This window comes from Balaenoptera borealis (genome assembly GCF_965194805.1).
Source record: "Balaenoptera borealis genome assembly, chromosome: 4".
Lineage (NCBI taxonomy): Eukaryota > Metazoa > Chordata > Mammalia > Artiodactyla > Balaenopteridae > Balaenoptera > Balaenoptera borealis.
The window spans coordinates 76,367,007-76,438,878 of NC_138861.1; the positions used below are offsets into that span (position 1 = coordinate 76,367,007).

Sequence of the window (71,872 nt, forward strand, 5' to 3'; positions counted from 1 at the left end):
ATTGCCTGCATTAAATTAAGAGGTAGAATTATACATTAAAAAAGGAAAAAAAACAGATCTCTCGGCAGTGCTTGGAGCACTGATTTGATGCTAGATTAAGCAGCTATTGTTTAATCAGTAGGATTATTGTTCCTGATGATCTGCCTCCTTCCTGGGGCTGAAACAGAGGCTGAGCCAATACCCAACCTGCAGCCAAACTCCTTTCAGCTTCAACTCCAAAGAGGTGTGCTTTAATCTGCAGCCTACCTGAACATGGGCAATAAGGAGTTACGTTGGAATAGGAGGCTATATTCCAATTAACAACATAATCAATCTGCATTATCCATGAATTGAAAATAAGATGAATTGTATCTTTTTTTTAATTCCTGAAGTCTTTTGATTTGGCATGCTTCAGAGCACAAAAACCCACATCCTCCCATCAGTGAGCAATGTGAGGCAGAGGAAACCCTGTAAAACTGCAGGTAATTAGCAAAGCAGGTGATTCACACGCAGACGTTCAAGAATTTACCGTGACAATCATATCTGAAGACATGGGCTCAATATCAGTTTACTTCTGCACACCTTTTGGCCTAGCAATTTATTTCTAGGAATCTGTCCTAACAAAACACTTCTGTATGTGCACAAGGATGTATGTGCAAGGACGTTCAGGAAGTCATTTTACTTTTTTTAAAATTTATTTTATTTTATTTATTTATTCATTATTAACATCTTTATTGGAGTATAATTGCTTTACAATGGTGTGTTAGTTTCTGCTTTATCACAAAGTGAATCAGTTATACATATACATATGTCCCCATATCTCTTCCCTCTTGCGTCTCCCTCCCTCCCACCCTCCCTATCCCACCCCTCTAGGTGATCACAAAGCACAGAGCTGATCTCCCTGTGCTATGCGGCTGCTTCCCACTAGCTATCTATTTTACATTTGGTAGTGTATATAAGTCCATGCCACTCTCTCACTTTGTCCCAGCTTACCCTTCCCCCTCCCCATATCCTCAAGTCCATTCTCTAGTAGGTCTGTGTCTTTATTACCGTCTTGCCCCTAGGTTTTTCATGACCTTTTTTTTTTTTTTAGATTCCATATGTATGTGTTAGCATACTGTATTTGTTTTTCTCTTTCTGACTTACTTCACTCTGTATGACAGACTCTAGGTCCATCCACCTCACTACAAATACCTCACTTTCGTTTCTTTTTATGGCTGAGTAATATTCCATTGTATATATATGTGCCACATCTTCTTTATCCATTCATCCAATGATGGACACTTAGGTTGCTTCCATGTCCTGGCTATTGTAAATAGAGCTGCAATGAACATTTTGGTTCATGACTCTTTTTGAATTATGGTTTTCTCAGGGTATATGCCTAGTAGTGGGATTGCTGGGTCATAGGGTAGTTCTATTTTTAGTTCTTTAAGGAACCTCCATACTGTTCTCCATAGTGGCTGTATCAATTTACATTCCCACCAACAGTGCAAGAGGGTTCCCTTTTCTCCACACCCTCTCCAGCATGTATTGTTTGTAGATTTTTTGATGAAGGCCATTCTGACTAGTGTGAGGTGACACCTCATTGTAGTTTTGATTTGCATTTCTCTAATGATTAGTGATGTTGAGCATCCTTTCATGTGTCTGTTGGCAATCTGTATATCTTCTTTGGAGAAATGTCTATTTAGGTCTTCTGCCTATTTTTGGATTGGGTTATTTGTCTTTTTTTGATATTGAGCTGCATGAGCTGCTTGTAAATTTTGGAGGTTAATCCTTTGTCAGTTGCTTCATTTGTAAATAATTTCTCCCATTCTGAGGGTTGTCTTTTCGTCTTCTTTACGTTTTCCTTTGCTGTGCAAAAGCTTTTAAGTTTCATTAGGTCCCATTTGTTTATTTTTGTTCTTCTTTCCATTTCTCTAGGAGGTGGGTCAAAAAGGATCTTGCTGTGATTTATGTCATAGAGTTTTCTGCCTATGTTTTCCTCTAAAGAGTTTTATAGTCTCTGGCCTTACATTTAGGTCTTTAATCCATTTTGAGTTTATTTTGTGTATGGTGTTAGGGAGTGTTCTAATTTCGTTCTTTTACATGTAGTCCAGTTTTCCCAGCACCACTTTTTTTTTTTTGGAGCTGAGAAAGGTTTATTGCAGGGCCATGCAAGGAGATGGGTGGCCATGCCCCAGTAAAACCCTGAACTCTCTGAAGGCTTTCAACAAAGCCGTTTTGTTTTTTTTTTTTTCTTCACTTAATATCATATCTTTACTTTTTTATGTTACAAATACATTTTTTAAATTCAAACAGAAAGTCACAAAAATTATAATCATCCTCATCAGTTCACTCAGTCCCATGTAATTAATTTCTTTTTATCTTCATCTTTTATTAGCACTTTTATGAGTTCATCAGTTTTCCATTAGAGTTCTGAAAATGCTTATTCATTCACCCAGCACCACTTATTGAAGAGGCTGTCTTTTCTCCATTGTATATTCTTCCCTCCTTTATCAAAAATAAGTGACCATATGTGCATGGGTTAATCTCTGGGCTTTCTATCCTGTTCCATTGATCTATATTTCTGTTTTTGTGCCAGTACCATACTGTCTTGATTACTGTAGCTTTGTCTGAAGTCAGGGAGCCTGATTCCTCCAGCTCTGTTTTTGTTTCTCAAGATTGCTTTGGCTATTCAGGGTCTTTCATGTTTCCATATGAATTGTGAAATTTTTTGTTCTAGTTCTGTGAAAAGTGCCATTGGTAATTTGATAGGGATTGCACTGGATCTGTAGATTGCTTTGGGTAGTAGAGTCATTTCCACAATATTGATTCTTCCAATCCAAGAACATGGTATATCTCTCCATCTCTTTGTATCATCTTTAATTTCTTTCATCAATGTCTTGTAGTTTTCGGCATACAGGTCTTTTGTCTCCTTAGGTAGGTTTATTCCTAGGTATTTTATTCTTTTTGTTGCAATGGTAAATGGGAGTGTTTCCTTAATTTCTCCTTCAGATTTTTCATCGTTAGTGTATAGGAATGCAAGAGATTTCTGTGCATTAATTTTGTATCCTGCTACTTTACCAAATTCATTGATTAGCTCTAGTAGTTTTCTGGTAGCATCTTTAGGATTCTCTATGTATAGTATCATGTCATCTGCAAACAGTGACAGCTTTACTTCTTCTTTTCCGATTTGGATTCCTTTTATTTCTTTTTCTTCTCTGATTGCTGTGGCTAACACTTCCAAAACTATGTTGAATAGTGGTGAGAGTGGGCAACCTTGTCTTGTTCCTGATCTTAGTGGAAATGGTTTCAGTTTTTCACCATTGAGGATGGTGTTGGCTGTGGGTTTCTCATATATGGCCTTTATTATGTTGAGGAAAGTTCCCTCTATGCCTACTTTCTGGAGGGTTTTTAGCATAAATGGGTGTTGAATTTTGTCAAAAGCTTTCTCTGCGTCTATTGAGATGATCATATGGTTTTTCTCCTTCAGTTTGTTAATAGGGTGTGTCAAATTGATTGACTTGCATATATTGAAGAATCCTTGCATTCCTGGGATAAACCCCACTTGTTCATGGTGTATGATCCTTTTAATGTGCTATTAGATTCTGTTTGCTAGTATTTTGCTGAGGATTTTTGCATCTGTGTTCATCAGTGATATTGGCCTGTGGTTTTCTTTCTTTGTGACATCTTTGTCTGGTTTTGGTATCAGGGTGATGGTGGCCTCGTAGAATGAGTTTGGGAGTGTTCCTCCCTCTGCTATATTTTGGAAGAGTTTGAGAAGGATAGGTGTTAGCTCTTCTCTAAATGTTTGATAGAATTCACCTGTGAAGCCATCTGGTCCTGGGCTTTTGTTTGTTGGAAGATTTTTAATCACAGTTTCAATTTCAGTGCTTGTGATTGGTCTGTTCATATTTTCTATTTCTTCCTGGTTCAGTCACGGAAGGTTGTGCATTTCTAAGAATGCGTCCATTTCTTCCAGGTTGTCCATTTTATTGGCATAGAGTTGCTTGTAGTAATCTCTCATGATCCTTTGTATTTCTGCAGTGTCAGTTGTTACTTCTTTTTCATTTCTAATTCTATTGATTTGAGTCTTCTCCCTTTTTCTCTTGATGAGTCTGGCTAATGGTTTATCAATTTTTTTTATCTTCTCAAACAACAAGCTTTTAGTTTTATTGATCTTTGCTATCGTTTCCTTCATTTCTTTTTCATTTATTTCTGATCTGATCTTTATGATTTCTTTCCTTCTCCTAACTTTGGGGTTTTTTTGTTCTTCTTTCTCTAATTGCTTTAGGTGTAAGGTTAGGTTGTTTATTTGAGGTGTTTCTTGTTTCTTGAGGTAGGATTGTATTACTAAAAACTTCCCTCTTAGCACTGCTTTTGCTGCATCCCATAGGTTTGGGGTCGTCATGTTTTCATTGTCATTTGTTTCTAGGTATTTTTTGATTTCTTCTTTGATTTCTTCAGTGATCTCTTGGTTATTAAGTAGTGTATTGTTTAGCCTCCATGTGTTTGTATTTTTTACAGATTTTTTCCTGTAATTGGTATCTAGTCTCATAGCGTTATGGTCAGAAAAGATACTTGATATGATTTCAATTTTCTTAAATTTTCCAAGGCTTGATTTGTGACCCAAGATATGATCTATCCTGGAGAATGTTCCATGAGCACTTGAGAAGAATGTGTATCCTGTTGTTTTTGGATGGAATGTCCTATAAATATCAATTAAGTCCATCTTGTTTAATGTGTCATTTAAAGCTTGTGTTTCCTTATTTATTTTCATTTTGGATGATCTGTCCATTGGTGAAAGTGGGGTGTTAAAGTCCCCTACTATGATTGTGTTACTGTCGATTTCCCCTTTTATGGCTGTTAGTATTTGCCTTATGTATTGAGGTGCTCCTATGTTGGGTGCATAAATATTTACAATTGTTATATCTTCTTCTTGGATTGATCCCTTGATCATTATGTAGTGTCCTTCTTTGTCTCTTGTAATAGTCTTTGTTTTAAAGTCTATTTTATCTGATATGAGAATTGCTACTCCAGCTTTCTTTTGATTTCCATTTGCATGGAATATCTTTTTCCATCCCTTCACTTTCAGTCTGTATGTGTCTCTAGGTCTGAAGTGGGTCTCTTGTGGACAGCATATATATGGGTTTTGTTTTTGTATCCATTCAGCCAGTCTATGTCTCTTGGTTGGAGCATTTAATGCATTTACATTTAAGGTAATTATCAATATGTAAGTTCCTATTACCATTTTCTTAATTGTTTTGGGTTTGTTATTGTAGGTCTTTTCCTTCTCTTGTCTTTCTTGCCTAGAGAAGTTCCTTTAGCATTTGTTGTAAAGCTGGTTTGGTGGTGCTGAATTCTCTTCGCTTTTGCTTGTCTGTAAAGGTTTTAATTTCTCTGTCAAATCTGAATGAGATCCTTGCTGGGTAGAGTAATCTTGGTTGTAGGTTTTTCTCCATCAGCACTTTATATATGTCCTGCCACTCCCTTCTGGCTTGCAGAGTTTCTGCTGAAAGATCAGCTGTTAACCTTATGGGGATTCCCTTGTGTGTTATTTGTTGTTTTTCCCTTGTATGTTATTTGCTGTTTTTCCCTTGTTGCTTGTAATATTTTCGTGGAGCTGGGAGGTGTCTTGTGGACCAATGTCCTGAACTTGGCTCTCCCACCTCAGAGGCACAGGTCTGATGCCTGGCTGGAGCACCAAGGGCCTGTCATCCACACGGCTCAGAATAAAAGGGAGAAAAAAAAGAAGGAAAGGAAGAAGAAGATAAAATAAAATAAAGTTATTAAAATAAAAAATAATTATTAAAAAAAATTTTTTAAGTAATTATATAAAAGAAAGAAAGAAGAGAGCAACCAAACCAAAAAACAAATACACCCATGATAACAAGTGCTAAAAACTAGACTAAAACAAACAAACAAACAAAAAAAACGGACAGACAGAACCTTAGGACAAATGGTAAAAGCAAAGCTATACAAAGTCACACACAGAAGCATACACATACACTCACAAAAAGAGAAAAAGGGAAAAATATATATATATCGTTGCTCCCAAAGTCCACCTCCTCAATTTGGGATGATTTGTTGTCTATTCAGGTATTCAACAGATGCAGGCACATCAAGTTGTTTGTGGAGCTTTAATCCGCTGCTTCTGAGGCTGCTGGGAGAGATTTCCCCTTCTCTTCTTTGTTCGCACAGTTCCCGGGTTTCAGCTTTGTATTTGGACCCGCCTCTGCGTGTACGTCGCCTGAGGGCGTCTGTTCTTCGCTCATACAGGACGGGGTTAAAGGAGCAGCTGCTTCGGGGGCTCTGGCTCACTCAGGCCAGGGGGAGGGAGGGGTACGGATGCGGGGTGAACCTGCGGTGGCAGAGGCCGGCATGACGTTGCACCAGCCCGAGGCGCGCCATGCGTTCTCCCAGGGAAGTTGTCCCTGGATCCCGGGACCCTGGCAGTGGCGGGCTGCACAGGCTCCCGGGAGGGGCGGTGTGGATAGTGACCTGTGCTCGCACACAGGCTTCTTGGTGGCGGCAGCAGCAGCCTCAGCGTCTCACGCCTGTCTCTGGGGTCCGCGCTGATAACCGCGGCTCGCGCCCGTCTCTGGAGCTCGTTTAGGCGGCGCTCTGAATCCCCTCTCCTCGCGCACCGCGAAACAAAGAGGCAAGAAAAAGTCTCTCGCCTGTTTGGCAGCTCCAGACCTTTTCCTAGACTCCCTCCCGGCTAGCCGTGGTGCGCTAACCCCTTCAGGCTGTGTTCACGCCGCCAACCCCAGTCCTCTCCCTGCGATGCCACCGAAGCCCGAGCCTCAGCTCCCCGCCCCCGCCCGCCCCGGCGGGGGAGCAGACAAGCCTCTCGGGCTGGTGAGCGCTGCTCAGCGCCGAGCCTCTGTGCGGGAATCTCTCTGCTTTGCCCTCCGCACCCCTGTGGCTGCGCTCTCCTCCGTGGCTCCGAAGCTCCCCCCCTCCGCCACCCGCAGTCTCCGCCCGTGAAGGGGCTTCCTAGTGTGTGGAAATCTTTCCTCCTTCACCGCTCCCTCCCCCTGGTGCAGGTCCCGTCCCTATTCTTTTGTCTCTGTTTTTCCTTTTGCCCTATCCAGGTACGTGGGGAGTTTCTTGCCTTTTGGGAAGTCTGAGGTCTTCTGCCAGCGTTCAGTAGGTGTTCTGTAAGAGTTGTTCCACATGTAGATGGATTTCTGATGTATTTGTGGGGAGGAAGATGATCTCCATGTCTTACTCCTCTGCCATCTTGAAGCTCCTCCCTCTATTTTATTTTATTTATTTTTGGCTGCGTTGGGCTTTTGTTGCTGTGCGCGGGCTTTCTCCAGTTGCAGTGAGCGGGGGCTACTCTTCATTGTGGTGCACGGGCCTCTCATTGTGGTGGCTTCTCTTGTTGTGGAGCACAGGCTCTAGGCACGCAGGCTTCAGGAGTTGTGGCATACAGGCTCAGTAGCTGTGCTCACGGGCTCTAGAGCGCAGGCTCAGTAGTTGTGGTGCATGGGCTTAGTTGCTCTGCGGCATGTGGGATCTTCCCGGACCAGGGCTCGAATCCGTGTCCCCTGCATTGGCAGGCGGATTCTTAACCACTGCGCCACCAGGGAAGTCCATGAAGTCATTTTAATAGCAAAGGATTGGAAACTATAAATCTATCTATGGGAATGAGATTGCATAAATTATGGTATATTTACACAATGGGATACTATGCAGCTGATAAAAAATGAGGAAGGTTTACCTATATATACTTGTGACAGAGATCTCTAAAATATAGCACTTAAAGAGAAAAAACACTGTGGACTCTGGTGATAATGATGTGTCAATGTAGGTTCCTCAGTCTTAACAAAGGTACCACTCTGTGGGGGATGGTGATAATGGGAGAGGTGGTGCATGTACGGGGGCGTATGAGGGAAATCTCTGTACCTTTGCTCGATTTTGCTATGAACTTAAAACTGCTCTAAAAAAATTTAAGTCTATTAAAAAGAAAGAACAAAGCACATTACAAAGCATTACATAAAGTACAATCCCATTTAGGTAAAATATAAAGCAAAGTAGAGATGTGTATATATGTATATAAGCAGATGAACAAAAAGGGGGCTGAAAGGATAAAAGAACACACAAAAAAGATGCAGTTCTTCCTCTGGGAAATGGGACAGGGACAGGGAAGAAGATATGGTGAAAAAAGACTTTAACCTTTTATTTTACGCACTTGAACAATGTTTGAACCGGGTCCAGAGTAAATGCAGTCTTGTATTCCTTGTGCAGAGGAAAATGCACAAAATGCTACTATAACAAACAATAGACAGGATTAAAGATGAGCTAGGTGCCAGTCACCTTTAAGTCAAATGCTGGTTCTGAGAACTAACGACCTCAAATAATGTTTGAAACTAGAATTTTCTATGGGTTTCATTAAAACCATAATACAGAGTCCTACTAGAATGTCACTAAAGTAAATTAAACAGGATTGGTTTAATTTATGGTTAAACTAAAGACAAAAATGCTAAAACCTTAGCATAATTTAAAATTATATATATATATATATCTCATTTATTGAAATATAAAGATCTTCATTTACACGTTTTAAAACAAAAACATGAATGGGGCAATTTGTAATACAATTGTATCGGTAGACTCTTCCTATCGAGTTAGTTCTCCAACATTCACCACACCACTGTTTTGGGAACATTTACGTATTTTTCTCTTTATTATTTCTAAAATATAAATTTTGGACATTCAAAAGTGCAACAGTTAATGTGCCTGTGGGGAATATCACAGTTAAAAAAATATAAACAAAGGCAGTGATACAGCTTGTCATAAATGTTTTGGCAGTATTCTCCAAGTCTATATAGAAATACATATATACATATTGATGTATAACATCATTTTATCTCACGTCCCTCTTCACAAAAATAGGACCATTTTGTACAGATTGGCAGACCACATTTTAAGGATATCATCAATCATTTAAAAAGTCACAAATTGTGTTTCTCAGGCCAACTTTGATTGTCTTCATAAAAATAGAAAGCAGGAAGAATTGACAAATTTTCATCTGGGGTCTTTGCAGGAGGCCAGAAAGGAAACAAATCTGTCATACACTGAAAACACTATTTAAGAGAGAAAAAAAAAAAAAAAAAAATGCAGCCACATACAAACTCAGGTGACAGCATTCGTCAGGACTAGATCCTGCTGGTCTGAGAATTTTCATCCAGCCTCATGATGTCATGCAAGACTCAAAGGACATCAAAATGCAAAGCACCAACAAAAGGAGGCTGTACGAGGGACAGGGAGCGATAAACAGAGTGCTTGAGCTGTGATTCTAGAAACACAAATGTATTTCAAGTCTAATTGGCTCTACAGAACCTAGTCAGGTTTTCTTTTTTAATTGGCCAATCTGGCTCAGTCTTCACACTTACCATGAAAAAGGTGGGGCTTGCATTGAGATTACACCAGTAGGTAGTCAAGTACCTTGTTATTGCTTCTACATCTTCCAAAGCATCACCTGCCACGAGTACGCACAGTGATTGCAGTAATCACAGCCCATGTTTCATTCATATGGTGTCAGCAATTAAGTGGTATCGCACAGAATGCCAATGAACCCACAGCAACCGGTTTCACAATCTGGATGGATGTGACAATCTGTCCTCCCATCTAACCCCAAAATATCAGTAAAACTTAAAAATTTTTTTCACCAAAATAGTGACCTGGTCATACAGAGACTTGGTACACTGAATTGCATCATTTTTGTACATGCCTTTTGGCGGGAAACCGTTGGGGAGGGAGTTCAGTTCCCCATGCAGTGAGAAGACCTACCAAACCAAGATTTGGCTTGCTCAGTCTCAGCTAAGACTGTAAAATTAAATTAAGGGTAGCAATTGCCAGCTATAAGGCATTAAATGTCACTGACCCAAAGCCAAAGATTTAAATAGCAGGCTTCCTACGTGGTTGATTTCTATTTCAAATTATTTTTTTCCCATGGCAACTTCCTGTCATCTACACCGGTGTTCCCCAAATCTGGCTGATCAGAACAGCCAGGATGTTTATAAAAATACAGGTCTCTGCTCCCCCAGACCTAATTAATTCAGAATCTCTCGGATGGGGACATAGAATCTCATGATTCTGGTTGCCAGTTACATATGGGGACCAAGGATCCAGGCTAAGGCACACACAGCCTTCACTAAACAATGCCTTTATTGTCTCAGAGTTCCAAACTATTTCTCCCGGGGGTAAGAAATGAAGGAATGGGGCTCCTGTTCAGGGCATCCTTCTGACTTTTTCAGGGTTCGCAGAATTAAAAATATATATGTGTTGAGATCCACCAGAATTATCACCAGGCATGAAAAAAATCTCTGCAAATCCAGTCTTTTTGCTGACGATTACTTTTTCCACTGGGTAATAATATGAGAAGTCATGTTAGGCAGAGACTCATGCCTTAATATTGAGAACATTTAGGATTTAGGGGTTTTGTTTATTTATTCCAAATCGCATTACTTCAAAGGGCAGTTAATTGCTTTTAGTACGATGGATTAGGGAACTATTCAGTACATAGTTAAAAACTCTGACTTGCTGGAAGACACTACTCTTACTTTGTTCTCTATGTCCAACTAAATTTAATCCACTAAAGCTATAACCATATTTTATACAGAAACATGTTATTTAATATAAATGTCAAAACTGTCAAACTTGTCACCTACTTAGTAAGGATTTTTTTTAAATTGTGCTTTTTCTGTAGGGAAAACGTGTTACATATTACACATTTAGCGTTACTGATAACAGTAGCATTATTATAAACGTAGATTACAATATGAAAATGAGTTGTTGGGCTTATAAATGACCCAAATCTAATAAACAAAGTTGGTTAATTATTATCTTTTATCTCCTCAACACTAAAAAAAAAAAAAAAAAGTAAAATGCTATAGTACCAGTACCTTTTAAGGTTCAAAAGTGGTTTTGCATGTACTTCATAAGAAAGTTCAACAGCAGCTGATACCAGGTTTCAAGCATGAAGTACATGGGTGGACTGAGTGGTCTCTCCAGAAGTCCAGGGAAGATAGTTAATACAAATCAAAACACATCCTTGGTTAGAGTTATTTACATAATTACAATGCTGGAGTTTTGTTGCAGTAAAAGTTGTGTACGTTGGAATCTCACCAATGCCCCTGAATCGCAAAGTTTGTTTTCTGTGGCCCGTTATTTCCTTGTCCATCTACCTCCAAACTTCACATGCCAATGAGATGCTACTGAAGCTTTGCCAGAGGCCACAACAAAAAAGTTCATTTCAGAATATCCCATTCATTCGTATTTAGAAGGCTCCCTGAGGCCCTTGGCTGGGAACTTCTCTCTACGCATCATCCAAGTTCTCCCCTCAAACTTTGCATTGCAGTAAAGTGGTTTTCTTAAAAGGATCCAAGTTGGTTCCAGGAGTGGAAGGTCCCCCCCGAATCTGCCAGTTACAGGAAGCTGTCTTCCACCAGGTCCGAGGAGTCTATGCCAATGTCGTCCATCATGTCGATGTCCTCGATGGTCTCATCCTCTCTCTTGATGAAGGTAGAACTGCTGGAACCCGTCTCAATGGCACTCTCTTCAGAGGTCTGCGAGCTGCAGAAGGGAAAGAAGAGGAAAGATCACAGTCAGACCAACTAGACCATGGGGGCATTTCCAAGGTGGCCCCCCAAAGGCAAAGGAGCTCTTCCTGCAACATCCTTTGGCATTCAAACCCAGGCTACCCAGCCGGGCAAGATTTTGCCACCAAGCCAGACGCAGCCCCCATCACACTGCAGTGGGCCACATGGAAAACCCAGATCCACAGGTCATCTCCACACTTCAGCTTCCCTTCTCTTCTGCCAGATCTTCCACCAAAGTTGCTAACAAGCTGTGACAATTTCTATTTTCCCTACTCAACCCCAGTGGAAGAGAAAAGAAGCAATGTGCGATCAAAAGGCCCGGGGAAGAAAAAGCAGAGGGATGAAACTGGGGCAAAGTGCAGCCGGGTCAGTCACTTGCTAGCCCTGAAAGCTCCTGAACGTCCAAACTGTGATCTCAGGATTTCACCCCATGCCCCAGGAATGCCCTCCTTCCCCTCCTCTTACATCCAATCCCCCCTTGAGTCCTAAAGGCCCAGGTGAAGGCTCTTTACTTAACTAGAGTAGCGTCTGAGAAGGGAGTTCTAGAGTCAGAAAGCCTTAGATCTGGAATGGTCCACCACTTACCAGCTGTGGGACTTCACACAAGTCCCTTGACCTCCTGAACTTGTTCCCTTGCCTATAAAATGAGATGACAACAGTGCCTGACAATATTCCTGTTTGTTAGGGAGATTAAATACAGCAGCAAGGCAATAACCATACAGCACCGAGCAGAGTGCCTAGCACATAATAAGTGCTCGATAAATGTTATGATTATTGTTGCTGTTCTCCAAGCTCTGAATTTGAATAGGGCCCGGATATTAGATGATATCAAGGAAGAGTTGTCAATTTTCTCATGTGTGGTCATGCTATTATGGTTATGTAGGAGAGTCTCCTTATTCTTAGGAGATGTGTGCTGGAATTTCAAATGATTTTGTTTCAAGTGACTTTAGCAAGAAAAAAAAGTATGTTGTGTGATACACACAACACCTACCATATATATGTATATTATATATATAATATATAGGTAAAGCAAATGTGATACAGTGTTAACAACAGCTAAATCTAAGTGGCAGATATATTCTTACAATTTTTCTGGACCATATATTTCTGGACCAAAAATTTTTCACAAAAATTTTTAGAAAATATTCTCTAGAGTCTCCAGACTGTCACTATTGCCTGTCTTCCCTTCTCTGAACTCTTACTGTCTTACTGTTATCCTGCCCTGTGTTGCTAAATTTTTATGTACCTCTTTTAGCTCCAAGCAGATTATCACCTGCTGATAGGCAGGACCATGGCTTCACCTCCTCGTGGCGAGGCTGCAGCACCGTGCTACACACACGGCATAGAAAGTATACCATCAGCTGGGCGGCCACATGACGGAGTCTCACACATGCATACCAAAAAAGAGGCTCTCAGCCCTTTCCTGCCTCTCTCCCCTCCTTTCCATATCAGTTTCCAAGCGGAGAACCACGCCTGGCCAATAGAAGCCCACGGGAAGCAGTCTGCTACCCTCCACCGTGGGGCCCCTGTGGCCCAGAGAGCTCTTAGAACCTATGGGGCTACCGGACTGAGTTCCCCTTCATAACCCTCCAGATTGGGCCCTTCCTTAAGACTGAGCTTTTGCTCAGTTCCTAGTCTGTACCCCACCTTCCCTCCCCACTTATACCCTGGTCCTACAGCCTCCCTGTGAACCCTAGTCCACTTGGCTGGTCTTAATAACCATGTAGTCCTGGCAGCCTCTCACCCCAGGAGGCCAAACCCAGTTCCTGGGACTTTGGCCAATGGCTGGACTGTGGGCACAGAAGAAGCTAGCTTCCACCAAGACTCAGCACCACATCATCCTTGCTGCTCATCAGGCTTCACGGACGGTGGTTCCTAATGCTGATGACTGGGCTTATTTCTGGTTCCCAAGCCACAGTGCTCATCCTGTAGCCCAGGACCCGACTCCTGATGGGCTCTGACCTAGCACCCCCAGGTCCTCTACAGCAAGGCCCTTTCTTCCTCAGGCCCACTCGCCTCCCAAGGCCAAGCATCCTGAGCCTGAGGAGGGTGTTCCACAAGACCACCATGCTCACTCCTGCCTGCCTACACCCAGAGCATCCCAGATCTGGGATCCCCCATCTTTTATGGGCTGAATTGTATCCCACCAAATTCATATGTTGAAGCCCCAACCCCCAATGTGACAAATGTGGAGACAGGGCCTTTAAGGAGGTAATTAAGGTTAAATGAAGTCATAAGGATGGGGCCCTAGCCCAGTAGGATTGGTGTCCTTATAAGAAGAGACACCAGAGATGCACACACATAAAAAGCCCATGTGAGGACACAGCAAGAAGGTGGCCATGTGCAAGCCAAGGAGAGAGGCCTCGGGAGAAACCAAACCTGCCAACACCTTGATCTTGAACTTCCAGCTTCCAGAACTGTGAGAAATTCCTGTTGTTCAAGCCCCTTAGTCTGTGGTACTGTGTTATGGCAGCACAAGCTAAGACACTCACCATCTCAGCCCACCTGTCAGGGCCACAGTCTCACTGACCTAGTGTAGTCATTTGGGACATACTTTGTGTGATTCAGAGAAGACCAAATGTTATCACCCTTACAGAAGTTCCAGTTTTCTAATACAACAACTACCTACCAACTAGAATTGCTCTCTCTGTGGAATACGTGTCAAATTCTGAAGTCCAGCCTTGTGTACCCCTAGAACAGTTCTTGGCACCTTTCTTATGTTATTTATCTGAAGTGATTTTCTAACTTTATTTAGAAGCAGAACCCTTTTTTACAGTTGAAATATTCAGGGCCCTCAAACACAAAGTAACCAAATGGATGACAGATCTGGGGTATAGCGCTCCAAGATCCACTGTTCAACCTTTTTTGCACCCCCAAGAAGTTCTACAAAAACTACCCAAAACTTGGAGAAACACTGTTTGCTAAAGGAACATAAACACATTTAAAAATTGTTCTGAGCAGAGGATAAACAGAAAGGTAAGTCAGACAGCCCACTTTTCCCCATCTCCAAATCTCATCACAAAAACAAACAAACGAAAACTATACTTTTAAAATTACCTGGTGCATACACATAAACAAGGGCTGTCTATATCTTATAACTAAATTGGTTGAGAGAGGTCACAGTTATAAGCCTCCAAAATAATAATGTCATGTGCTTCTGCCTAAATATTTATATGTATTCAACTGAATGAGAAAGAGACAGCAATATCCTGAATGAAGAGAAAGAGAGAGAAACTCATAAGCAACTTGGACCTTGAACCAGGGGCCACTATCACCACCTACCTTCTCCTGCCTCTGTCCAAGGGTTATGCAAAGAGAGCAAGGAAGTGGGGCATGGCCCCTCCACCTGGACCATACAAACCAATGGTTCTAGTGCTGGCTGTGCATTAGCATCACGTTGGTAATAAATTAATGGGTCTAGGTATGACCACCAGTGGCTGCTATTGTCACAAAAAGAGACAACGGTACAGCATGTACCTCCTGTACACAGCATCATCTTTGAAGCACACTTACCAAAAATCTACTGAGTCAGATCAAGCCTCTAGACTAACTACCAATTTCCAACAAATATAGGAGACAGAAGCATATGATAAAACTCACAACAGTAATGCAAGCAGCAAAATTCCGAATGTGGGAACTCTACAGGCAAATGCTCTGGTTTTTACACAAACAATATGCAAGGGGGCTAAAAGAGGCAGAACGAACTTATAGACCTCTATCAACCAAAGTCAATGTGTGACTCTTATTTGGATCTTGAACAGAACAAACTAAATGTAAAATAATATTTATGAGAGAATCAAGGAAATTTGAACACTGACTGGATATCTGATGCTTTTAACTATTTATTGTCAATTTGGGGGGTGAAATAATGGTACCATAGTTATTTTTAATAACTATAGTTATTTTTTAAAATAGAGCCCTTATCTTTTTGAGATGTATGCTGAAATATTATGGATGAAATGATATGATGTCTAGGATCTGCTTCAAAATAATCCAGAGGGAAGTGGTAGAGGAGGAGTAGATATGGCTATGCAAGCAGACAGGTCATGGGTTCATCAACACTGAAGTTGAGTGGTGGGTACCTGACAGTTCACTATACTGTTTGAATTATGCATGTTAGAAACCTTCCATAATACAAAGTTAGAAAGAAAGAAAGAACAAATCAGCTGGAGAGTGCTTGAGTCTCACTCCCAGAGATTATCATTTGTTGGTCTGGGTGAGGCTTGTATAGCAGTAGTGACCAAATCTCCCCAGGTGGTTCCAACTTGCAGCTAGGGTTAAGAACCGCTGATGGGGACTTCCCTGGTGGTGCAGTGGTTAAGAATCCACCTGCCAATGCTGGGAACATGGGTTTGAGCCCTGGGCGGGGAAGATCCCACATGCCGCGGAGCAACTAAGCCCATGCGCCACAACTACTGAAGCCCGCATGCCTAGAGCCCGTGCTCCACAACAAGAGAAGCCACCGCAATGAGAAGCCCATGCACCACAATGAAGAGTAGCCCCTGCTCTCCACAATTAGAGAAATCCCAGGCGCAGCAACAAAGACCCAATGTAGCATGAATGAATGAATGAATGAATGAATGAAACTGCTGATGTAGAGTCAAATAGCCCAGTACAGCCAGCCTCTCAACTTTCTCCTCGGTTTGAATTAAGAAACTAAATAAGAAAACAGCAAGAAGGATTTCTCTGGTAGTCCAGTGGTTAAGACTCCAAGCTTCCACTGCAGGGGATGTGGGTTAGATCCCTGGTCGGGGAACTAAGATCCCACAAGATCCCACCCACATGCTGCGGGGCCAAAAAAGAAAAGAAAACAGAAAAAAAACAGCAAGAGAGGCTTATATTATTTCAGTAACCATAGTTGCTGTATCAGTTTGATCAAATTACTTGAGGACTTAGGTCAAAGGTTCTCCATCAGGGACACATGTCCCTTCCTGCCCTAGACCTCCACCAGCTCCAGGGAGCAAATATAGGCAGTACACTCTTTGACATTGGTCTCACCAATATTTTTTTGGATCTGTCTCCTCAGCCAAGAGCAACAACAACAAAAATAAACAAATGGGACCTGATCAAACCTTTTGCACAGCAAAGGAAACCAATAACAAAATGAAAAGGGAACCTACTGAATGAGAGAAGATATTTGCAAACAATATGTCTGATAAGGGATTAATAACCAAAATACATAAAGAACTCATACAACTCAATATCAAAAAACCCCAAACAATCCAATTAAAAATTGGGCAGAGGACCTGAACAGGCATTTTTCCAAAGAAGGCATACAGATGGTCAACAGGCACATGAAAAGACGCTCAACATCACTAACCATCAGGGAAATGCAAATCAAAACCACAATGAGATATCATCTCATGCCTGTCAGAATGGCTATCATCAAAAAGACAAGAAATAACAAGTGGTGGTGAGGATGTGGAAAAAAGAAAACCCTAGTACATTGTTAGTGGGAATGTAAATTGGTGCAACCACTATGGAAAACAATATGGAGGTTCCTCAAAAACTTAATAATAGAACTACCATACAATGCAGCAATTCCACTTCTCGGTATTTATCCAAAGAAGATGAAAACACTAATTCGGAAAGATACATGCACCCCAGTGTTCTTAACAGCATTATTTACAATAGCCATGATATGGAAGCAACCTAAGTGCCCATCAACCGATGAATGGATAAGGAACCTAAGTGCCCATCAACCGACGAATGGACAATGAAATACTCAGCCATAAAAAAGAACGAAATCTTGCCATTTGCGACAACGTGAATGGACCTGGAGGGTGTTATACTTAGTGAAATGAGTCAGAGACAAATACTGTATGTTTTCACGTATATGTGGAACCTAAAAAAACAAAACAAATTAACAAACAAAACAGAAACAGACTCACAAGATACAGAGAACAAACTAGTGGTTACCAGAGGGGAGAGGGGCAAAGTAGGTGAATGGGATTAAAAGGTACAAACTACCAGTTATAAAATAAATAAATCACAGGGATGTAATATACAGCACATATAGGGAAATAATCTATAATTTATCATAACTTTATGTGGTGTATAATCTATAAAAATATCAAATCACTATGTTGTACACTTGACACTAATATAATATTGTAAGCCAACTATATTTGAGTAAACTAAAAAAAAAAAAAAAAAATTTAAAGAATCATCTGGGAAGCATATTCAAAACTAAACAGACCCCTGGGGGTTCTGCCACTGGCTCCCCCAGGACAGATTCAGCACCAGGCGGGCCTCACAATGGGGCAATGTCTCCTCCCCTTCAGCTGCGCTGGGGGAGGGGAGGGGAGAGAGCTCGGCGGGAAGCTGAGGTCTCGTGTCTACCTGTGTCTGTTCCTTTTGCCCAGGTCTTCCTCCTCAGGAACAGGGTCGATGTCAGGCAGAGGGATGATGTAGCCACTGTCCGCGCTCAGCCTCTGCTCATCAAGGCCACCCTCCCAGTCCTTCAGCTTGTCCTCCTCGTTCTTGTAGGTGACGCCAACGTAGGCGTTGTCGGAGTCGACGCGCATACGTGCCACGGCGGGATGGTCACTCTTCAGGAAGTCCAGGTGGATCTTTTCATAACTCTGCAAATGTTCATTTCACATAGTTACTCAAGGGTTACTGATAGAACTGCAAAAAAGGACACAGATGCTCAGAACTTACTATTTTTTAACTGTTGACAACTGAAGGAGAGTCAGGTGTTAACTGTTCCCCAGAGATGTGTAACATGAAGAGAGGGCCACCAGTGGCAGAGATCTCCTGCTGGTAGGTCTTGAGATACCAAGAACCCCTTCTCAGTCAGTAGCTACAACTGTGCCCCCATACACACACACTCCCTTCTCTGGGACTAGCATGGACCCTTCTGGTCCCCATCACATAGTCTCTTCAGGGCTTGGATGGGTCCCAATAAGAGGTGAATAGGGCTTCCACTGGGAGCACCATACCAGAAGTCTTCCTGATCCCCAAACACTGGAGAAATTTAATTCAAAACTTAGGGACCATTGATCTAAAAAAGACCCCATTTTCAACAATAGTTCCAGTCTGTTCCCATCAACACAATTTCACCAACCAGAGTGTCTCTGACTGCCCTACCGTTAATTTCCTTCCTTCCTTCTGCCTCACTTATGGCAGTTGTAATGGACAGTGAGATAATCGATAAACAAAAGTATTTAACTTCCAGTTCAGCTAACAACTGCTCTTCCTTGAGAAGAAGGAAGAGAAGCAGTAAGTATGGAAAACCTACATGGTGACTGAATCTAAGAAACTGAGTTTATTATACCAGTGTGTCTGGGTTTCCTTCTCAGCATCTCAGCAAAAATTTGTTTCATTCATTACCGTATCCTGCTTGGTTCCATGAAATTACATTTGTTCCTCTGAACAATGCTTCCTATTCCACAAAAAACCAGCTGGAGCCACAGATAACAGCTGAGGTTGTTCCTTCCAGTCAGCTGGTAAAAGCCAATTTCGCACGGATTTAAGTGCATTCAAATTAGCGATTTAATGGCTGTGGATGCTCTGAGACTTCTAAGTGCACAGTAGCTTCAGATACTCAAACATCTGGAGAATGAAGTGCTTACAGGTGTTGCACACTTAGGATGAAAGGGAGCCGTGCAGGAAGGGGAGGGTTTCTACTCATCATTGCTACCAAGGGCCCGGGGAGCACTCCCTGAAGCCCCGGCCACTGGATCACACAATCTTTTTCCTCCTTTGAAAATGCTCCTTTAAAACAGTGTTGAACAGTACTGCTCTCCTGTGTAATGACCAGCTGTTGTCTCCTCCCTTTGCCCATTCCTTTCCACTCACCCATCTTAAGAGGCTCAGACAAACCTTTTTATATTGTCCAGGTAGCAGATTCTCCACAATCTCACTCAGGTGGTAAAAGGAGGGTCTCTTCTCTGGCTCACTGTTCCAGCATTTCACCATGATCTCGTAGCTGGAGAAGCACAGGACTCACAGTGGGCACAGGGAGGAACGTCAGGGCACCCCCTACCCGCACAGACCCACTACTGGGCATGAACATAGGCCCACGGGATAGCGAGGGGGCTCACACTTCACTGGTGGCGTGGTCAGGCTTGGCCATCCGGTACCCACTCTTGATCTTATTGTAGAAAGTAGAATCCACCATCATGCCAGGGTAGGGTGTGCCACCTGAGGACCCAAGAAGAAAATGACCAGGACTGACGAGTGTGTGGTACACTGTTGAAACACTTGGCACCTTTAGAAAATGTTTGGGGATCCCCGCCTTGAAGTATCGGTTCTTCCAAAGAAATTAAGTGTTATCATCTGCTTGATTTCACAGCCTTGCCCAAATCTTAAATTTAACCAGGACTTCTAGGTTGATCAAGTCCAGACACCCTAGGCAAAAATTCTCCATGTCTAGAAAAAGCGCAAAAGTGTTTTTCAATGTTTCTGACTACTGGATCTATGAATACAAAGCAAAATAGAAAAGCCAGAGAAAATCTGAATCACTGAGGCCAAAAAAGTCATTTTCATCAGAAATGTTCAAATAATTAAGGCAGAAGTCTTGAAATGTCTAGCTAATTCTCTGTTTGTAACAGAATACGAGACTCAGTTAAGCCACCCACTTGGATGATCCACAGTGACATCTATGGAGGGATGAACTAGGATCGAAAAAGGAGAACAGGCAGGGAAAGCCCTTTACTGTCACATCAGGACAATAGTGGATTCATGAAACATTTCACATTTTTGTGGCCAAGGCCAGGTCAAGTTTAGTTTCCTTCCAAAACTACTCCAGGACTCCTCTGTTCTCTGGGTTTCCATTACAATTTTAAATCAGGACCACACAGCTTATCATTAAATGTGTAAGTTTTATCTCCCCAGGTGAACTGTCTGGAAGTCAGGGTCGTGAATCACCCCCTCGCAGGGCCCTCACCTGGTAGCTCGGGGCACCTGTGTTCTTCAGTAACCGGTGCCTGACTTACTGAATGACTAGAAGGTTTCTCTCCTCCAGAATGATGACCAGCAAGGGAGTCACCGTTCCCCTTCCCTCACTGCACTACTTTCACTGAGTGTCCATCACCACGAGGTGAGGGAGGGCAAATCCCCACTGGTGAACCCACTTAACCCAAAGTCCAAGGTGAAGAAGCAGCGGGTGAGTGGATGTCGTCAGGAGCATTTCCAGTAGGAGACAGTCCCTCTGATGTAGCTCAGAGGAGAAGCGGGGCAAAGGCCAGGGGTGAGGGCACAGTTCCCCAGGACCCCTTCTCGGTCTGCTCGGACACACACTAGCCATCGTAAGTGCACAACATGTGAATCGGCTGCAGTGCACTTGACCCACACTAGGTATCTTAACATTGTTCACATCCTGGAGCTTGGAAAACACAGCATCTCCCTTTCAGTGTTGTTCCAGAACAACCCAAACAAGCAGAGATGTCAGGCCCATACCGAGGGAAAAGATCTCCCAGAGCAGAATGCCGTAAGACCAGACGTCGCTCAGTGTGGTGTAGAGGTTGTCGAAGATGCTCTCGGGAGCCATCCACTTCACCGGGAGAAAGGTCTGCAGGGAAGCGGGGAGGACGTTAAACCCAGCATATGCAGCTATGATCTACAGCAGCAGGAATAGAAAGGGGTTCTCTCTGGGCTAATAGCTTGCACTGGCAACCGTGCCCCACAGGAGTGTCTCTTTAGTTCACTTCTGTACTCTCGGCACTCAGAAGAGTGCCTGGCACCTAGTGGGTGCTCAACACGTATTTAATGAAAGACGGGTGGTCACTGCTGCCTCTTACACCCTTCCAAGGAAGAACATGCCAAGATATTTAATCCTGAATTTTTACCCCGAAAGCGTGAGCCCTGAATGGACCTGTCCTCTATTTTCAGGTCTTCCTAGGAACAAAATTAAGAACAGACCTGGTGACCTGAGAGCCAATTACATTTTTGAACTATAAGAAATAGTGGGGAGAAGGTTCAAGTGTAGGACAGAATGACTATCTTTAAGGAAACTGTGCCTCTAAGATGTATTAACTCAAATGGTTTTAACATTTTAGGGGTCATAGACACCATTTGAAAATTTGATAAAAGAGGTGCTCTCCTTGGAAATAAATGCACAACTTACGTATTAATAACTAACACTTACGGGCTGCTTTGTATGTGCCAGGCACTGTCCTAAGCATTTTACAGGAATCCAGTGATCTAATACCCCGCGGCAACTCAGGAGATAGGTACTAATGTCACTTCCCTGATACAGATAGGGAAACCGAGGTACGGAATGGCCAAGGCCCCACACTAGTAGGTGCTGGAGATGGTGCTCACACCCAGGCAGTCTGTCTGTAGAGCCTGTGCTTTTCATACTGACCCCTGGAGCCCATTGATGAATGTCATGGACTCTGTGTTAAAAATCTGGGCACTGAATGGCTGGAAGCAACACCCGCTTTCAGAGATGCAAATGAGGGAGGGCGAGCACGCCAAACAAGGTGAGAGCACGTACGCTGCCTTTTGACACGTAGTTCGAATCATGCATGATGTCTCTGGCCAGGCCAAAGTCACAGATCTTCACGATTTTCCCTTGAGCCAGGAGGACGTTCCGAGCGGCCAGGTCCCGGTGGACACACTGCGCAGAAAGGGAAGAAATGACGGAGGGTGTCAATCCACCTGCGCTAGACAGCATCACCCCTGCAAGACTGGCCACTTCATGGGGGCGCTTGGAGCTGCCTGGCACACAGCCTCAGGGAGGCTGTCCTGGCATAAAGAGCTCCCCTCTCGCAGGCTCTCATCCCAGTCCCTCCCGAGAGGGACAAAGCTCTGCAGAAAAGTAGACACCTGATCCTGCTGGATGCCCCGCTCTGCTTTGGGGATGAGGAAGAGAGAAGCAGCCATTGCTACAGGCTTCTCCACGATCTCCCTTCCACGCTCACCTTGCTCAGATCTGTGGCCTGGGTCTAAAGAAGTCTCTGTCCCCTGAATACACTTACATTTTTCGAAGCCAAAAACTCCATTCCTCGGGCAACTTGATACGTAAAGCTCAACAAATCCAACAAAGTAAGGCCTTCTGAGTTATCATCTGAAAGGAGGTTTTTGACTTCTGAGTCTGCAGGAAAGGAATTAAGTGTGTTGGTGCTGGCGGACAGCATGAAACATTACCCACCTTGACACTCCCGAAGGGCTGGGCCACTCGGCAGACTGCGGAGGCTTGTCCAAAGAACATACTTAAGATCATTTTGTTATAGTTTCTGAACCTCACAGGTGAATGTGTAAAATATGCAAACGTGCTCTCTTTAAAAAGAAATACATCTGTAGAAACATATACCTGGTTTAAATATATATATAAGTATATATGATTCCATAAGGACCAGTATCATGCGTTCTCACACATATTTTGTTGTTTGCCTCCCAAATTTCTTTTTTCAATCTTCGTTAGCAAATCACCTCAGCCACTTTAAACACACACACACACACACACACACACACACACACACAAATCTTCCGTGATGAATGTACATGAGGGCTCTTTGAAAAAGCAGCTTCTAGGAATTGCTTTTTTTTTCTTTTTAAAGCCACCTTCACAGTACTTGGCTTACTTTGTGAATAAAATTAGCCACCAGTCCAACTAGAGGTAGCGATCTCAAAGGTCAGTGCCAAAGACTTTGCGCGTAGTTCCCTTTCTTTGTAATTTGTCCACTTTCCCCAGTTGGTCCCCTCTGGAAGGGTCCCAGGGTTTTCGAGGAAGGAGGCAATCTAGGCCAGCAGTTCTCAGCACTTTTTGAAAAAGTTCAGGCATGTGAAGAGTAGCTGCAGCCCTTCACATTTTTCCAGCCAGAAAGCAATGGTCTGCCTGCCAACTGGGCCTGGGTTGAGCATGAATCAGGTTCCCCTGACATCTAGAGCCACGTCCAGCCTGGGAAGCAACGTAAACTATTTTTAACAATACAGGAGGGAAGAGGAAGGACTGGTTCCGACAAGTCTCATTGGCTAATCTTTTAAAAGGTCTTGGAAGTTTACCCAGTTGGCAATGAGATGTGAATGGACCTTGGAGCTGCAGGAGTGGAAAATATTATTCTGTACTGCGCTTTGCAAAACAAGCACATTCTTTTTTTTAATGACTGTACCTTTCACTTAAGAACCCTGAAAGCATCCAGAGTACATTAATGATTTTCAAAACAATTTCCATGACAGCTCAACACCTTTTTGCAGGGACCAACGGGAGGTCTCAGACCCAATAATACAAGATTATGGAACAAGGCATCGTCAGATCTATCTAGCAGCCTCCTCCCCACTCCAAGCCTGTGATGAGAGTAGAAGCCTGGAAGGACCACCCCCCAGCAGATGTGGGGTGGTCCATCTGCTATGGACATCAGCTAGGCTCCCTGGAGTTTACAAATCAATTCAACCCTGCCACATGCTCATCTGCTTTGAAAACAAACGGATCTTCCTTCAAACAACATTCAGTAGAAGCACCCAACACCCTTGTCAGAAAATATAACCTCAAATTGTCCACTTTCCAGTTTCTATCACAAACTGGATATTAGCAAAGCTAAAAACAAGGGCTATTGAACTCACAGATATTAGAGGTTTATATAATTAAATTAAAAAAAATAATATTAGGAACCAATATAAGATTGCCAGCTTGTAATTTTTCCAAGTAAGGGTACTGAGAAGAAACATCAACTGCCACCATACTTTCATTTAAAGAAGAAAAAAACAAGAAAGTCATGTTAACACCAAAAAATGAATACCATTATGAACAATTCTTTAAAATGACTACATTTTAAAATGTACATTACAGGGATATAATGTACAACATGATCAATATAATTAACACTGCTATATATTATATATGAAAGTTAAGTAAGTAAATACTAAGAATTCTCATCACAAGGAAAACAATTTTTTTCTTTTTCTTTTATTTTGCATCTGTGTGAGATAATGGGTGTTCACTACACTTACTGTGGTGATCATTTCATGATGTTTGTAAGTCAAACCATTACGCTGTGCAACTTAAACTTACACAGTCCTGTATATCAATTATATCTCAATAAAACTGGACAAAAAAATAAAATTAAACTAAATTAATAAAATAAAATAATTACATTTAAAGTCTGAAAAATTTATTACATTAGGTCTATCTTTATTCTTTTTCTTTTTTCAATTTACAGACCACAGACCTTCAAAAACACGTCATAGACTCAGTTGTGCAGATCTGCAGTTAGGGACCATGTGGCCCGGCGGTTCTACTTACCAGGCCTGCTCACCATCTTCTGAGTATTTTAGGTATCATATTAAACCACTGGAAGATCACAACACCCAAAGCATAAGCAAAGACACCTTTACCTAACATGGATTTCTTCTTATATGAGGCTGGGCGATCGTACAGCGCTCTCTGGATGTCTGAGTACTTAGAAACCTCTTTCCTTTCCAGCATGGGGACATACTGTGTAGTGTCAGCTTGCTTCATGTCCATGTAGTCACCGTTATTTTCAAAAGATAAAATAACGTAACTGTAAAAACAGAAAAAGAAACCTTAACCAGGGTGTCCTCTGGAGTGATCGTCCGACATTCAGTAGATGACAACTAGGTACCCACCACATGCGAGGCAGTGGTGGGCATGGGGGCGGCACGGGGAACAAAGGCGTAACCACCCATACCCTTCACCAGGGTGGTCTAGTCGGGGAGATGAGCATCAATCAATGATCACACAAACACATGGACCATCTCAACTCAGCTGTGCCCGTCTTTATTCTGTTTTCCAGTTCACAGGCCACAAACCTGTACCACGTGACCAAGTGGCTTGGGCAGACAAATCCTGCTACTCAATAAATTTAGCACCAATTTGGTGTCCATTGAGTAAATTAATATGAAGTGAACTCACGTCCTTTCTGATCTTACAGAACTTCGTATCTACAGAGATCTTTTTAGCCACTTTAGACTTCTACAGTGGGGATCATCACTTCACTGGCTTGACTAATAGGCACAGGTTCAGCAAGGACCGGTATCTCAAACTTAGAAATCAGATAGTTTCTCACAAGATATGAGCACTGGGGCATCCCTGGCCAGAGATGCATTTAGAGGTCTTAGGTAGAACATACATAAACAGCAAACTGGTTCCCAGAACTATTCCAACTCTCACTCTCATTCAAACCTATCAGCAAACCTATCCCCAACATGATATCTTGGTTCAAAACACCTGCAGACATCAGGTATCTCTCAGCACCATGTTACAGGATGATGGAGCAGGGTAGTTGACTCTAAGTCTTGCTACCTCCTGGCACTGAATCTGCAGACATGGCCTCTATCAGGACATGGGTTCTCTCCACTGGTGAAGCTCATAAGACAACGATTCACAACAGCGTCTCTCTTTGCACCTACCTTCGTGTGCTTTCGTCAGCAGGGTTCAATCCAAAAATGTCCAGCTCTTTCTTTGGCTTCTCTGGGTGACGGCTCAAGAAGCTGTCCCTATTCTTATGCAAATAGTTGACCAAATCCCCATAGAAGCAGTACTCAGTGATGATGTAAATGGGGCCTGTGGGGTCCAAAACCAGTTGGAGATGAGCATGAAAATGAAGAACAGAAGAGCCATGAATTACTGTGTCTACACTGGTAAGAGATGCTGCTCAAGAACAGTGAGCTTCCCTCAATAGAATCCAGTCAACAACTCCATTCAAGGGACTTATATTTGCTGGCATGTTTGGGAATTAAAAAGCCTAGACAGTCTTCACAACCATAGTGTTCTATGAAAATCCTCACTCTCAGGTGAGCAAGCCTACCTGACTTGGTGCAGGCTCCCAGCAAGTTCACAATGTTTAAATGTGGCCCCAGGTGGGTCATTATCTTCAGTTCAGACATGAGAGCTTGTTTTTCACTGGATCTGGCTGTGGCTATTGAAGAAATAAATCACGTATCGGTTCAACTAAACTATTTACTACCCAGAAAAAGCCAAAAACATGGCTAATCCTATGATTGGACATCATTTTATTTAACAACAGTCTAAAAGAGAAACAGTGACTCAGTCTAGATGCTAATAACTAATTCCTAGTCTTCAGGGTAAAAAGAAGCCACTAAAAATAACTCTTGATTTTCCAACATATAGGCAACAAGAACAATCTAAATAAACCTAACTGACAGAAGAGTCTAAATACAAATAAAACCTAGAGTCAAAAGAACCAAGATCTAGTCCCAAATTTGGCATTTACTGGCTGTGTGATTTTGAGCAATTTACTTAATATCTCCATGTTCAAAAAATCCCCAGAAAGGGGCACTTACGTTTTAGCATCTTCACTGCTACTTTCATGACAGGTTGGGACCGACTTAATCCATAGGCAGTTCCTTCAACCACTTTCCCAAATGCGCCAGAGCCCAGGATACGACCTGTGGGCAACCAGCACCATCAACACATGCAGAATCAGGCATCTCATCAGCTTCATTTACCACGGCCAGCGCTCATGGGTACACAGCTGGGTGGTGTTTCTCCCATATGGAGGAAGCATAATGATTCCTCCAAGTCATCATGTCAAAACCAGAATTGAGCCCACAGGGCAGGAAATTAGTATCACTGCTTTTGTCAAATAACATTTGCAAAGGAAAGGAAAACACAGGCGGGAAGAAGGAGGGTGTAGCCCTCCCTGGTGTGAGTACTCTTGTCTACCAGCTGGAGAACCGGGCCAAATCGTGGGCTCTGCGGCACTTGCTTTCTGTGGCTCTGGCCCAAACCTACCCTTCTGTTTTCCGCACACAAACAGGGCCATCTTTTGCATCAATAAGCCTTTATCCACTGGAAATACTTCAGTATTCAAGACATCACGGAGTCTAAGCAGTGATGAAGACAACTTCGGGCTGGCTCCCTTGCTGCCTGTTTGTTAGGAAGACTAGGAAGAGCAAAGGCTAAACGTGCCCTAGGAGCACAACACTTTGCCACACGCTGGGAGATACAAAATGAAATGGAAGCTCTGGTCCCCACTCTTAAAGAGCTCAGTCTAAAACAGATGTTTCTGCCAAGCCAGGGAAAGACTCGGCTCATGAAAGGGCACTAACAGCCAGCACTGCCTGTGACTGCGTGTTTGCATGGCTGGAAACGGTTCCTGGAAAGGTACTGCTTCCCTAGCAACTTGACAATACACAGAAGCAGAGAGACACAGGGATGCTTCTTGGTACGTTAGGGATGTTGCCCTTTTTCTCCATATTTTATTAACTTCCTTAAGCTCCTCATCCATTTTTGTAAAACAAGGGAGAAAATATAATAAAGAAAGCTTAGTTCCCAGGTATAGGTCTTTGAATAGGGTGTCTTGTTTGATTTCAGTTTAAGTAACTCTCTAAGAAGACCTAACTTGGCTGTATTTTGGAATGAGACAAGTGGATAATTTTAAAATGCCTTTGGCATCCTCTGAAGTACATACTGTCAGAATAGTCATGATGACACAACCTCTAGCTCTAACTTTCATTTGTCTTTGTCCTGTTTTCGTTCATTCAGAATGTGATTTTAAAAAAACAAACAAAAAAATCCCTTGGACTAAAGCTTCATGTTCTTGGTCTCAGCCCAAGATTGAAATATTTGAAAAGTTTGTGAGAAGCTGGCTTGATGATTTTTTTCATGTTCGTTTTAAAAGCAACCTATATTTTTATATTCTATATTTTAAAGAAGTATCTAATAATCCTCAGAGTGTACTGAGTCAAAATATATTTTCCGATTGTCCTCATTCATTTCTCATCTGTTCCTTTTTAGTCGTAGAAATTCGTCTCATTTTCAATTGGTGTCATTTCCAAAGCAAAACCACTTTGATGGGTATCTTTGGCAGGCCTCCTCATATTCTCTTCTCCCTTTGTAAAATTTTCTTTAACTGTAATTTGCTAGGGAAGGAGGTAAAAACAAATCATTGCCGTGATTCAATTAACTCATTTTCAAGAGAGAAAAATATTTCTGAAAGCCATTTTCTAATGCTTAGCTTTTACTAAGCACAAGCTCAGATCCTTGATTCCTCCACAGGCCTGTAAAGAGTAAAGTTGCGTACAAATCAAAGGGAGTCTTGGGAGATCACCCCAGTAGGAGCTTACCAAGCACTAGTCCATCTCTTGGAAACTCCCATCTCGAGTCATAAGGCAGTTGCATCGGGTCCACATAAATATATTCATGTCCATCGGGGCTGATTGATTCAATGACCCTCCAACGAATTTCATACCTTGGTTTCTATAAATGACCAGGACAGGTAACTGGTGAATTACCAACGTCCGAATGTACCAAAGCTTAACCGCAGCAGCAAAATGACTGGACACAGTAGGATTCAACAACGTTCACTCATCATGTTGTTACTGAGCTCCTTCTTTGTGCCAAGCCCTGAATTAGGTTGCTCTTCTTCTTGTTCTTATTGGTTTCAAATATTTTTAGTTCTTTAAAAGAAATATCTACCTGTTTCCAAATGACAACCAGGACAATGAGTGAGATGATCACGATCACCAGCAACACCAAGACTGCGGCCGCCACCGTGAGTTCAGAACGCAGAGCTAGAGGACGAGAGAGAGAGACAGAGAGAGAGAGGCACGGTGGAGAATTTGCACAAACACGCGGGAGGGCAGGAAGGCAGGGTGGCTGTTTCTGGGCCAGAAATCTTTCACTACTGGTGGAGAAGCATGAGAGCTGCCAGTCTTATCTGGGGGATGGGCAAGACCATCTCTCAGTTATCTACATGCATGAAACTACTCCAGCTCTTCCGTTAGAAGGGAAAGGGACAAAATTCAGCTAGGAACAAAATACTTTCTCCAAAGGTGCTCCAACATTAACCTTCTGGACAAAATATGAATTGGCATATAAATATTAATAAGTGAGATTGAGAGCTACCATTAGTAGCATAAGTTTAGAACATAAGTTCAGAAAATTAAGTTCAGTTATTTTGAAAGGTTGCAGTTTACTTATATTGCTTTTGGCTTCATTGATTTTTCTTTTTAAAGAATTCAACCTGTCTCAACTGTTATAAAGAGCAACAAGGCGGAAGATCCTTCTTCCCCATCCTCCATCCCCACACGCTCAGACCAAAGAGACTGGGTAGCGATACGGTTAGACAAGCAAAATGCCGAGGGGCCTCTGCACAATGCGGTTTGGGATTTGAATCTGAAAGAAAGGGCTCCCACACAGATGCCCAGAGAAGGCCCGTTAACAGCATCCGGAGCTGCATTTCCACCGAGGGACCTGCATTCCTACAGGACCCCATCTGGGATTCAAAGTTCTGCTTGAGAGAGGAAGGGCTCGGCTGCTGACTCAGCGTTGTCCTGAGCCACGAGCTACTCACTGGGAGCCACCAACTTCAGCTCTCGGCTCTCCACCCCGAGGAGATTCTTAGCCAGGCATCGGACTGCAATGGTCTCCTCCACTTTGGCGAATGTCACTTGGCCCTCCACCATGCTCCTGTCTCGGGGGTGGACCTCCGTGATGATGTTTGAGACATTGTTGGCCAAAATCGTCCATGAAGTTTCGTTATTACATCTGGAGACGGAGAAAAAGGGTATAGGTATAGAGCCAATTACGGGGAGTCGTGGGGGTGGGTGGAGCAGTGAGAATCATCTAAGACGGCAAGCAGCCCTGACTTTGTCTGCATTTGGGGGGGCTACAGGTCGATTTTCTTATTTTATGTGCAGATTGACATTCAACACCTTGCTCTCCAAGAGAGAATAAGCTACATGTGGGTATTTAAAAGTTAACTGGTTATGAAGACAAGGCAGAGATAAACAAGTTCAATCCAATAGAACTACCCATCCCAAGCCTTGAACCCATGAGCAACCTGGACTTCAAGAATGTTTAACTATCCCAACGTCCCACCCCTCCGAAGAGGCCTGCTGCCCTCCCTTCTCTCCACCCACACTGTGAGGACCCCCTCAGGTGTCACTAGGGTTAGACCTCGATTCCAGCTCCAGTCTGGATCCAACTCTGCTGCCTTGTGGCCTGGGGGTGGGGTGGGGGGGGGCGTGGGTCTAGGAGTCTCCGTCTCCAGGAGAAGCAATGAGGCTTCTGAGCACAGCAGTCACTAGAGGTGGGAGTGCAAATGTGCTGCTCACGTGCCCGCCGGGGAAGGGTGAGGGATGGGGGCTGAAGGAGGGACGGGTACCTTAACTCCCGCCACACAGCAGGGAGTGAGAAGACACCTGGGCAGTACCTTCATTTATTTTCACATGCCAGTCTAGCCACCAAATAACATTCACCACAGATGAAACGTGAGGTGAAACTGTGGGCCAGGGTAGTAAAAATCCTCTTACAGCAGTTCTTTAGATTCATGCTCTCTTCAGATTAGAGACCCTTTGAGAATCTGCTGAAAGCTGTCGACCTTCTTATAGCTACTCAGGAACACAGAAGTGCACCTGGGTGCATGCACGCCTGCATGCACACACACACACGAGGTCCATGTTCGGAACCCTATCTTGTAGTTTATGAGACTTAGGCCAAATAAGAATCACAAACACAAAAAAAAGGGCCAGCGAAAGAAGTAAAATGCACTTGAGGTCCTTTGTCCCGAGGAAGAAACATTTTGACCACAAATGGAAAAGGAATGTGTGATTTCCATACTTCTTAATATCTTTGCAAATCATCCACTCAATATCAGGAAGAGGGGTTCCTTCAGCTGTGCATCTCACTGTCTGGCCCCCATTAGAGCCATGGTGGTCGTCGACCAAGTCCAGAATGGATGACGGAACTGCAAGAGGTGAAAAGAAATCAGAATTGAATGGTTCGTGTCCCAGAAATTCTGGGAATTATGAAGTGGAATTCCACGAGTTCAGAACTTGTCCACGTGACATTCAAACCTACAAATCAAGCAGCCACTGAGTCATGTGCACAGTAACACTCCAGTTTGGACAGACCCACTTGGGTAAGAGCATGGTCACATTTTCAGTGATTTGGCATTTGTGCCCTGTGGTGTTTTAAATCTGCAGTGAAGAAAGCAAAAAGCCCCTGTGGTTATTTGGCTTGAAAGGCAAGAAGGCTCTTAAAATTATATTATAGCTTGGGAATCATCTAATGGATTCATCTAAATGGTATAATCTAAAGCAGCATTTACCAAAGTGCATCTATGGGATATTATTAGGTTTTAAAGATTTGTTTTTAACCTGGGATCAAATAATTTAGAAATATGCTGATACTTGTATCACAGATTGACTTTGAGGATCAAATGAGCCCACCTAAGACAGTATGTGGCCCAAGGTAGGTGAGTATGTTCTGAACCAGAATGTAAAGACTTGGGCACTCCTTTCTGGGAAGGGCAACTGTACAAGGTCTACAAGTAAAGCAAAGCAAAAAGGCCAAACACTCTGGAACAATCTAAGGTCATCCAGACCAAAAAGCATCATGTCACTCTTCCCAGACCACATTGAGAAGCAGATGGTGAGGAAGCTAGTGGAGCCTAGGAATTCCCAAAGTATTCCAGACTAGCCTGGAACCTCCCAGAATTATGTGGATTTATAAGTCCAGCAAAGCTATCCCTGACATATGACATCTACAGTCCCTGCTTCTCCCCTAAAAGGGCTGCTTTTCCCTCCACGACCTGGGGGAGAAGCGCCAGGCTCTCCTCGGGAGACTCTCAGTCACGCATCCACTGAGCTGGCATTATCTTTATACAGCCCTTACATACCTTGAGTTAAGAGTTCAAAAGTATAGCTCTTCACGTCGTCTTCATTTTGAACTACAATAGTATAATGGCCGCTGTCTTCTTCCTTAGCTCGGATCAGTTTTAATTTGCTTCGATACCTTAAAAGGAAAGGACTTTGTTTCAGCAAGTTGTAGCCAAATAAATTCTAATCGTTAAGTAATATCCATATTCAATTCGAATTTTGTTTTTTGTAAAAAAGTAAAAACACCATGTTTTCTTGTCCATATCATCGCTCTTCTGGGATTTTTGATACACTTTCTACGCACTGAAGGTCTGAGTCATAGACGCTTAATTCTTAAACATAAGACGGGAAAACCTGAGATGAGCAATGGCTTATGTGGCTACAAGAGCAGTCAGCTCTGCTAAGGCCAGACTTCTGAATGGGAATAAACCCACCAACTTTCCTTTTTTTTTTTAACCCTTGATTTTTACCTTTTAAAAAAATACTTGCTTCCCCTAAATATTCACCATTTGAGTGATTAGCCAAACAATGGAACATCCTTGGAAGAAAGAAGGAGGACACTGTCTCTGTATCGATCCGAAGAGGTCACTAGGGTATAAAATTCCTGCTTGCTTGTATTTGCTTTAAGAAACTCTGGAAGGTTTCATAAGAACCTAACATAACTAACAAAAGTATTCCCCTGGGGGTGGAGAGGAGGGGGTACTGAGGAACACGAGGACAGGAGTGGAATAAGGTTTCTTACAATGCACTGTCTTTAGGCTTGAATGATTTTAAAACAGAGGATTCATCTTAAAAACTAAACAAATTAGAGAAACATAGTCCTTCATACTTCATTAATGGGAAGCTTCTCCAAAAGGTTTCTTACACATATAATAAATGACATTTGGCCATGAGTATGTGTGTGTGCATCTATAAAGTAATTGCCCATTTGACTGTCATTAACAAAACAGTACAGTGTGATAGGCTTCCCTGGTGGCGCAATGGTTAAGAATCTGCCTGCCAAGGCAGGGGACATGGGTTTGAGCCCTGGTCCGGGAAGATCCCACATGCCACAGAGCAACTAAGCCTGTGTGCCACAACTACTAAGTCTGCGCTCTAGAGCCCACGAGCCACAACTACTGAGCCCTCGCACCTAGAGCCCGTGCTCCACAACGAAGAGTAGCCCCCGCTCACCGCAACTAGAGAAAGCCCATGCACAGCAACAAAGACCCAACACAGCCAAAAATAAAAATAAATATATAAACAAATTTATAATTTAAAAAAAAAACAGGGGCTTCCCTGGTGGCACAGTGGTTGAGAATCCGCCTGCTAATGCAGGTGACACGGGTTCGAGCCCTGGTCTGGGAGGACCCCACATGCCGTGGAGCAACTAGGCCCGTGAGCCACAACTACTGAGCCTGCGCGTCTGGAGCCTGTGCTCTGCAACAAGAGAGGCCGCGATAGTGAGAGGCCCGCGCACCGCGATGAAGAGTGGCCCCCCTTGCCACAACTAGAGAAAGCCCTCGCACAGGAACGAAGACCCAACACAGCCAAAAATAAATAAATTAATTAATTAAAAATAAATAAATAAATAAAAATTAAAAAATTAAAAAAAATTTAAAAAAAACAGTACAGTGTGGAACTGTGAGTGAAAAGAAGGTGGAGTGAGAGGAAGAGCACTGGTCATGAAGGGAGGAGACCTGGGGCATGACTGAACCTCTCCATGCCTCAGGTTCCGTATGTGTAGCATTGGAAAGCTGTATGCAAGTGTCATTTTGAGAATTAATTACATGAAATCATCTATAGGAAAGCATTTCAGAGGCTCCAAAATACCCTGCTAATGTAGAGTCTTGTAGTCCTAGACGCCAGGTGCTGGGACCTGTGACAAGAGCATGCTGGGCTGGCTTTCCCTCTGCCACACCACACCGGACACACTCTGGAATGGACTTCTTTAGAGTCCCCTTAGCACCCCTGGCTGCCAATGACCAGACAGTCTTTTGTCGTTCATTTCCTGCACTTGTTCAGCCAAGGAAGCTGGTGGATCCACTAGTTTTGGGGGTTTTTTTAAATTTATTTATTTTATTTATTTATTTTTGGCTCTGTTGGGTTTCCGTTGCTACGCGTGGGCTTTCTCTAGTTGCGGTGAGCGGGGGCTACTCTTCGTTGCTGTGCGCAGGCTTCTCATTGCGGTGGCTTCTCTTGTTGCAGAGCACGGGCTCTAGGCACACGGGTTCAGTAGTTGTGGCTTGCGGGCTCTAGAGCGCAGGCTCAGTAGTTGTGGCGCACGGGCTTAGTTGCTCCGCAGCATGTGGGATCTTCCCGGACCAGGGCTTGAACCCGTATCCCTGCATTGGCAGGCGGATTCTTAACCACTGTGCCACCAGGGAAGCCCGGATTCACTAGTTTTAAGTTAAGCCAGATACCCCTCCATCATATGCATCCTATGTTCCCTTGCCCATCATGGGGACCAGATGTGCTGCAGGAACCCTCGAAGCACCTGAACAGGCCACTCTCCTGGACCACTAAGCTGACGACCGCTGTCTGGCCATCGCTATTTACTGTAGCTTGCAGACAGCCCTCAGACGGGTGTCTCAAGTGTTGGCTGTGCCAGGATCACCCTATTCCTCTCTGGCCTCACAGCCTAGTGGAAACTTGGGCACTGCCCACCTCTTTGTGCACCTCCATTTCGTGTCATCAGAAAGCCTTCCAGATTCAGTATCCCACTTCTTTTTCCATCACTGTTCCACAGAGGTTTCCACGACCATTTTCCCAGATGTCACTTCTCAATTACACATGGAATTTAGTTCAGAAAGAAGAAAGCGAATCCTGAGGTTAAGCAAACTGATGAGAGAGGGGTTCTGTCTTCTCTTCTTCCCTGAAGGCTTGAAATAGAGGACTGTGTCTCCCTGGGATGGTTTCTGACAAAGGTGCAGGGCTGGATTAGCTGAGCCCTTCAAGAGGTACCTTCTACTCCTAAATTCTAATCAGAGCTTAAAACTGCAAGAGACCTCAAAATATCATCTGGTCCAGTTCCTCGCCTTGAAGGACACAAGGTATTATTAACCCTACATTATAGATGGGAAAACTGAGGCTGAAGGGTGACTTACCCAAAACTCCACCACTGGTTAAGAGATGACAGCAGTCTCCCGACTCCTCAGAGGGCAGGGATCCAAACTATTCACTGTATGTCTTCTCCTAACCACATTTAACCAGACACTACTCTTATTTCCCATGGAGGCCTCACTGGGGCAAATGCGTTTCAAATGAAGCCAGTAATGTTTTCTTTCATGTAGGTTTATGTGCTAATTGCCCTGGAACTGTAATCACCATACAAGTGGGTCCAATTTTACTTTCTTTCCTCCATCCCTTGCTGAATCCAGGAACGTATCTTTCATTGGGAGCAGAGATTTTCAGTTCTTCTTTTTCTCGTTTGATCATAAACTTACCAACATACTATTACTGCATTGCAATGTTATCGGGAAAGGTACTTGATTTCCACTATCTCCTATTTCTGACTGCTAAATTTTCTATATGGACTCTTGGTTTGGGTTGTAAGACACGCACAAACCTCAGTCTATCTAGGAATACACAATAAAAAGAAAAGGCATACTCAGGAAGGGTGTTTCTTTACCTTATTTCCTGAATCTTTTCTATGTCAGTGGTGATCTCCGTGAGATTCTCAATCAGAGTCAGGTTGTCCTTCAGCCAGGCTATCCTGGGAGGGGGGTAGGCCTGCACGTCCACCACAAAATGTTTGACTTCATGCAGGTTGACAGCTTCCAACGGGCTGAAGTTGGGTTTGATTTCAATAAACCCTTTCTCTGTACGGGGAAAAGTTTCCATTAAACAATGATTACCGCATAGTGGATCCCCGAGCAGCACAGCCGATGGACATTTTAGAAAGCAGAACATACCATGCACAGAAATGGTGACTTTCTTCATTTCTTTGACCTCCTTGGTGGCCTGGCGGGCAGCACATTCGTAATCTCCGCTATCTTTCACCGTGGCCTCGGGGACCATCAGAGTGTACACCAATTTGATGGACGGGACCTTGGTTTCCTCCAGCATTGTGATGCCTTTGCCTTTCTACAGAAAAAGGGGAGGAAAACTGACTTTAACAAGCTAGCTCCTAAGAGTGAACCCTCACGTAAGCTACGGACTCTGGGTGATAATGATGCACCGATATGGGTTCACGGATTGTAACAACTGTACCGCCCTGTGGGGATGTGATGGGGGAGGTTGCTCTCGTGTGAGCCCAGGAGCTATGCAAGAAATCTCAGTACTTTCGCCTCAATTTTGCTGTGAACTTAAAACTGCCCTAAAAAATAAAGTCTAATTAAAAAAAGGGTTTTTTTTAAGCTCACTCCTTTGAAAATCCTGTTTTAAAAAGATATTTAATGATATAGAAAGGTGTTTGTGCTATACTGCCACAGGAAAAATACGTAACAAAGTACTATTTAAAGTATAGTAGCTATTAATTATTACATTTATAAAGTATTTAAAGGATTTATCTCCCTAAAATTTTAATGGGGGTGTTCTGGGAAGTGACTTTTCCTGTTTCTCTAAATTTTATGAAGTTACAACAATAAGCCTACATTACTTTTAATATCAAACAAAAATATGATTTATAAACCAATACTTTGATTATATATTTTGGGGCCAAACAGCACATAGTTTGGTTTCAAGGGGAAAAAAAATTTATCTCCAATAAATGAAATGTTTCTGTTTTAAGGGTTAAAGGCAATCAGGTATGAACAGAAAAATCAGATAGCTTTACATTTCAGCGAAGATATATATATATATATATATATATATATATATATATATATATATATATGTCTATGAATGTCTCTTCAATACATGAGGTTTATAAGGCAATATGTAAAAATGCCCAACTTCCAATCAGATGCCCTGGAGAGAAAGGAAAGGGGCAGCAAAAGCATGGGGGAGAGAAATGGATAAAAGAAGAGATACTAGAGACTTCCCTGGTGGCGCAGTGGTTGAGAATCTGCCTGCCAATGCAGGGGACACGGGTTCGAGCCCTGGTCTGGGAAGATCCCACATGCCGTGGAGCAACTAGGCCCGTGCAGCACAACTACTGAGCCTGCGCTCTAGAGCCCGTGAGCCACAACTGCTGAGGCCCGTGCGCCTGGAGCCCGTGCTCCTCAGCGGAGGAGGTCACAAGGAGAAACCTGCACACCGCAACAAAGAGTAGACTGCGTTCGCCACAACCAGAGAAAGCCCGTGCGCAGCAACGAAGACCCAACGTAGACAAAAATAAAAATAAATAAATTTATTAAAAAAAAGAAGAGATACTATAAAATGCCAAAAAAAGAGCAAGGAGCCGAAATTTGCAAACTAGGAGTGAAGGGGGAAAAAAGCATGTATATACATATATGTTTTTTGTTCTCCATGAGGCCCCTGCATTAAACACTGTTAATTGTTTCTGCGTGGGACCATCACAGCCTTTCACAATGGTTCATATACATTTACCCCAATGCATTAGAATGAATGAGACCCAGGATTAACATATACGCACCACTATATATAAAACAGGAAAACAACAAGGACCTACTGTATAGCACAGGGAACTATACTCAAAAATCTTATAATAACCTATAATGGAAAAGAATCTGAAAAAGAATATATGTATGTATAACTGAATCCATTTACTGTACACGAGACTAACACCACACTGTAAATTAACTATACTTCAATTAAAAAAAAAAAAAACAGAATGAATGAGACCCTATGTGTAAATCCCCAGGGATCAGAGATGGCACGGTGGCTCCCCTTCCCCACTTCCATCTCCACTCCTCCCTCCTTCTCCCTCTTTCTGTACATGGGCCAGCTTTTAACAGAGTGCTTGGGATTTGGCAAACATCATTAAATCTTTGTTGAATGACTCAAGTTATGCCTGTTCACTGAAGAAAACCATGCAAAGAAAGACCAGGCAGGCAGGAGGCAGAAGTATCATGGGTGTCCATAAAGCAGAAATAGAAGGGGGCAGGCAATCAACATTATCAAATGCCTCAAAACCCAAAGGCATGAGAGCCAAGAAAAGGAGAATTCATGACTCTCTCAGCAATCAGCAAATTTTAAAATCCATTCATTTTTTAATTTTTTTGGTTGTTATCTTGTAGCCATAGAACCTTCCGGTTTCTTTCATACTTATGAGAAAAAGGGCTCAGTGTGAAATATCTATGCATTCTGTCCAGCTGTCATCATCTCAGACTCTCCCATTGCTCCAAGAGCCATGAAGTCATCTGGTCAGTGAGCAGCTTAGAGATGGGAAGCTGAGGTCTAGAGGAGGTCAGTGCCATGCCCCATCAGCGATGGGTCTTTGGACCCCTCCTGTACTCCATTCCATGCCACCAGGGGCCGTGAGGGTACCTACCACTTGTCCAGGGTAAGTCCACTGAAGGTCCACAACCTCATTGTTAAAGACGGCGCAGGTGACCACAATCGATTCCCCTGCCTTATATACAGTTTTAAGAGCTTCCATTTCCAGATCAAGTTCTGATGTTGCTATTTCAAAAAAGAACAAACACAAGGACCTAAATATCCACAGTATAGTTAGGATCTTATAAGGTTTGGGCTTTTTTAAGATGACCCTGAAAAATAATTTGCAAACCACCTTGATCAAGACAAAATATTGAAAATCTCAGAAGCCTTGATTTGCGTTGACACACATAATTTGGCACAAAATAAGACACACACACACATACACACGCAGAACAATAACAATAGTAAAAATAAACTCCAATTAAACAGAAGACCACATTTGAACCGGCAAGCATTTGGGTTAATTACAACTGCAGCCACCTTTATTGACGGATGTACTCAGCCTTTACTGACCTGCACTCCCCTATAGGCACTAGTTCCCACCCCATCGCTTATTCTCCTCTTCTCTCCCACTCTGCTCCCCAGGTATTCTCAGCACTTCGAGAACCTAGCACAGAGCCAGGCATAAAATAAGCCCTTCACAAAAGTTAAATGGCACGTTCTCGCTAACGCCACACCTACACGTAAGTGTTCGATAAATCTGTTGCCCCAAGCATGGTTTATACTTTCCCATTTGCATTAACCACTCGCATCAAAGGGATGAAGTCGACAACCACCAGCTTTTCTCAAAATCAAAATCACTTTTCTTAAGTTACTAAAATTAACCTAGGGGTCCAACCCCCACAGGTGTGTGTTTGTTGTTAGGGCCTTTGTAGTCAGGAATGTGACTAAACAGTAAGAGGCTTATGCAAGAAAAGAATTCCTTAGAGTATTTTGAAGTCAACTGATGAAACACAAAATCTTACAGGGGTAGGAAAGCTTTTGCCTTTGGTATTGCTAAGCTTCGTACTGTTACAGCCACAGAAGTCAGCTTAACATTGTACGGTAAGGGTGGGATCCTAAGTTCCCATATCAGAATTTGGGGTCTCCCATCACCAGGGACTAAGATTAAAAAAAAAAAAAAAAAACCTACATGCATCTGACTGTTTTGCCTGTAACTCTTATTTTAAGAAGGAGGGAGAGGGCACAAGTACCTTTTAAAGCATAAACATTGAATGGGATGGTCTGGAACTTCTTCCCCCTGACGGTGGCCTCGCAGATATAGGGTCCGACAGTGAAGGTTCCATTAAAGCCTTGTCTGCTGTCATAGGAGGCGTGCACCACCCCGTCACTGCTGAGTAAGATCACTGGTGTCTCAGGATCAGTCGTTCGACAAGGAATGATGGCAGAATCATCGTCCTCCACGATGACCAAGTAATCTGTCATTCCCAGAGGTACGAAGGCGACATCTGGGTCTGAGGTTTGAAAAAGAAAGAAAAACATGTTAGGGATTAATTTCATCTTTACACATACATGCAGAAAAATTATTCCTTTGCCATTAATCAAATTCAAAGGTATGAATTTTACCTTCACACATATATATAGAAGTGTCACCCCACTGACATTAATCATCATAAAAGCTAGAAGGTTCATACTTTTTAAAGTATGAACAATACCAAATTGCCTATACCCTCATAAAAAATACTGATGATAAATATAAATATTAGTCAGGAATTGAGGTAAAAATTTAAACAACTACTAAAAACAACAAAAAATGGACAACAAAATAATCAGGTCTGTTCAAAACATGAGAAAATACTTATAATTTTTAAATTATGCAATGCTTTTGACAATGCTTATGGCCTATAGTCAGTATTACTGAAAAGGAGTACAGAAACCTACCTATTAAAAAAAATGACTCTCAAATAATAAATAAAATGTATAATCCCATAGCTTGAGAATTTCCTTTTCAAAAGAAAACCAGCTACTTAAGCTACTATGTGGTAAGAAGTACTGAGAGTCTCAAGCATCAGTTTCGCAAAGGATGTGCAACTCTTCATAATTGCAAACAAGATCTCTGACAATGCAGGGCCTAGCCAGATGATGTCTGTGCTGGGGCAAGGGAGGAACAAGAAGAACCTTTGGACTGGTTATTCCCCAGCAGTCCAGTGGTTAGAACTCCTCACTCTCACTGCCAAGGGCCCAGGGTTCGATCCCTGGTCGGGGAACTAAAATCCCGCAAGCTGCACAGCACAGCCAAAAAAAAAAAAGAATCTTTGGGCAATCTTAGGCAGATCAAAACTCCAAGACCCAGGGACCTTTAACAAACCCGCCTTCCTACCATTGTCTTCACAACGGGAGAGGGGGGCGGTATTTATGGTGGGAATGACGGGTGACATTCTAAATACCTACCCTTTTTGAAACATTTTTTTTTTTTTTGATTGCTAGGAGAGAAGGCTGATATAGATAAGAGTGTCAGAACAGAAGTGAAGAGGGTCTAGATCCATGGAGCACCCACTGTTACAGAAGGCAGGAAGAGGAGCCAATTTTAAAAACTTGAAAAGACAGAAAGGTATGAAGATACACTTCTGAAAGCCCCTTACTCTACCTCTGCTAAAATGACACGGATGGCAAGAGCTGTAAATGGTTTATATGTTGGTTTATTTGAAACCAAGTACTCTTTAATTCACCCATCCATATATTAAAATTGCCATGACTTGAATTTGTGTTTAGAGTTCCAAATTCTTGAACTCTTGTTAGCAAAGATTCCAGCAAACAAAGCTGCAAGTTAATTTCAGGTTAAAATATACAGTTTGATATCCATTACACATCAGCCAGAGCTTCCTTTAAAATGCAAGTCTCCGCTACCATCATGTGTTACCTATGCAATGTTTAAATAACATGGTGGTCCTTCTTTTAACAACTGTCCTTGGAAGAAGCCAATATATACAGATACAGGTACAGATATAGATACAGGTACAGATATAGACATAGATCATTACAAAGGAGTACCCAGGCAATGCAAGGAGGGTGGTAGACCAAATGCATCTCAAGCTCACGGCTAAGGCTAGTTAATTAGGGTGCTGTGGGAAAGCACCACACCTTCCTCCAGCAACGGGGCCTGGCTCTGAAATCCATCACAACCCTAGGCCATGCCCTCCAGAGATGCTTCCAGACAATGAGTGTGTGGAACAGGGGTTCCTTAGCCTGGAGGACTCCCCAGCTTTCTTTGCCCGGAGGTCTAGGACTCATCTACCCCACCTTCCTTCCCACTCTCCTTCATTCAGGGTCACACTTACAATGCAGGCAGACAGTTCTCCCAGCCTCTGCTGGATCCCTCCCCATTTTCTCTCATAAGCCTCTCTCCTAGTAAAACCCTTACATACTTAATCCCACCTTACTCCTATCCTGGCATGTGCTTCTTGGAGGACAAGAGACAACATCAACCTGAATGTTTATTAAAAAGAAAAAAATCTATTCCAACTCATCAAGAGTAAATACAGGCACACCTCGGTGTATTGCACTTTGCTTTATTGTGCTTCGCAGATACTGAATTTTTTTACAAATTGAAGGTTTGTGGCAACACTGCATCAAGAAAATCTCTCAGTGCCATTTTTTCCAACAGCATTCACTCAGTCTGTGTCTCTGTGTCACATATTAGTAATTCTTGCAGTATTTCAAACTTTTTCATTGTTATTATCTTTGTTACAGTGATCTGTGATCAGCGATATTTGACGTTACTATTGCAAAAAGATTACAACTCACTGAAGGCTCAGATGATGGTATTTCTAGCAATAAAATATTTTAAACTTACGGTATGTACATTGTTTTTTTAAGACATAATGCTATTGCACACCTAATAGGCTACAGTATAATTCAAACGTAACTTTTATATCCACTGGAAAACCAAAAAAGATTTGTGTGACTCGCTTTATTGTGATATTGGCTTTAATGTGGGGGTCAGGAACCAAACCTGTAACATCTCCAAGGTATGCCTGTATATGTTCTATTGAATTTAAGAAACAGCATGGTTATTTGGAAACTATTATAATGATCTATGAGCAAGTCCAACGTAAGGCCTACCTAATTACTTTGTGGCCCCAGCACTTAGCAGTGCCTGTCACACAAAGCATACACAGTAAATATTTGTTGAACTTGATCAAACTGAATAGAAATGAGTACATTTCATATATCTCAAAAATAACTAAATGTCCTTGTCAATTGCATTATTATGAATTTTCATCAAATCTTTAACCGTGGTCATTTTTAAGTCTTTTGTCATTTACAGACAGTTCTGGGTATACTCTGATGCTTTTGCAAAAATGTTCCTATAAAAGGGTTTCATCTTCAAGGAATTCATGGAAAAAACTCTGACAAGTACAGGTTTCTGGTAACTGACTATACTGCTGAACTGAATGAATAAGCATTTTCAGAACTCTAATGGAAAACTGATGAATTCATAAAAGTGCTAACAAAAGATCAAGATGAAAAAAAAAATTTATTACATGGGACTGAGTGAACTGATGAGGATGATTATAATTTTTGTGACTTTCTGTTTGAATAAAAAAAAAAAATCCCACAAGGACTCAGAGGCAAAAAATATACAAATCAATTATCACTGCAAAGTAAAGGAGCTGTTAGAGTGGAGGATTACTGGACTGAATGTCAATATTATGACATAGTATGAGTGTGTTTCGTGTTTGGTAATTGCAATCATTGTTGCTTTTGTTGTGGTCGTCCATTTACAATGCTTGGTGCCAGTTTATTTATCTCTTGTAAAAATAAAATACAGTGTGTGTGGAAAAAAAAATACTGAACGTAGCAAAACATATGTAGTCAGTTATTAATGAGTTGATCTCATTCAGGCAGGTAAGAAAAAAAAAAAAAGAAATGAGTACATTTCAGACATTCTGCACAATGCCAATAAAAGATGCCACAATGACAATGATTTTCAAAACTTAATACAGTTCCAAAATATTAACAGTGAGTATTTCTAGATGACAGCATGACAAATGATCTTGATTTAAGTTTGTGTGTTTGCCTATAGTTTTCAAATTTTCTCCGATGAAAATTTATTATTTTTATACTTTTAAAAACTCTCACACAATTAACAGGAGAGACGGGACGACGATAAGCTTGGTCCAGGGGACCCAGGCAACTCACCTGGCACATAGATGTAAATGCGTCTGCCCTCGATCTCGCTTTCTTCCAACTGCGTGTGGTTGTAATAGCAAGTGTACAGCCCTGTGTGGGCCGCCGAGGCACTGACCACTTCCAGCACCGTCACAAAAAGGCCACTGTTGTTCTCCTCGTTTCTGATTTCCACATTGGGGTTCTCTTCTTCAGACATGGGGTACTGCCAGCTCACTTCACTCTCCCCAAAGCATCTCAGAGAAAAGGATGAATTCAGCTGCACAACCCTCTCGTTTTCATTGGGCAGGATGGAGGGTAATGAAAGCTGGCAGAGGATGAGGCTCGGCCCTGTAAAAGGAAACATGCTCTGAATAGGATGCAGTCCAAAAGGACGGTCTCACCCAGAGCAGCTTCTATGAACAATGACCATTTCTACGCAAAAATCCGTTAGCCTGGATGCCCGTGAAAGGCCCCCCATTATAACAGCACCGCATCTGCTGAGAGCAGCAAATGCTCCTAAGGCCTCAATAGCCCCTGGATTCACCCCTCCAAACACTCCAATGGATAGAGGACGTCTGACTCCAACTCCATATTTTAGACTCTTATGTGTGACCATGAAATATCCCAAGATAGCATAAGCTCAAGCACACATGTGTTCTTCACTGTGGACAGGGAACGCAGACAGTAGTAAAGACACAAGGCAGATTCGTGCTCAAGAAGTATGCATCTTCCGTTCCTCTCAGACCTCTGGCGTGCCTCCTCTCTAATGACTTCCAGAAACCAAAGCAGGAGGATGTGGATTTCAATTCAAAAAGAATAGTCAAGCCCAAGAGCAAAAACTCTTCAGTTCATCTTAGAACTAAAATGTCAGTTTAGCTTCCTCTGGCTATAAAACTGGTAGAAGAGATATTATGACTTAATTAATTATTCATTGATGTTCTCTAACCTCCCTCTGAGCCTGGTGTGGGAATCCCACCCAACTTCAGTATGTGTCCACTGTGATTGATCAGCTTTGTTAACAGGGAAGTGGTAAGTACACCTGGGTCACTATCCTGCAGATGGGGAATACTGAGTGGACTTCAGAACTCCTAAATCACTGATAATGCTCAGTTCTACCATATCCATCTAGGTAAGACCTAAAGAGACTAATAGGCTTAAGTTAACTCCTCAGACTAGAAAAACACTGGCGTCATGGTGAACATCTGCAATTTATAAATATCTGGATGAAAACTAAGAAAGTCCAATAAATATTTCAACAAATGGCCCCAATGGCATCCTCCTGTTGGAAACGAGTTAGTAAGCTTCCCCAAGAGTCAAATAGTCTATTAATTCGATTTCAAGGCCAAAGGTGATTCTAAGATTTTGTAGCAATTAAAGCATCTTCCACTTAAGACAGGTATAACTTTAGACAGGTATGATTTTCTAGATGAGAATTTTCCATTATTTGTTTCCTTTGAGCATTCTTGAATTTCCCTGATCCACCTCTACTGGAAACCCATGTCCCAGGAAACGGAAGAGGGCGGTGGGCAAATTTAGACTATTCTTCCTAACAATATTTCAACGCCATGATTACACATATAAAGAACATTCTTTTTGAATTGGAATTAGTGCAATACAGCAGAGGGAACTGAAGGTTTGTGGTCATTCTAGATAATGTCCCATAGGTTTCTACTTCTCTTTACTCTTTTGGACTGTTTGCAGTATGCACAGTATAGGTCATATACCCACAGAGCACAGAACTTAGGGAAAAAAAAGATTTCCCCTAGGACAATGAGCTCAGATAGGCCTGGGATCCATACCTGTGAGGAGACAGCCTAAGACCAGGAGTGCCCAATGGGAAGTCCCCATAGTTCTGGAAAACTGAAAAAGTCAAAAGTCAAACAGAAACAATATTAGTCAATAAAACAATCCGTGAGCCTAGTTCTCTTTGCGCTTTGCACTATGGAAAATGTTTTTTTTTCTCTTTTTAGTTATTAAATTGCCTTTTTGTTTATTTTATTTTTGAATTTTATTTTATTTATTTTTTTATACAGCAGGTTCTTATTAGTCATCAATTTTATGTTAACAGCATCATTTTAGTCAACAACATCCTGGTTTAAGATTCACAGTTAAAACAGTAAGATGCCTAAGAAGCAGAAATCAGATGGCCTTGTGCGGCCCCAAGATCACGACAGGAGCCATCTGAAGCCAAAACCCTTTTTGATTGCCTGCAGCTTTCAAATTCCAAAACGTCTCACTTTATTGTCTTGGAATATGTCCAAACGTACAGAAGAACGGTTCCTCCTAAACCATTTAAATAAAGATTGCGAAAAACAAATAAACACATGTATTTACTCAACTTCTAAACTTGAGCTGTTTTCACTCAAAATGCGTTGTCATTTGCTTCGTGTTTCGCTAACAGAAAATACTTGGTCACATCCTCGGTAACTTTTGTAAAAGATGCTTGGGCTGCCAACAAATACCTTAATACTTAAGAGCCATTCTGGTATAGACGTTTTACAAGTTGCACTAACCCAATGTCACTTAGAGGATGTCATAGGCAGGCCTGTACCAGGCTCAGGCCTGGGCCCCCAGCCCAAGTTCTCCCAGGACCTGTTACATTCACAGTCAAGCTAAACAAGGCACAGAAAAGCTGAGGGCACAGGCATGGAAGGAGGATCAGTAAAGGAAGTGAAAAAGGGAGAGGAAGTGTGAGAGAAAAGTGTGGCTAAATTCTTGTGTTTCAGGGATGCAGTAAACCACAGGATAAAATTCAATGGATGATTCGTTTTCACACAGGTACCTGTACCTGCAAAAGCAAAGTTCTCCACCCTGATTTCCTGCAACAAATTCTAGGGAATGGAAGAGAAGTAGAGAGAGAGAGACACTGAAACTGAATGTCCCTAAGACAAAACAGGGAAAAGCAGTGGGCAAGAAAGGGGGGATAAGGAAAATTAACGGAGGGAAAAATGAAAAGAAGGACCCATATTGCCCTGCAGTAAAACCACTGAAAAATCCATTTTGGTCCACCCTCTGAAAAGGCCCCTCTCCTTTATCCTTTTCTTTCCATGCACACCCCCCAAATTTTATTATCTCCCCCTTCACTTCCCACATGAAGTCACTGAGAAAGTGATCTTCCTGAAGTCGACCACGATGAGCTTGCAGGTATTAGGGCTGCTGAGCACCCAAGTTTCAATTAAAGAGGCTCCACTGAGGGGCCTGGGCAGGGGCGCAAGCTTTAAGATGACCTATAAAAATCACCTCAGCCTTGGCCTGGAAGGTACTGGGTCTCTGAGTTGCTCAAAACCCCAACTCATGCAATGGAAATGAGTTCATGGGACTTAATTTGTTCCATCACTGACTTTGATGTGTGTACATGATTCCTGAGTAAGCTGTCTAAAAAACAAAACAAGAGAAGAAATTCATGTATGCCCGTGTTTAGCCCTTGTTTTCTTCTTTTTTTTTTTTTTTTTTTGGTTGCAGAGGATCCAGTTGATAATAACCTAGTAGTTTTTGGTGGAGCCTGAGAGCTTCATCATGTATTCTTGCTTGGAAGTGGCAACTGGCCTACCTGCAGACATCAGATTTCTGCCCTATTCAATTCTACCAGTTAAATGGAGGAGGAAGAAAGACAGAGTGAAAGATGGAATGCTGGTAACAGAGAGTGGGCTGGACAGGAAAAAAATGATAATTCTGTTTTCTCCAAAGCAGGAACGAGAAACCAATATTTATTAAGCCAAAGTTGTCATGTGTATGCCATGTTTGTTAATAATAACCCTGTGAAATATCTGATTTTAAAAAGTGCCGCTTGAGGCTCAGAGAGGTTTAGCAAATGACCCCAAATCACACTGTTGGTGGTAAAGCCAGGATTCTAACACCACGTCTGTGTAATGCAAAAAACACGCTCTCTGCAATCCACCATATGTTCTCTCTCAAGGGAAGGTCAGTGTTTCAACCCTCTGTGCTCCCTCCACCCCCAACTATTTCCTAATGCAAACTGGGGCCCTGCTTTCCTCCTCTGCTCACTGCCGCAGTGAGAGCAGCACAATGTGCTGTGACCCCAAATGCAATTTGCACAATGCTAGCTGGCTGATGGCTTCCAAGGATCCTGGCGTGTGCCCAGGGATGCAGGGTCTCCTCACTGCTGCGGTGACGGGCACAGCGGGCCCCAGAGCCAGGCTGGCCAGACTGATTTACCACAATTAGCAGTAACGGCCTGTGTGTTTGTACATATAAATATCAGCCTCCCACTGATAATCCACTTAGCAAACTTCAAAGGAGCCCTCCAGAGCCAGCTTGATGTCTTGGGTTTTATCACATTTATATCCTGCATTCCTTTAGCTGGGCTTGCCAATGATGCATCTTTAAAGCATTCCCGAGCTTAAGAGAGGGGCTCACTGCTTTTACAGCGCAGGCTCTGAGGAGCGTTTTGCCCTGGCCAGGCCCCACCACGCTTCCTTCTGTGCATCCAGATATGGGGGACCCGATGCCGGGGGGATTACTTACTGACATACAAAGTGGGCAATGAAAACAGGGCCTCAGAGCAAGCGATAATGATACAAATACTGAAAATCAACATGTTTTTACTTATGATTTCAGCCTCCCTTCTCTGATAAGAGTGGTCCCCTGGCTAGAAATCTAGGCATATTTGTGAAGTTTCGTGTCATTACTCGTCTGTAACTCAGACAATTTACTCGTGAATAATTGCAGACTGTTAGCCCTACAGGGAGGTAATGGAAAACAACTGGAAAGAACGGAGGCTTCCCTTCCTATTGGCCCTGGAGTGAGAATGTCTAGGAGTCATGTTGCTATTTCCAGGGCTTTTCTACCCTGGGAGTAAATGTTCATCCTTAATCGGTAACCCCTATCCTAGAGCTCATCCAAAAGTCGGACATGCAAATATAAGTAACTGAGGTTACAGATTCAGAGAGACACAGCATGTTATGAGTCAGCAAGAATAAATCACTTTGCAAGGAGGAAGAATGGATTTCATCCAAAAAACATTTTTTTTAATCATAATCATTTCTCTCATGCCAGCCGTGTGCTGGACTTCAGTCTCAGTCCTCTATACTCACAACTCGTTGCCACAGGTTAGAGAAACGACTGGAGAAAAGAGATCTCTTCCGTGTTCACTCTCAGATAAATGAGTGTGGTCTCTCCTCCCACCCCCCATTCTCTGGTCCTTCATTCCTTCTCTCAGAAGATACGATAGAAATGGCATTAAAGCAGGCTCTGATCCCACATCTGACACCTAGGCCACCTCTCTGAATCTCAGTCTCTTCTGTAAACCAGGACTAAGAACACCTGACTTGCTGGCTTGCCTTACTGCATTATTATAAAGACTAAATTCTATAGTTTAATTGAAAGGGCTTCAGAAACTGCAGCTGTTAGTTTTCATACTGCCTCTTTTTCTGCAGGCTCCAAAAATGTTTTAGATGAGAGGGACATCAGAGGGGCTACTGCAGCTTCTACTTACTGAGACAGTCAGGCCCCAGAGGCCACTTGACTGGCCCTGTACCACCTGCGCAGTGGAGAATCGGATCTGAACTCGCATGTGGTGAAGCCTGGTGTAGTTATCAAGACTGTTTCAAGTTGAACCAACAAATACAGTCATGTAAACAGAGAAACAAATCTGTTTGCAGCCACTATTCTTTCTCTTTAACAGGTTGTCATCTCTGTCCCTGCAAACAGAAGCAAAGAGCCATTAACTATGACTCTACAGTCAAAAACAACACGCTAAGCTAGAGAGTAAACAGAGGGCAAGCAATGCAAGGGCACTATTTCCAGAAGAGAGAGCATGGCATTCTTCTCACAAAGCCAGAGAGCTGGCTTCCGGATCACCAGCTGCTCAATGCATCCCGCTGCAGAGCCACTGAATACTGAATTTCACCCCACCCTGGCATGATTAGAGGCCACAGAAGACTTTCTCACAGTCCCAAAAGCCACTGATGACTTCAAGATTCAGATTTCCGAGGTTCAGTTAATTTCAGCTCTCTTCAGTTAATTCTAACTGTGAAAATTACATGTGCTGCTTTTTCCCTGCGACAAATGTTCTTGTAACCTTAGCCCAGGCAATCCAAATGCTGGTCTACCCTGGTGGCAACTTCAGCGAGGGTGTGTTTACTGGGATCTGCACCTCACCAGAGCCTGTTTTACTGTTTTTATCTCCTTGAGTTCCATTAGACATTCCAGTGATGGGCGGGGGCTGCAGTATTTTTACATGGGAACATTTTATGGGACCATCTGAGCTCATAAACTTTTCTGCTCTCCTGCACCAGATATTTAACCACGGGAGACTACAATGTCACTTCCTTTTGATTGTCACCAAACTGGTGTGACACCTAATGGGACAACCTTAGGTGTAGCAGCTTGTAGTATACTTGATCTCACCAAGTCTCCAACACTAGGGCTTCACTGTAAAAGGAAATGCAAATAACCCACCTATCTTCTTCACAGGTCTGCTCTGATAATCAGATGTGGTAGGTCAGCACTTTGCTCATTAGGTAAATACAAAGGATTAACAACTAAGGCGAAAGACTTCCCAGAAGTCCATAAAATAAATGTTGTCAGCCCAATGATTCTTGCAACTTCACAGAAAAAGAAAACTTGGTCCTACCGGGTGGAAAATGCATCTTCCTGGTGCCACGACTCGCTTAGAATATCCGCGAAGCCCATTCTCGCAAAGGGTCGTTGGAGCTCTCAAGTAAAACCAGCAGGTGGCAGTATTGGTCCAACGGACAGGCAGTCCGGCTTTCGCCAGGACTCAGATGCTGCTACAAGTTCTGTGCCAAAATGTCCCAAATCTTAACTTCCAATCTCTTATTTTATTGGGTTGTACATTTAGGTTTCGTGGTGACCTCAGCTCAAAGCCCGCAGAATAGAAACAGGAATAGGGTAACTGTCTGCGAAATGGCTTAAAGTTCCGCGGGGCCCCAGGAGAATTCGCTGAAGGCCAGACATCACCACCACCACCATCACCATCACCCCTGCCAGAGGGTCGGCCGAGGAGACTGAGCTTCGGGAGCCAGGAAAATGGCGCTGCCATCCCAGGTCGCAAAGGTTTAGAAAGTTAAGCAGGAAAAGCCACTCGGGAGGAGGTCGGGCGGTTCAGGGTTTTGTTTCGCCAACGCTCTCCCCACCTTGCAGTTTCCGCCCGCTCAGGGGAGGGAGACCACCTGGGCAGCGCTAGGTGGGGGTCCCGACGCCGTGGCCGGGCCCGCGCTGCCCAATCTGTTCGCATGCCACTGTCACCCCTCGTAAACCCCCCGGCGGGGGCCGCGACGGCCGCGCAGCCCGGGAACTGCGGGCTGATTGGAAACGACTGTTCCCATTGCACAATAACGCAGGGTCGTAAAACAAACAGCAAGAGGCCGCCTGCGCGGCAGGAGAACTTTCGAGGGGCTTGACACCGCCCCCGCAAGAGCGCCCAGGACTTTACATCCTCCGCTTCTCCCACATTTAATGACTATGACGTCCCTACCCTTATACCCAAACCCGTAGACCTCCGCCTCTCTCGCCCACCCAGCGCCATTCGGGCACACAAAGTGCCTGCGAGGCGTCAATCTGAGGCCTCCAGGAGGGGGCAAGGTGACCGAGGTTAGTCTCCCCTGGGTCTCAGCGCTGCGCTCCGACCCGGCGGCTGCGCGGACCGCCGGAGGCTGGCGGAGAGCCGGACTGCGAGCCGGACGCCCGCTAGAGGGCGCGGTAGCCCCGAGAATCTTACCCGGCTAGCTCCTCGCTCCCGCCGGCCGCTCTGGCTCCGGGTCCCCGACAGCGCAGCGGGGACCGCTGCTCGCCCACCTCCGCCGGGGTGGTTCCGCGCTGGCACCGTCCGGCCTCCGGCCCCGCCACGCCCACACGAACACCGAGAGGGCCGCTCCCCCTCCCGCTGGTCCACGTCCTCGGCAGCTCAGTCACTCCGGCGCTGGGGGCAACGACCGCTCGCTCCCAGGTTTAGCGCCCGCGTCCGCCGCTGCGCCCCAGGCACGACGCTAGGCGTTCGCATTGTTTTCGGCTGAGACCTGAGAGGGGGCTGGACGGGGTGGAGGGAGAAGGACCGGGTGGGTTTAGGGTTACAGTCGCGCACTAGCGCCTCCTATGGGCCGGAAAGCGCCACGGCCGCGGACAGCTGCTCGCAGAGAAGGCCGCCGTGGCTGCGCCTCCTGCGCTTTTAAGAACCCAGCCTTTCCCCAGTGTCCCCCTTGCCCGACGCTTGCTCAGCCGAGGCTGCCCTGAGCACACAAGCGCCGCCTGCGCCTCTCGCTCCCCTTTCGCGGGGAAGGGGAAGACTGCAATAGGCGGGGAAGGAAGCACCCTGATTCCGAGGTCGTCCATCCCCTACAATCTACTTTTCCAACGGATCCCTGCCTCACTGTTCAGTTTAAAACAAAAGGAAATGCCACCGAACCACTACAGCAAAAGACAAGCACCGGCAGAGCCTGGACTAGAGTGTTGTGGGGAAAAGCAATTTGCCCCGACTCTGCCTCCCGCGCTCGAGGCAAGACCACAAACCTTACCCCCCGCCTCGCGTACCCCGCTGGCTGATGCTGCGCGCGGACCCCGTAAGACCAGACGCAAGGGAGGCTGAGAGCCGTACCTTTCGGCGACCGGGCAAGCTTTTAGCTTTCCCCCTCTGAATTGCCACTTTTCCATCAACAACATGTAACCCTATCGCAGCTCCCCGGAGGCCAGAGGGAGTCCCACCCACCGGGGTCTGCAGGAAGGCGCCGGTCACCACGTCCCCAGGATGTGTCCCGGCACTGCGCGCCGCCCACGGCCGGTCCCCAGGAGGCACAAAACGGGCCCGCCTCGGCGCCAGACGCGTTTGCAGCTGGAAAGCCCGGCCCGATGCCCCTCCCCCTACACCCCTCCCCAGTCCGTGTCCCCGGAGGAAAGCGGACCTGGGCCCGGGAGCCAAGGCTCCGTTTCGAGTCCCTCTCGGTCTAAAGGCTGGTGCAAGGGCCGAGGGGCAGCTGAGGGCTCCTTCCTGGTGCCTTCTCCCACCTCGTCTATCTCCCACTCGCCACCACCCCTCGCTCTTGGGACTCCAATCCTGGAGTCCAGCTACACTTGGGTCAAACCAAAAGCAAGACTGTCCAAGAGCCCGAAGCAGGGACTCACTAGGGTGTCAGTGAGGCTGGTCGGGCCCTCGCCTGTCGGGGAGTGGAGGAAGGGCCCCCTTTACCGTAAGGACTGTGGAGAGGAGAAAGGCAAGAGAGAAGGAAAAGAGGGGAGCAAAGCAGCAGCACCAGGGCCTGGGTCGGTCAGATGGAAGTGGAGATTGGGGATGGGAGGGAATGTGAAAACCAGAGCCAGAGCGGCAACAAATGAGGTGCTCACGTCCCGGGGGCCCTTTTCTCCCCTCCAGCGGCCCCGGGGCTCGCCGGTCTCTGGGGTGTTAGTCCGGTGAATTGTGCGGCTGGTTGTCGTGCCCCGTTTGCCCCGGATGTCTCTCCCTGCTCTAAAAAGCTGCCTAGTTCTGTTCGAGAGCGACCGCGGCGAGGCGAGGCGGTCCAAAACGTTGAGCAATTCGGTTGCGGAGCCAAAAAGCCATTTCCCACACAGCGAAGCCAGGGGCTTTTCCAGGCGGCCGGGCCGGGCGCGGGGCAGTCCGGACCTGATAAGGGTCATTCACGCTCCCTCTCCAGCCCCAGTTTGCCTCTCACCCTTGGAGATGGATTTAAGTGGCAAGTTCTTCCAGGCACTCTTTCTATACATCCTGGGGTCCTAGCAGGGCTGGGGGAGCAAAGTGCGGGGGAGGCGCTCTGGCGGCGGGAGAGACAGCGAACCGACAGCCCCTCGCTTCCTCCACGGCTGAGACGCTTGGCCAGGCTACTGGCAGCTCCTTCACACCTGGCCAGGCGGCCGGGGTTCCTGGCCCCCTCAGACAGCGGTACTCCGGTCAAGCCACATTCCCTCTCACTCTGAGCTGGCCGAGACCCTTTCCGACCTGAACCGCTGATCCCAGTTGTTTCCGAGCCAAGTGGACGCCGCCCGCTCCCCTGGCGCTGCCTGGAGAAGTTAATCTCACGTATAAAAGCCGATTTCCATGGGGATAGACGGTGGAAGAAGGAGGGGCGCGAGGAGAGAGCTCCGAGGCGGGCAGAGACTCTGGCCGGCGCAGGGAGTGGAATAGAAACAGGGACACTGGAGAGGGTGAAGCACGGGCGGCGAGTGCCACGCATCCCCGCGCGGAAAGGGGCATGCGAGGGGGGTGCAGGGTCCGGGTGCCCCGAGGGAGGTAGTTCGCCTCCCATCTTCCTGTCTTACCTGGGAACCAAGTCTCTCCGTTACGAGTTGTCCCTAACTTCCCCCACAAGAAGTTCTCCACTTTCTTGGCGACCTTCCTTCTTTCCTTCCTGCGGCCGGGACTGGGCAGGAGCAGAGCCCCGGGCTTTGCATAAACGGTTCGACCGAGGAAGGGGGCGCGCAGAGATTGGTGGGGGTGGGGACCACCGCGCACAATGAGGGCCCCTTGGAGCGCAGTTCGAAATTCCTCAAATCCCAGTTGCTGGAATGCGAGGCGACGATGACTTCTTCACTCGGGGCCAAATGTGTTTGTCATTACTCCAGACCGCCTGCCTGCCTGCCCTGGCCGCCGTCGCCCCCGCGCTAGAGCGCGCAACCAGAGCGCACTGCGGGGCTGGCGCCCGCTCTCCCTCGCACTTCACTGATCCCACAAACCTCCTAGGAGCTCCCCAAACCCTCGCCCAAATCCGCGCCTCCTCTGCTTGTCTCGCAGCCGCCAAGGCTGTGCAGAGTCTGGCCCCGGCTCGCACCGGGCGCAGCGCCGTCCAGTAATTACGCGCCCTGGGTCAGCGCCATGTGCACCCGGCGGGCACCCAAGGTCCGGCCCTCTCCAGCCGAGCCTTTCACGCCTCCCCTCCCCTCAACCCCTTCCGCAAGGTCCGGCCCTCTCCAGCCGAGCCTTTCACGCCTCCCCTCCCCTCAACCCCTTCCGCGCCCCACTCCGCGCTCTTCTCTCCCCACCTCCCTCGGTCCACCGGCCGCGCTCCACACCACCCGCTACAGCGCTGTCGCGCCAAACCGCGGGCGAGGAATGAAAACACTCGTTAAAAACCTGTCGCCTTCCAGGACCCAATGCCAGGAAGAGGGCAAACACCTCTGCCTCAACTCCCAGCATTACTAGGTGCTAGTCCCAGTATACAGGAATACCACCCCCAATCCCAAAAGAAACCTCAAAAATGTAACCCTAAACAATTTCTTTGGGAGGCCATAGAGTTGTTAGAAAAACACTGCTTTTAAAAATAGGTCTGGAAAATGTGTTTTTTTTTAATGCCTAGACTTTCGAACTCTATAGTTATCTTTCCTCCAAGTGAAGTTTATTCAAAATAAATTACTCTCTGGACACACAACTAGAACTCAACTCCAATTTTTTTTTTTTCTGATTGCCCAAACTTTAAGTGAAGTTACTTCACTTCTTGTAGCCCAAAGGGCCTGATTTAGGGACTTCTCTTAGAAACAAAAATCCTTTTTCTCCTCCCTTACCTTCTCCTCCTATGTCAATTCGCAATGAAAATCCTACATATGGAGCAAAAAATGTGTCCACGGCCTTCAGTCCTCTCCTGTAGTCCCCTCCTCTGTTTCTCTCACTCTAGGTCCAACCGTAATGGGCTCAAAAACCGCGTTTTGTAATTGATTCAATGTTATAGTCCATCCTTCTAAAACTAATCATTTGCTCTAAGTAAATAGCTGTCAGGAAATGAAGGCCCCCCCCTCCCCTTGGCCTCTTCAAAATAAGAGTTTCCCTCGAACTCCGTGCGCTCTGAATCTTCCAGCCTCCAGATTGCGCCTTCGCTTTTCGCTCTTACGCAATCAGGGGGTCCAGCCCCAACCTCCAGACTTCGACAACAACTGGGGGGCGGGGAGAAGCAGACCAGATGGGGTGGGGGGGGGTGGAAGGGGGAGGTGTGGATGCTCTGCCGGGAAAGAGGTTCGCGAAAATACAAACGGCCCATCATTTCCAGAATGAGTTTGCCTCCTGATCTGGGGGACATTTTCCTATGCCAGCTATGTTGCTTTGTATTTTCTTTGAAAGGAAGAAAAAGAACACGTTAAATTGCAGTTAATGCCCAGAGAGAATATAAATCTGGAATCAAGAAGTGTCCCTTCTGTAGGAATTCCTAGCCCGACTATAATTGGGGCCGTCGGGAGAGGTCTCCGAGCGGTTGCGTCGTTTTGAACCTGGGGTCTTTTAGGGAAAGTGCCGTGCAGTTGCTAATCCTTTAATGGGATTAGGCAAACTGTTGAGTCTAATAAGAAGATGATGGGTGTTTTTTGGTTTGCTTTGGTTTTGTTTGGTTTTGTTTGAAAACGGGTTTGAAGGAGGGTACAAAGAGTCGAGGGTCTGCATAGGTTTGGAACGTTCATCGACAGAACGACCTTTACTCCCTTGGAGCACTTATCTTGTCATGTCTTTGTTTTCATGGTTATCTGGGCGAGGTTGTCCTGGCTTCTATCACGCACACAAAAAGGCTCAGGCTTGAGCGTCTGGGGAATCCTCTACAACCAGCCTGTCACCTCCGCGCTCGGGGGGGAGGTGTGTGGGTGTGTGGGTGTGTGTGCAATTTGACTCTCCCTGCGCTCCCTCCCGCCGCCTAGGTCGGACCCTACCTGTGCCCGGGGGGTTGAGAACGGAGCCCCAAACCCTCTGCGGCGGCGGGCGCGAGGCAAGAGACAGCGCCGGGAGAAAGCGATCCTGCTCGCGAAGGAAAGGGGGCGCTGACGCTCCAGGAACCAGACCTGGGCGGAGTGGGGCTGCCGAGCGAGGGCGGGGGAGGGGAGCGCGTTCACCTTCCCCGCCTTCTCTAATTTTGAATTCTCTTGCTGGGTGGAGGGGCTCATCCCTCCCCCACCCTCACTCCCCACACACAACACACACACTCCTGAGAACCGCCAGCGCGGCCTGGTTTAGGCCGGAACGTGGGACAGGCATCACCTTTCCCCTCATCCAGAGGATGGACGCGGGACAGCCTGCAGGGGATGGTCACAGAGAAGTACTCCAAGCGGTGCTGTATTGAACTGGGACCGGTTCCTGGGATGTCAGGCAGGGGAAGACGCCTGAGGCTGGGCTAGGGGCCCTATACCCCCAGCCCTTCTGCTCAACCGCCTCTCGTGCATCTTCAGTTCGGGTGACTGCCCTGCTCACTATTACTTCCACATGTTCCTTCAGGAAATCATTGAAGGCGAATATATGAACAGCCCCTTGTTCGGAATGCTAACAGGATACCGTAATGTTTGTAGATAATGAACGGGGACTAAAGGCACCCCCCCAAAAAAATCGGAGTGCGGAATACTAGAGGGAAAGCGGGTGCTGGCTTTCATGCAATTAAAAAAAAGCTGAGATCTAAGTTTTAATACCAGGTACCCAAGAGGGTAGGAAGCGAGGCAGGGAGCGGGGCCTACCCAGGAAGGCCTGCTTTGCTGCTAAGAAATTGCCAGACCGGTCACGCCGGGATCTCCCGAACGCAGGGCCCCAGCACTCCCCGCCCACAAATGGTAACTTCACAGTTCATTTCAGAGAAGCTTAAAGGGGCCCGAAAAAACGGACTGGGCGGAGGGTGTCTTCGGGCCATAACTCCTCGCGAGTTTAAAGCAGAGAGAATGGATGAGCAAGTAAGCACTCAGTTGTCCTTCTGGTAGTAATTACCTGCCTAATTTGAATGATGCCTTTGTTATGATCATTAACAAACATTTGCTAAAGGTTTCCATGTGTGACATTCCAGACGGTTTAAAGGCCTGGGGAGCAGACTCCCGGCATAGAACACCGGTGGGGGGTGGCGCAGAGAAGCAAATGGTTGGGAGAAGTTTTCGCCGAGTCTGGGCCGAGCAAAGATGGAGAGAGGGCAACATCTGCCTCTCCAGCAAAAGCAAAATAAACCCAGTGGTCAGGAGCAACCTCGGGGCTGGAGGTCCTCGGAAAGAGGCGGTTCGTTCCTTAAGATGAGTCCTGCCCAGCTGCCCCTCCCACTGCTCATAGGCGGGTTTGAATCTTGCTGTCCGCCCCCCGCCGCTGGCCAGAGGCTTGGAGAGGTCGGGGCTGCGCCCGTCAGTCAGCCTGGGCGTCGCTGGGAGGTGGGGCGAGCCGAGTTTCGCTCTCCCCGTGTTGTTCTAAGATCCTCCAGATTGCTCCCCCGATGCCCGGTGTCCTGGGTGGTCCTGGAGCTGCAGCGGGCAAGAAGCGCCTCCTGGCCGAGGCGGACTGAGGGGTCTCTTCTCGTCGGCTTCTGCCTGGGGCATCGCGGGTGACCAGGCCACCCTGTGCGCCCCGAGGAGTGACCCTCGCCGGCTTGGGCAGCTGAGCGAAGGTCTCAGCCTGCACCCGGAGTTTGATTTTCAACCTCTTGTGCTTTTCCCTTGAGGGATCATCATGGGGTTAAGAATGAGGGTTTCTCCCCAAACCCGGAGTCTGGGCAGCTGCGACCCTCTGGGAAGGAGGCCCAACTCGGGAGTTGAGCCATGTGGGAAGTTTGGGGAGTGCGGTGTTTCTGGCGTGACCTTGCGCATCTAGGCGCTCAATCGACTAGGAAAGTGGAGGCAAAAGATGTAGCAGAGCCAGCCATCAAAAAGAGGACTCCACAAAGTTTTTACAACCTAATCGCAATGGTTCCTGAGAACAAAAACAAAATCTCCCCCTGCCCTGCTTCCCGGGCTCGCGCTTTCCGCCCCCACCCCACCCCTGGGAGACCGCTGCCGCAGCTCAGGGCGTCACACCTTCGGCTTTCGTGGGCGTTTCCCGCTGAGTTGGCTTTTTGTTTCTCCTTTACTCCTCCCCTCCTCTCCAGCTCCACCCCCCAATTCTACTTTCCTCGGAGAATTTAGAAGGTCCTTCGGCTTTAGGAGACCTTTGGTTGCAGCAGTTATCAAAGCCGTTAGTTAACGAAAATCACATTTACACCAACCTGCAACTGGTTTTTCAAATGAAATTGATGGAGGGGGGCACATTTCTAGCTTTCTGAATTGAAAATGAAGGGCCGCTTGATGGTTGGGAGGGAAAAAAGGCTCTAACTGTCCCTTTTCCCACCCCCTTCAATTCTTGATTGGGCCTGGAAGAGACGCCTCCGTGGGCCCACCGAAGGGACCTTCGTCGGGAAGGCTCGGAGGAGGCCTGTGGACGTGGTGCACAGATGTGTGGAGTCCCCGCAGAGCGCCGGGGACCCCGCCCTTGCCTCGGGTCTGCCCCGGCTGAGGCTTGGAAGCTTGCTGCGAGCCTCTGCACGCTCAGAACACAGAGAGGCCCAAGTCTTAGAAAAGGAGGCGAAAAGAGGGTCCAGACTGGCCTGTGTAACTTGGGGTGACAGTTCTCTCTGGGGCCCCCGGCACACCTCCTCTTCCTCCCAGTGGCTGGCTAAGGGCGCAGCGTCTCTTCTGGGTTCCTTGTTGCTCTCTCTCCAGAGATTTGTCTCCAGAGAGACGTAGGAAGCAGTTCCCCGTGGCTGGAGACCACAGGCACCTTCTGCTAGGGTCCCTAACACTTCAGCCTGCTTACTGACCTGAGGACCAGAGACTGTGGAGTTGGGAAAGATGTGGTAGGACTAGACCCCTCTGGATCTGGATTTTTGGATACGCTTTTCCTAGGGAGAGAGCCCCACTTCCTCAATCTAGGGATGTTTCTGTACCCCTACTCCCCTCTCCTTCTCTTAGGCCTTAGCTTTTAGTTACTTTTAATTTGAAAACCGTGTGAGGGGAGAGGGAAGGAACGAGGAGATTGGGAGGTCTGCTCTTTATTAGGGGCCTCGAATCCAGCTTTCCAACACACAGCTGTGGCTTGGGAGGGGAAGGAGGGCTGGCTCTGTTTAGGTCAGCTTGACTGAAGAAAGGGCCTTGTCCTCTGGAAGTCCCAGGAGTACAGCAAGGCCCAGTGATGTTATTTAAGAAAAAAAGAAAAGCAAAGCAAAAAGCTTCCAGCTGAAACGTTGTTCAGGGGAAGGCCAGTGGAAACTGGGTTCCACAACTACATTAATTATAGTACATAAGTTTGAATATGAGCCACATTAATTTAATCAGGGTTATTATTTAATCCCCGAGACAACCCCGTGGGTTGTGCATGATTACACCCGTTTAACAGAGGAGCAAACGAAGTCAGAGGGGTTAAGCAATCTGTATACAGCAGTGCCAGGATCTGTCTAACTGATTCCAGTTACAGTGTGATCTGGTGAAGACAGGTCACGTCTCTGAGCCTCAGTCTCCTCATCTGTATGAATGGACATAATGTCTGCATTACACCCCCAGATTGTTGTGAAGGTTAAATGAAATGAGGTAGAAGAAGCCCAGGAAGGCACTAGATAAATTTTCTCTTTCTCGTCTTTCTTCAGGCTTTTCCACAGGCACAGTCACTGTCACAGTCATCTCCAGTTCTCTGCTTCCCCTGGATTGGCCTCCAGAGCTGGGTGAAGGCCAGTCTAGTTTTCTAGTTCATATTCTCAATTAAGGGTGGGTCAGGGGCATCTTTGTTCCCAACTATTAACCCCCAATGTTTCAGGCCCTCTCAAAATATGGGGCCTAGGCAGGAAGGCAGGGGCGAGCCAGGAAGGAGTAGAAAAAGCAACTGAAATGAGAAGACAGGCCTGGCATCACCAACAAGAGGGTCTGTAAGAAAGTCAGGAAAAAGAGAAGTTGAGGCCTTAGCCTCGGGGTGAGGACCTGTGAGGGAGCCTCTGGGGTGTCTTGTGCACCAGATGCCCGGACTTTGAGAGGATGCACTTGGTAGGGCAAGGTGTCCCATGCTGCATCTCCCAGACAGCACCCTCCCCCACCAGACTTCCCCCAACCTTGGTTTTGGAAGAGTTTCTTTTCCCATTTTTCAATTCATCAAAAACTTATGGCACACCTGAAACTAACACAACATTGTAAATAAACTATAATATAAAATAAAAATTAAATTTTTTTAAAAAGTGAGTTAAAAAAAAAACTTATGGCATGTGCCAATCAGAGTTTCCTCTCAGCTAGAGAGAATTGATTCAGGGAATTCCTTGGTGGTCCAGTGGTTAGGACTCAGCACTTTCACTGCCGTGGGCCCAGGTTCAATCCCTGCTCAGGGAACTAAAATCCAAGCCGTGCAGCCAAAAAAAAAAAAAAAAAGAGAGAGAGAGAGTTGATTGAGTCAAGAAACATTTATTGAGCATATGCCTTGTGTCTGGCTCTATATTAGGCATTAGGGTTACAGTAGTAAACAGAATGGATATGGTCCTTGCCTTGAGGGACTTGCTACAACTTTCTTGTCTAGCCACCAGTGCCCCTCCCCATTGCAGACTCACTGCTGCAATGAGAGAGCCCCCATTAGAATAACACTCATTTTTTCATGAGACTGTAATGAAGAAGATGGCTAGAGAAGGCAGACCTCTTGAATCATGGGCCACAGAAGCACACACACACCCCTCCTCCGAACTCTCCAGAATGTGTACAACTGGGATCTCCAGCCTGGCTGGAGAGGAGCTTATCTTTATCTAATTCAATATAATAAATACTTACAGAGCCAGAAATGCCCAAGACTCCATGTCAAGTGTTGAGGATACAGCCCTGCCTGCATAGAGTTAGTTGAGCAAACAATCGATAAAACATAAAGTTGGAATATAGTGCTGTAAGCGAATGTTAGGGTGTACAGTGATGTCAGAGCACATAGGAGGAGCCTAACCCCAATTTGGAGGTTGGAGAAGACTTCTTAGAGGGAAGGGACATCTTCTCTGTGAACCTAAAAGGAATAAGAATCTAGTTCAGGAAGACTCTTGTGAATCTCCAGGCATGGGCTTGGAGATGAGAGACAGCAGGAGGCCATCAGCAGTGAAAGAAGTTTGGAATGACTGGAACTTGTAAAGGTTCAGATGGGGAGGAGCAAGAAAGAAGTCAGATCCTGGAGGCCTTCCAGGCCATGTTAAGAATCTGGACTGAATTCTATGGAGATACTAGAATTGATTTAAGGAGGGGCAGGACGGGAACAGAGTTGAATTTTAGGCAAGATTAGCCTGGAAGATGCCAAGAGGCAGGGAGCCTACCACTGTAATCTAGCAGGAGTGGGTGCTTCCCTGGCCTGGGGCTGAGGGCAGGGAATTTGGAGAAAGTGAATGGGAGAGAGGGAAGTTGAATGTGAGCTGTGAGAGAGAGTGGAGTCCTTACCTTAGGCCATAGCTGGTGCTGTTGACACAGTTGGGGGACAAAAGGAACACAAATTTGGGAAGGAAAATGGAGTCCACTCTTCAACCTGATACATTTGAAAAAACTCAGGCAGGGAAGGATTAAAATGAGGAAAAAATCCAGAACAGAATCTTGAGTAACTCTAACATTTTCCAGTGTGCAAAGAAGACGCTGAGAAACAGCTAGGAAACTTTATCTCCCGAATATTCAGCTCTTGTCTCTGAATCCATATGATGGGCTTCGGTGGAATTTAAAGAGCTATCTATGCTTAGCATCTAAGTTCAACATTATAAAATGTGGCCAGACATATCAGGTGATTTTATATTTGTGAGTGATTATAAACATTCTATGAAAACATGAGAGCTTTAATTGTTATATGAGTGGCAATACTAGATTATTTTTTCCCTCACTCATACTTTTTTTTTTTTAGACAGGTATGAGAATTTATTTGCAATTGAAATTTTTGGAATACAAATCAATAATAATCATTATTTTACAAGGTTTTCTAACATGAATAAATAGGCAGAACATTTTAATAGTAATAAACAGAATTATGTAAATTAACTGCAAAAACTACCCCCAAACTGAAGAGATGCTTTTCCATTTAGGCAATAACTAACCTTTGTTTTTTTCATACTCTTAAATATTTGTATCCATATTTGTATCCACATTTGGATTTCAGATCACGGAGTGAGGTTGAAGCCAGATTCTTTTCCTAAGGATACTCAGTGCTAGCTCTGTACCCCCCACTTGCAGTCTTTGGCAGGCACTGGGGAACTTAAGGCAGAGCTCACTTTCAGAGACAAAAGAAATATGTATGATTCCAGTGACCAAGATTGCATATTTTCCTCCAGTAATCATTCTCCCCTCCTACTCAGTAATTGAGTCTCTGGGTCGCTGTTGTTGTTATTTTGGTTTTTTTGTTTTTTGTTTTGTTTTGCTTCTTGGGACAAAATCTTCCTTTCACAGTCTCTCTTGCAGCTAGATGTTGTCATGAAGAAAAGTTCTGGCCAATAAGATGTAAGCAGAAGTTGCGGGTGCAACTGTCAAGAAGTGTCCTTAAGAATAAAGGGCATATCATTTTCAATCTGATCTTTTTGCTGGATGGAAAACAGGTGATGACTGGAGCTTCAGCAGCCATTTTAGACTATGAAGCAACCTTGAAAATGGAAACTACACCCTGTAATGCAGTAAAATGGAAGGTCCCTGACCCAAGAAGCTCCAAACAACCCCTTATAAACTACCTATTGTCTTCTGGAATATGTAGGAGAGATACAATTCTATCTTGTTAAGTCTCTTATTTTGAATTTTTCTGTGACTTGCAGCCAAGCTTGATCCTAACTAATGAAGTCAGAAAGGGTTTGCTCGTTCTAACTACAAATACAACTACGCTCACTCAAAAATGAAAGCTGTCTGGGGCGAGAAGGGCTGGAAACACACACACAGCTGCATGACATCCTCATTAAGCCTACCAAGACTGGATGTCTCCCTGCGACGTGCTCACATTTACGATGTTCCTGTGGAATTCTAAGTGTGTGTGTGTGTGTGTGTGTGTGTGTGTTTTAAAACACTCATTCAGAAGCGCTGCTTGTTCAACTTAATTTGTCTTTGGATAGTTAGTGACACAAAAGGAAATGCAAAGAAGACAAAAGGAAGGACACATTAGCTCTCTTTCCATCTTCTTTCTCCTGGTCTCATAGTTTCATTTTTCGTGATATCCTTGTTCTTACCTTGCATATATTCTTACAGTCTGCACATCTCTGGCCTCCTCTCTTTGCCACTTTCAGATCCTCAGCATATTTACATCCTCGTTTGATTTTTCATGCTTTAAAAATATGCCTTCAGGGTAAACATCATGCCCACATTTCGCGGTCATAAAATGATCCTGCAGGTAAACCATCCACAGAGTTTAGGCCAACTTCCACCAGGCTCTTCGCAGAGAAATGCAGCCCCACGAGGCAAGGAGATGACGATTCCTGACTGACTCAGGAACTGAATGAGAGAAGCCTGAGTTTCTCCTCTTCCTGCCCTAACACAGCTACAGATGTACATCGACCTCTGGGTGCTAACTCAAGCCTCCAATACAGCTATCACTGAGTCTTGAATCATATACTTTTTCTGCTCAAGATTTGAGGGAAGGGAGCCCCTCATAGCCTTAAAATAAGAATCAAAATCAGCTTTCCTCTGTGGCCTGTCTCCTCAGCATTTACCTCACTGGATTGTATCAGTCAGCTGACAAATGTTCATTCAGCACCACCTGTGCCAGGCACTGTGCTAGACTCTGGGGGACCGTGGTGGAGAAACAAACAAGACCTCTGCACTGCGGGGCTTAGCTTTTGTTGGGGGGAGACAGACCAAAACCAACCCAGGCCCTGATTAAAGTGCTCTGCCGTCATCTGGGGCTGCGTGAGGCTATCCTAGGAAGCCTCAGCTGGTCCAGTGCCTCAAAGGATCTTCCCTGAGAAGGTGCTATTTAAAGCTGCATGCCATATGTGTGGAACTTAGAGAAATGGTACAGATGAACCGGTCTGCAGGGCAGAAATAGAGACACAGATGTAGAGAACAAACGTATGGACACCAAGGGGGGAAAGTGGGGGTGGGTGGTGGTGGTGGGATGAATTGGGAGATTGGGATTGACACATATACACTAATATGTATAAAATAGATAACTAATAAGAACCTGCTGTATAAATAAATAAAATAAAATTCAAAAATTCAAAAACAAAAACAAAAAACTTCATGCAAGGGCTTCCCTGGTGGCGCAGTGGTTAAGAATCCGCGTGCCAATGCAGGGGACACGGGTTCGAGCCCTGGTCCGGGAAGATCCCACATGCCTCGGAGCAACTAAGCCCGTGCGCCACAACTACTGAGCCTGCGCTCTAGAGCCTGCGAGCCACAACTACTGAAGCCTGTGACCTAGAGCCCATGCTCTGCAACAAGAGAAGCCACAGCAATGGGAAGCCCGCGCACCGCAAGGAACAGTAGCCGCCGCTCGCCACAACTAGAGAAAGCCTGCATGCGGCAACGAAGACCCAACGCAGCCTAAAATAAAATAAATAAAGCTGCGAGCAATTCTGAAGAAAATAGCTATATTCTGCTATTATTTTTAAGTCATTCAGAAAGTTAGGTCCCACAAGAAGTGTATGTTTGGGGCAGTTACGAAGACAGCAAAGCACACTCTCCTGTTTCTAGAAATGAGTTTTGAGTGCCCCCAAAGGAACTGTAATATTCTGAGATTGAATCACAAAATGATTGAACACATGCAACTGAGGAACTGTCCTTGTTCAACAGAGACAATTTGGAGAATTCCCTGGCGGTTCGGTGGTTAGGGCTCCGAGCTTCCACTGCGGGGTCATGGGTTCCATCCCTGGCCTGGGAACTAAGATCCCGCAAGCCGTACCGTGCAGCCAGAGGGAGAGAGAGAGAGAGAGAGAGAGAGAGAGAGAGAATTTGTTTCCCCTGGGATTGGTTATCATGATATTTGAATGTAATCGAGACTCTCGTGATCTCATGACAGCCCCAAAGCTGGTTCTTCGGTCATCCTGGGGGTGGAGTTGTCTTAGGGAGATGAGACACATATACTGTCATCCAGCCCCCTTAGCTAATGTTTCACAGGCTGACAATGACAGAGTGATTGCCTTTGATTAAGGCACATTTTCGATTATCCCCTGGGTGCGTACAGCCTGTTAGAGTTTGCGCTACAAAATAAAAAACCCAAGGCCCTTCAAGGATCCCACAAGAGGTTCCAAATTCCTGATCGTGTGTGCATTTGGTTAATTATTTTATTGCTCTCTAAGCGTATTTATGAAATGACTTCACTGCGTGGTAGATGTCTGAATGGTTAATGATGATTCCTCCTTGGAGAAAACCCAACCAGTTGGTTGAGTTCTAGCTCTGCTCAGCTGTGATTTGATACCACCAGAGGGCGCAAGAGGCCAGCTCAGAACCTCAGTCCACTCTGGGTGAGTTCATAATTAGTGCCTGAAACCAAGCCAAGTGTTCCCAAATGTTCTGAAGAGAAACCAGGTCAGGGCCTCTCCCTTCCCCAAGACTCCCCAGTCACCCCTAGAAAACGCTTCAGTTCCAGTCCAGCCCTCAACAAGCTAAGGTTCCACCGGAAGGACTGACCCTGTCTGGAGTCATCCCTAGAACACTAAGGTTTGTGTGTCAGTACAAGGGGGAGGGGAAGATGATGCAATTAAAACTACAGCCAGTTTCCATCCCCAACCAAGTGTGAGGCTCTGTGCTACGTAGACAGGTAATTTCTATAAAAAGGTCAGGGATAACATAGAGGTACAAATATAAAGCCATGAAAGCACAGAATCGGGGCGCTTTACCAAACCAGAGGATAGAGAAGACTTCCCCTGGCTGTGTCTGAGCTAAGTCTTTTTTTTTTTTTCCTGAGCTAAGTCTTGAAGAGTAAGTAGAAATAACCCGGGAAGAAAGGCGGGAGATGTTTTTTTTGCAGAGGGAATGGCTTAAGCACAGGCATAGAGGCTGGGGAGAAGGGAGGCCATGTACCCCATCAGAGGCAGGGACGGGCACCCCTTGCCTTTGTGAGCAACTCTAGCAGATTTGAAATCTGACAGCCCCCAGGGACTTCAAAGAGACAACTCAGGACCTGAACTTAAGTTCAACTCAAATTAAAATGTCCCAAATGGGCTCCTGTAACAAATATCACTGCCTCGTAATGTTGAGTCTGCATCGATTGCTAGAATTCTCAAACACTGAAACAAAAACCTTAGCTGCTGGCAAGGAATGTCATAGTAAGTTCTGCATTTATCACCACAAAAACAGTACAGTATTTTGACAGACCGTCCTGCATCGTGGAGCTACAAGATTTAACTTTCTGAGGCTCTCCCATGGACATAGTACTCTAAAATCAGCAGGCAACATGGGAAATATTTCTTATCAAATAATTTTTCATGGCAGCCCTGTGAAAAACCTGATGTTATTACTGTAGTTTAGCCCCATTATGTAACTTGGGAGCATTAAGGTCAATTGAACCACAGTGATATATCCAGCTAAGAGACTCATGTTTTTATGTTGTCATGTTACCACAGACACAAATAACACTTGACTGACACATGCACACATCTTTAAGAAGAATCTTGATAATACAGATCCAATACCTATTTCCATTCTAGTCAAATTCAGGCATGGTTGTGATGACTTCCAATCTTTCTTTTTTTTTGAATTTTATTTTATTTTATTTTTTTATACAGCAGGTTCTTATTAGTTACCTATTTTATACATACTAGTGTATACATGTCAATCCTAATCTCCCAATTCATCCCACCCCACCACCACCACTCCCCACACCCGACTTCCAATCTTTGAATTTAATTCTCTACCACTAACCCATCTTCTACTAAATAAGGGTGCAATGACATGATTTTATTTGTAAAAACACATGAAAGTAAGTTTGTTTTAAGACGAATTTCAACACTCCTTGAGATAATTAGAGACACACAAGACTATCACATACACACACAAAAAAGGAATGGCTAATATAAATTTCATCAAAGTTTCCTGTGGGTCACCTAAATTTGCCAGTGACAGAATCTGGATTAGGCTGACAACTCTAGCACTTGTAGCTGCTGTTTCTATAGGTCTAAAAATGGTTGGACATCAGCAATTAACATGGTTTAACCTAATACCTAGCGTACTAAACTAGTCTATTATCGCAGGTAGAAATGTATATCAAACATTTATTCTGAACACTTAATGAAGGAATTGTCTATAGCTAGATGCTTGAGTATTTAAGTTTTACCCTGGCCTTCAAATGAGATTGAATGTATTTCCAAATAAAAGACAATTTAAAACTGCAGGCTTACACTTCAAATAGTGGTTATCTTATCTGCATGAGTACTGTTTGCTTTCCCCTAAGCCACCAATAAAACTTGAGAAAGTAGAATTGGCCACTCAAGAATTCCCTGCCCCTACCATACCTGGAAGACAGAGAAAGAGCTTGTCTGATTGGGTGCTGCATAATCCTTGGTCTTTGAGCACAGTGACCTGCCAAGATGACTGGTTAAAATGCACAGCCTTCTCCGTGACCATACAAGTCTCATTCTAAAGCTCAAACTTATTACAATCATACATACCATTCAGAAGATAAATGCCCCAAGTCTACATAATACCTGAAGGTTGGATGAAAAATAAATATTTCAGTTATCCTAAACTTTCAAAATCCTGACAAACCACTGGAAATATGGGTCACTTTTCTTTAATTTCAGTTTTTTGGTTCCATTTTTTTTAAGTTTTTTTTTTTTTTTTGATGTGGACCTTTTTTTTTTTTTTAATATTTATTTTTGGCTGTGTTGGGGCTTCGTTTCTGTGCGAGGGCTTTCTCTAGTTGCAGCAAGCGGGGGCCACTCTTCATCGCGGTGCGCAGGCCTCTCACTATCCCAGCCTCTCTTGTTGCGGAGCACAGGCTCCAGACGCGCAGGCTCAGTAGTTGTAGCTCATGGGCCCAGTTGCTCTGCGGCATGTGGGATCCTCCCAGACCAGGGCTCGAACCCGTGTCCCCTGCATTGGCAGGCAGATTCTCAACCACTGCGCTACCAGGGAAACCTGATATGGACCATTTTTAAAGTCTTTATTGAATTTGTTACAATATTGCTTCTGTTTTATGTTCTTTTGGCCGCGAGGCATGTGGGATCTTAGCTTCCTGACTGGGGATCGAACCCACACCCCCTGCATTGGAAAGCAAAGTCTCAACCACTGGACCGCCAGGGAACTCTCTCTATTCCATTTTAAATGCCATTTTACATCTTGCAAAAGTGTTTCTGAATATGCTAGCTTATTTGATGCCCTCCACAACCACTTACAATGCAAATCTGACTGTACCCCCCGCAAGGCTTTTCAATAGTCCTCCAATACTATAAGATCCAGTTCCAGAATCCTTGGCACTGCCTACGAAGCCCACCATAGAGCCCCTGATCACATTCCCAGCCCTGCCCTGGACACCCCTGCCTGCACCCAGCTGCTTTGAACATCCTGTTGTTTGGGTCAAACCTGGACAACTCAGAAAACACTCTTTTACTTTTTCTTCCCTCTTGTGTTGTCTGGTTGGTATTTGGGTTCCTTTCCCTTTTTTCCAACTAAAAGTTTTTTCTTTGATTTCAACTATCTATGACCTAAGGGGAAGAGATGGAAATTTTCTACTTTCCGGCCAAGAGAGAATAATGTTAAGGATATCCTTGCGGCCTTCCTGGTGGCAGGAGCTTGCTTGTTGATCCAGAGCTACGGGGGTGGGAAGAAATTGGAGAGGCTATGGACTCCTAGGAAGAGAGTATCTCATTCCGAATGGGAATGTTCCTCCTTTTTCTTTCCCGAGAGTTCAGGACTGGCAAGGGTGTAGGTGTTCTGAGTCATTTTGACCTTCTCCATTTCCCTGGGGATCAGCCTCGCACCAACAGAGGTGGTGGGAAGTCCTGATTCACAAACTATAGATTTTCACCCAAACTTGATTCTCCCCTAGTCTTTCCCATCTCAGGTAATGACACCACCAGCCATTCAGTTGCCCAAGTCCCAAATCTAGGCGTTTACTTTGTTCTTTCTTCTCCCTTATCCCCCATATTCAGGCCATTAGCAGGTTTTATTGATTTTTCCTTCCGGGAGTGTCTCAAACCTGTTCATTCCTCTCTATCTCCACCGTATCCATCTAGTCCCATGAGATTCTTCCCACCAGTAATCACCTTCCAATTGCTTCTCTACACTTACTCTTGCCTACTGTCAATTCATTCCCCACATAGCAGTCAGGGTGTTCCTTTTGAAATGTAAATTCTTTTTTATGCAAATGAAAAATACATTGTTGAAATAGACATACAAAAAGAACACAAACCAGACTGTATAACTCAGTGATTCTACATAAAATGTGTGACAGTGATTTTACATAAAACAAACACATTTATGATCAGTATCTCAGAAATCCCTTCACACACTTTCCATGCTACCCGCCTTCCAAATGTACCCATGTCCTAGCTGCCAACATCATAGATTGGTTCTGCCTGCTTTAAAACTTTATATAAATAGAATCATACAGTGTGTTCTCTTCCGTGTCTGGCTTCTTTCACTCAACATTTTGTTAATGAAATTCATCCATGTTGTTGCTTGCAGCCGTAGTTTGTTTATTCTCATTTCTGGGAAGTATTCCATTTTATGAATTCACCACGATTTATTTACCCGTTCTACTGTTGATGGATACTTGAGTAGTTTCCAGTTTTTAGCTATCAAGAATAAAACTGCTACAAACATTCTCATGCCTGATTCTTGGTGAGCCTATGTATGCATTTCTGTCAGGAATATACCTAGAAGTGGAATTCCTGGGTGGTGGGGTTCGAGCCATTTAGTAGATGCTGCCGATTTTCCAAGTAGTTGTATCAGTTTATGCTCTCACTAGCAAGATGTGAGCATTCCATTTGCCTTGTATCCTTGCCAACTCCTGATGTTTACCTGTCTTTTTAATTTTAGCCATGGGCAGTGTGCCCTTTCATAAATCTGACCAGTGTCACTTCCTACTTAATGGCCTTCCATGGCTTCTCATTGAATTTTCTTTTTCTTTTTTTTTTTTGGCTGTGCCACACGGCATGTGGGATCTTAGTTCCCCAACCAGGGATCGAACCTGTGCCCCCTGCAGTGGAAACGTGGAGTCCTAACCACTAGACCACCAGGGAAGTCCCTGGCTTCTCACTGAATTTAAAACAAAACCCAGACTCCTAAATATGGCCCTGTGTACCCCTCCAATGTCACTGCATGTCGCTGTCTTTCTCTCTTTTTACACTAGTCTTTTCCTTCTTAAAATCTATTAAGCTGCTTCCCACTCTAGACCTGCATACAGCTCCCTCAGCCTTCAGAATTTCACTCCATCCTGCCCTCTTCACAAGCCTTCCTTCCAACCCTTCATATCTCAGATTTAAAGTCTGTCCTTAGGAGGTCCCCGACCCCTCCCTCCTGTTCTTCCCTTCACAGAACTAATCGCATAGTGCTTAAAGCCGTTTGTAGTTACATATTTATCTCTCCCCCACCCCTTTTTCTTGTCTCTCCCATTAGATTGTAAAGTCCATGAAGACTGTGAGTCTGTCTGCTTCATAAACCACTCTAGCCCCTATGCCTGGCAGACTGGGCACTCATCAAATGTTAACTGAAAAAAACGAGTCAATGACTCCAGTCTATTTTAGGCTATAAGTAAAATAATGTTTAATATCGTCTTTGGGTGTGGAGTTTTGACATCCACTAAAGGAAGGAATATTTTCCTGGGTGCGTGGCAAAAACATGGCCAGATGTGGATAGGGAGAGGGTTTGAGGGATGAACCAACAACACTTAGACAAGCAGCCCAGAGCTTGTCCACGAGTGAGGAGTCTACAGAAAAAGACAGAGTTTACCTAAAGGAGGGTAAAAGACTTAGTCCTTGGGGGAAGGTGTGGGTATTCCAGTAAGTGAAATTTTTTTTGTAATGAATTTATTTATTTATTTTTGGCTGCGTTGGGTCTTCGTTGCTGCGCGCAGGCTTCCTCTAGTTGCAGCGAGCGGGGGCTACTCTTCGTTGTGGTGCGCGGGCTTATCACTGCAGTGGATTCTCTTGTTGTGTAGCACGGGCTCTAAGCGCGTGGCCTTCAGTAGTTGTGGCTCGCGGGCTCCAGAGCGCAGGCTCAGTAGTTGTGGCGCACGGGCTTAGTTGCTCCGCGGCATGTGGGATCTTCCCGGACCAGGGCTCGAGCCCGTGTCCCCTGCATTGGCAGGCGGATTCTTAACCACTGCGCCACCAGGGAAGTCCCCCAGTAAGTGAAATTTTTAAAAGAATCAAATAGTCCTCCCTATCCCCAGGAAGCATCTTAATGTCTTCCAAGAGGGAATGCCCTTTTCTTAAGGGCTTCGGTTACTCCTAGCGAGTGGTGCAAGCATTAGGGATCAGCTGGCTCAGATCCTAAAGCCAGTAACTTTAGTGTAAGAAAGAATATCCTCCAAATATTTCAATAACATTTCAATAACGATGGGGACAGAATTTGGTATTGTGAAAAATAGTATTCCTGGCAAGAATTTTGAGAATACGTTAATTACTATAAGTTGGTAATTTTGTGCATTTCTTAAGTATGTTCAGTCTCTCTTGTGCTAACCTGATTTCCCTCTATTGTCTATTCCATCAAATAACACCCATCTGACAACCACTACTATAGATTTCCTACTGGACAGGAGA

At 44.8% G+C, this 71,872-nt stretch overlaps 1 protein-coding gene across 7 annotated transcripts; it reads right to left on the reverse strand.

Annotated features, from left to right (window-relative positions):
- Positions 1 to 8,466: 8,466 nt before the first annotated feature.
- Positions 8,467 to 55,393, reverse strand: PDGFRA (platelet derived growth factor receptor alpha). 7 transcript variants are annotated; one of them, XM_082389920.1, is made up of 25 exons: positions 52,117 to 52,255; positions 51,244 to 51,552; positions 50,137 to 50,302; positions 45,341 to 45,401; positions 43,572 to 43,889; positions 39,623 to 39,883; positions 38,482 to 38,612; positions 35,999 to 36,170; positions 35,716 to 35,905; positions 32,126 to 32,241; positions 31,066 to 31,192; positions 29,798 to 29,991; positions 28,921 to 29,015; positions 28,569 to 28,701; positions 26,784 to 26,888; positions 26,288 to 26,398; positions 25,890 to 26,043; positions 24,855 to 25,021; positions 22,499 to 22,614; positions 22,015 to 22,137; positions 20,976 to 21,087; positions 19,619 to 19,718; positions 19,398 to 19,503; positions 17,913 to 18,154; positions 8,467 to 11,544 (listed from the first exon to the last, which is right to left on the reverse strand). In XM_082389920.1, exons 4-25 carry the CDS (start codon positions 45,387 to 45,389, stop codon positions 11,397 to 11,399), a joined length of 3,270 nt encoding a protein of 1,089 aa, XP_082246046.1. In that variant the 5' UTR covers positions 45,390 to 45,401; positions 50,137 to 50,302; positions 51,244 to 51,552; positions 52,117 to 52,255; the 3' UTR covers positions 8,467 to 11,396. The 7 variants fall into 7 exon arrangements, with proteins under 7 accessions (XP_082246046.1, XP_082246045.1, XP_082246044.1 ...); XM_082389919.1 differs by lacking the exon at positions 50,137 to 50,302; XM_082389918.1 differs by lacking the exons at positions 50,137 to 50,302; positions 51,244 to 51,552; positions 52,117 to 52,255 and adding an exon at positions 55,029 to 55,393.
- Positions 55,394 to 71,872: the final 16,479 nt, after the last annotated feature.

Bases quoted from the DNA above. Each gene is read 5' to 3' on its own strand.
- PDGFRA (XM_082389917.1), bottom strand. From the start codon at position 49,074: ATGCGAGTTCAGATCCGATTCTCCACTGCGCAGGTGGTACAGGGCCAG. The intron at 22,615-24,854 runs GTAAAGGTGTCT...CCTTTCCTGCAG, and splicing joins TAAGAAGAAATCCATGTTAG to ACTCAGAAGTCAAAAACCTC. The intron at 19,504-19,618 runs GTGAGCCCCCTC...GTGCTTCTCCAG, and splicing joins GACCACGCCACCAGTGAAGT to CTACGAGATCATGGTGAAAT.